At 47.6% G+C, this 71844-nt stretch overlaps 2 protein-coding genes across 3 annotated transcripts in view; both read right to left on the reverse strand.

Moving 5' to 3' along the window:
* Window positions 1–24708: 24708 nt before the first annotated feature.
* Hspb8 (heat shock protein family B (small) member 8) lies at window positions 24709–40318 on the reverse strand. 2 transcript variants are annotated; one of them, XR_015046992.1, is made up of 4 exons: window positions 39472–40318; window positions 32651–32714; window positions 25483–25703; window positions 24709–25013 (listed from the first exon to the last, which is right to left on the reverse strand). XR_015046992.1 is itself a non-coding variant. In XM_021162512.3 (3 exons), exons 1-3 carry the CDS (start codon window positions 39836–39838, stop codon window positions 25544–25546), a joined length of 591 nt encoding a protein of 196 aa, XP_021018171.1. In that variant the 5' UTR covers window positions 39839–40317; the 3' UTR covers window positions 24709–25543. The 2 variants fall into 2 exon arrangements, 1 of the variants encoding a protein (XP_021018171.1); XM_021162512.3 differs by having other exon boundaries at window positions 24709–25703; window positions 39472–40317.
* A 16007-nt stretch (window positions 40319–56325) lies between these two features.
* Window positions 56326–71844, reverse strand: part of Srrm4 (serine/arginine repetitive matrix 4) — a 157214-nt gene continuing 141695 nt past the window's right edge. Inside the window, exons 9-13 of the mRNA XM_021163443.3 lie at window positions 70853–71157; window positions 66441–66644; window positions 64268–64378; window positions 63466–63600; window positions 56326–61864 (exon numbers count right to left, since the gene is read on the reverse strand). Coding sequence (XP_021019102.1) covers window positions 61564–61864; window positions 63466–63600; window positions 64268–64378; window positions 66441–66644; window positions 70853–71157 — 1056 coding nt within the window. The 3' untranslated portion in view covers window positions 56326–61563. The remainder of the gene's footprint in view (window positions 61865–63465; window positions 63601–64267; window positions 64379–66440; window positions 66645–70852; window positions 71158–71844) is intronic.

A 71844-nucleotide genomic window follows, 5' to 3' on the forward strand; every position in this document is an offset into this window, starting at 1 on the left:
CACAAACAGGAAGTTTTCACACCCGTCTCAGCACGTAGAGCGCATAGTTTTCTCTACATGAATTGCCATTTTTAAAAAATGTTCAAACAGTCAAGGATAAAGTTTAGGAAACAAAAGGGAAGACAAATGTTATATTGATTTCCAGACTATGATTATAGTCACGAGCATTCTCCTGCAGATGACAAAACTTCATTCAACCAATGGGCGGATGAACAGCTTATCTTCCAAAGATAAAGTACGAATGCAGTAAACATTTGATAAATCTGTGGCCTCGTTCACTGTCAGAGTCGTGGAGAGCAAAACTGCATGGAGAGTCCATCTTACCACAGTCAGGATGTAAGCCATTAAGAAAATAAGAAGGGCGGGGGGGGGGGGTGGGGTGGCATGGAGAGATGGCTCAGTGGTTAAGAGTACTGACTGCTCTTTCAAAGGTCCTGAGATCAACTCCCAGCAACCACATGGTGGCTCGCAACCTTCCATAATGAGATCCAAATGTCTTCTTCTGGTGTGTCTGAAGAGAGTGACTATTCTCACATACATTAAAAATTATCATCATCATCATTATTGAATTCTGGTGAGGTTAAAATGTGGATGAAAGGGAAGGATAATCAGTCTGGCCCTTATGGGTAATGTAGGGGAGTTTCTCAGAAAAAAAAAAAGAACCCATCTACCATAGGATCCACATATCATTCCTAGGGGTTCACCCAAGACTCCAAGTCAACACAGAACAGAGACATTTACCCAACAATGCTTACTGCAGCATGACGTACAATAACTAAGTTATGGAACCAGCCTAGGTCTCCAGGAATGGAGGAATGGATAAAGGAGATGTGATATATATAATATCTAAGCACTCAGGAGGCAGACACGGGGACAGGTGGATCAAGACCAACCTATATACATAGAGAATCTTAGGTTAGCTAAGACTGTCTCTATAGCGAGACCTTGTCTCAACAACAGCAAAGACAAGCTTAGGCTGGACCCTATAAAATACTCCAATCTAGTCTAATCCAGCAGTTTTCACGTTTACTGATCTCCAGACATCTTTCTGTCTTAAACACTCCTGACTACTGCCAAGAGTGCATCTGTGCTGGTGTATGGACCACACCAGAAATTTGAAGGGTGCATTTTATTTAAAACAGGAGACCCACAAAATGCTAACATTGACATATTTTTTATGAAAAATTTTATTTCCACAAATCAAAAAATAAGTGAAGGAGAGCGCTGTATATACCTTTCCAAGTCATTTAAACACCAATAAAAGGAAGATGCCAGGATTCTCCCAATTGCTCCAACCTGCATTCTCCTGTGGGTCTCACGGGTCACACAATCTCTGGAGAGTTCCTCTGTGAGATAGAGGACAGGAGAGCGAAAACAGCGCCTTAGTCAAGTTGTCGAAATTTGATCGTGTAGCATGCACCCTTTGGGATCTCTGCCACTCTCTTCGAGAGCCATGGAAGGATCTAGAAGAATGTCTACTATGTAGCATTTATAGCCATTAAGCGGAGAGCTGGAGCCATGAAGGTACTTTCCTAAAGGTAGAGGAGAATTTCTCAAATGATAGCTGCGCTAGTGGTGACCCAGACTAACGGATGCAGAGTTCTTCCTGTGTCTCAGTGCTTCATGGAATCTTTGACCCAATTCTTATAATGGGACTCGGTTTTACTCATTTTTTTTTCCTCAGAAGGAGAAACAAGCAAGCAAAAAATGCTCAGAGATGTAGTGCCAGTTGCCCAAGATCACACAGCCATAACTAGGATTCAAACTCGGAGCTGTGTGCTTGAGTTCCGGCTTAGTCTATCACGTGTACATCTGTGGCATAAAATGCCGTTTGTATTGAGCAGCCCGAAGAGGAAGGCTCATCTTAAAATGTGGGCCTTCATCTTCAGGAGCTTGAACAGGTGGGGTGCTCCACAGCGCTGAAGGATCCTGGCTCTCCAGAAGTCTGACATCAGAGATGAACCTGGTTGCAGTTCCTCAAGTCTCCACGGGGGGCACTGTAGTCATCATGAGAGAATTTGCCACGTCCATCAAAAAACCATTCCATCATAGTTCCCTAAGGACTCAAAATGCCACTGATCAATCCATCAAGTTGGCTAAATTTGCCTATTTTTTCAGAACCCGATTTTAAGGACAATTCTTATCAAATTTTAACGACTAAGACATATGCTTTTTTTTTTTTTAATAAAGTCAGTGACAAGGATCCATCAGAACTATTAATGAGCTCAGCGATAATACTCAGTAACTTTATATGTTTTGAATACTTTTATGATGAAATTATTCAAGGTGCTTTAATTACATCCAAGATCCTGTTTAAGATATTCTCCAGGAGCAAGCAGTCCTACAAAGGCTAAAACAGCCCCCCCCCCCCCCGCGATATTTAGCTTCCAACAAATGGGGCTTAAAGTGCTGCCAAGGGGTGTGTGTTCACTGAGTACATTTAAGATGAATTTATTAAGACCATTTTCATATTCATTGAATATTAGAGCATCCATCTCCAAGTCCAGCAAGTTCAGCAAATCTGTGTGTTGCTGATCTGGCTTTTAGCCAGGTATCCATTTGTGGTGAGATACTCTGATTTCTGTGGAAGTCCAGGGAGTGTTAGATCCCACTTCAAAAGTCTTCACTTAGAGTTAATGCCTCAGAGGATAGGAAAATATGGCTATGGTTAGGCTGGCCACCATGTGTGACCCTAGTTCCGGGGCATCTGACACCCTCTTTTAACCTTCCTGGGTACCTGAACATACACAGTACACATACACACACTTAGGCATACACACACACACACACACACACACACACACACACACACACACACCATTTAAAAACAAAACAAAACAAAACAAAACAAAACAAAACAAAAAAAACAGGATCCCTTTAATGAGGATAATGATTAAAAAGACGGCTGAAATGGCTTCCCCAAGGTCAATTCTTCAACCTAAGGAGGGGTGAGATTTGAACTTAGAATAGGAATTTTCCTCAGCTGGGAATTCTCACTCGGGCGGGGAAAGGTGTCATCTAAGGCAGAATGGGGATTTGAACTCCAAGTCCGTCTTGGTTACTGATTTGTTCGTCCTTCCCTCTCCCGACTCCCTGCAAAGATAGTCGTCTCCCTAGACCATCGTTAACCAGCTTAGTTGGTGACATGCTTGCCTGGCAAGCTTTCGAACCTGAGTCCCATTCCCAGCAACCAATGTTTTAAAAAGCTGGGTGTAGCAGCTCAGGCTCGCAACCCCAACTGCTAAGGAGGTGGAAACAGGTGGATCCCAGTGGTTTGCTAGTCAGGCAGCTCAGCCTGCTTGGTGACTTTCAGGTCACCAAGAGACCTCAAAACAAACAAAGGGGGGGGGGTGCGGCGGGAGTAGGTAGCACTTGAAGAATTGCAATTGCAGCTGACCTAGGGCCTCCATAGGCATGTGCACATGTGTGCCCCACCCCCCACCCCACCCAAATGCATTCTCACACATATATAGATGCAAGATTAAAAAAATGAAAGATGAGCTGTGGTCCTGGTGAGCACTGATTGACAGGGACTTTGCATGAAGGCTTCTGGGAACTGAAGGGCAGGATTTGATGTGAGGGATTCTGGGAGCTGGAGGACGGGGTTTCGATGTGAAGGATTCTGGGAGCTGGAGGGCAGCTTCGTGGCTATCCCCGTAATTCGGGAAAGGAAGGGAAATTGTTGGGAATCAGGAGAGCAACCTCCTCTCCTTTCTCCGCGCCATGTTCAAACAAAGGTCACGGATATCTGGCTGACCTCCCCGTCTGTACATTTACCAAGTGGTCACGTGGAGCTCACATAATGCCTTCTAAGGTGTTAAAAAAACAAACAAAACGGAAGGACCATAATTAAACCAGGGTAGATACAGCAGAAATTTCATGAGCCCCAAAGTATTCACTTTCTTCTTCTTTTGAAGAACAGGCTCTGTTTTTCCTCTTGAAAATATGCACCACATCTGCATCGCCGATAAATTAAAAAACATACTTTAAAATGTCCCACGAGTCTACCCTTCCTTACACGGAAGCATCATTGATGATACCTGTGGCTTTCGTTTCTATGGGGGTTTTAAATGGCATCATAGCGTTCATACCCATTTGTAAGCAGATGGGACTCATTCCTTGTGATTGTAAAGACAATTCCCCAACATGATGTGTGTGTGTGTATGTGTGTTTCTGTGTACCTGTGTCTGTGTGTGTCCGTTTCTGTGGGTGCATGCTAGGTAAGGGTATCAGTATGCATGCACCTGTGGGTACCAGTATGCATGCACGTGTGGTGTGCATGCATATGGAGACCACAAATCAACCTTGTGTGTTGTTCCTCGGGAACCACCCATTTTTTTGAATGAGACAAGGTCTTCCACTGGCCCGAGTCTGTCAGTGAGAACGGCGATCCACCTGCCCACTTATTTGGCACTTGATACACAGACACCACCCCACCCAGCTGATACAAAGATGCAACGTATGAAGCATTTACTGAGAGTACTAGTGGGCTATTTTCCATGCTCCTTTCACAATTTGGGTGTTTTGTTGTGTTGTGCTTTTTCTCTGTGTAGTCCCGACTGTCCTGAAACTCCCTCCATGGACCAGGCTGGCCTTGAAACTCACAGAGATCCACCTGCCTCTGCCTCCTAAGTGATGGGATTAAAAGCATGTACCACCACACTTGGCATTTCCACAATTTTTGTGACTGTAAATGTCTTGTGTGTGTTTTTAAAGATGTTATTATATATATATATGTATATATATATATATATATATATATATATATATATATATTAGCTGTCTTCAGACACACCAGAAGAGGGTGCCAGATCCCATTACAGATGGTTGTGAGCCACCACATAGTTGAGGTGATATTCGTGGAGCTCAGACCTTCACCCTAGACCCCTCTGTCAACTGGTTGTTTGGGGGAGTGAAATGCTCATCTCATGTCATTCTGTCCCTCCACATGACACCCCATCCCACAGGTTCTGGAAGGGTTCTGCCATCCCCTCCCCCACCCTACAGACCCCGCATAATGTAAATTTAATTCCATCTAGATGATCTTTAATCTTTGGCACTGCACAGCAGACCTTGGCAGGGCAGCGTGACAAGGCTCCTCTAAATAAAAGGACCTCGGTTCCAAGTTCTCTGTGCCCTTTACCTCCCCAAGGGCTGGGATTTTCCATTCCCTTCTCTTCAGCCTCCCCCCACACTCTGCCTCCAGTCACTCCCCTTCCATTGGCCCTTTTCTAGAACTAGATGCAGAGATGAGAGTCTGGGAGGGAGTGACTGACTGACTGTTCCTGCTTCTAGTGTTGGTGCCAAGTGGGGAGCATCCTCAGGAGATGACCTCTGACCTGAGGCTGGGCTACCTCTCTTCATGTCCATTATTTAACACTAGGGTGAAGCATGGATCACCCCAAACTCAGCATTTTTCCTATGGAAGGGAGACTTTCCCACACTAACTTATGCGTAGCCACTTAGTGAGCTAACACGTATTTAAAACACCCTGCAAAGCCTGGTGCACACAGTATGCACTCAGGATATGCTACTTGATAGAATTACGGTTATTTCAAAAGCCACAGAGATTACCAGGCTCTCGCATCAAAGCAAGCTCTGGAAGTTGAAGACAGATACAGTTCTGGCAGTGAGCCCTGTCTTCTGGTTCTCTCTACTCCCTCCGAGCCAGCCGTGGGCAAAGTGCATGCTGGGGAATCGTTTCCTTACCTTCTCACAGCCTGAAGATTTCCAAGCTTGTCACCGGGCAGATAATTGAGCTCATCTCCTCCCGCTGAAACTGGCACAACTCGCGTGGGGCTTCCATGATGTACTTGCCAGTGACTGAATCGCCTGCTCTTGGGATGGAAGGCCCTGGCACTGTCCATCTCAGGGCTATCCTTACAGGGCACAAAGGATTCCCAAAGCCTGCCCCTACCTGTGCCTGGTTCCCCTGTCTCCTGCTGTTCACGTGCAGAGGGCACGTGTATGCACTGGTGCAATGTTTGCCTTTCCAGCCTCTGTAAGCACCCTCTTTGATCTGCTGTGTGTAGGAAGGTTACTGGGCAAACCCATGTGTGGGTAGGACTAGAGAGGCCACAGTTTTAGGAGGGTGGGTCTTTGTACCGTGGGAGCCAGCCTTAAATACCACCTCTGTCCATGATGAACCGTGCAACCTGGTGTCTTCCACTCCCCATGAGCTATGAGGGGACAATCCTCTTTCCTGCCTTCCTGGGGAGGAAACATCTGGAAAGCACTCGACACACAGTAAGGCAAGCTTGACACACAGAGGAAGCTCTTAATAAAAAGGAAGCTCTTTTTCTTCATCTTTATTATGACTCCCCTGGGCTTAGAGCTGATCTCTGGGGAAGAAGTTTCCTTTTAAGCTTCTGAATTGTCACAGGTGGGAGCAGTTTAACAGAAAATGCCTGGCAGCCGGGCTGAGGCTCTGACTTCCTGCATTTGTATGCTTCGGGGATGTTTGGATAAGCCACTGCCTGCTCTGGAACCTCAGTTTTTCCATCTGTAAAGTGGGGATAACAGAATGAGAATTAATACAGGAAAGAGGCCTTGACATTCCACCTAATATCCCCTTAGTTACAGAGATAGAGAAACGGGAGTGGTGAGGTCAGAAGGTCCAGAGGTTAAGAGAGTATAGATGGTGGATAGCAGATGGCAGATGGCAGAACTCTTTAAGGTTTTTGTAGTGGTCATAGTAAGAACTCCAGCTTTTTCTTTGAATGAACTGAGATGTGCAATATTTGAATAGAGTTATGTCATCATCTGAGTAATGTTTTACCAGGAGCGAGCACTCTATGACGTGTGCATCAGAAGATAAATGTGTGAATGAGGCATGGCACGTTCATGCAGTGTGGAGTATCATGCAGTCATAAAGGGGATGAGGGGCAGACAGGATGCAGTATAAACAACCACTGAAAATGTACTGAATGAGAAAAGCCTGGCATGGTCTCATGTCACACAAACACACACGTACACACATAGACATTCTCTCTCTCTCTCTCTCTCTCTCTCTCTCTCTCTCTCTCTCTCACACACACACACACACACACGCGCGCACACACACAAACACACATATACAGATACACACAAACACAAACACATACACATGCACACAGACACACACATACAAACAAAGAAACATGAACAGATACAGACATACACACAAGGGCACACACACATGTTCACACAGGCATACACACACATACACACAGATGTACATGCACATATATACATGCACAGACACATATACACTCATACACTGACACATGCATACACATGAGACACACACGCATACATACATATAAGCACACACATACACAAATATACATATATACACCCATACACTCACATTCACACACACATACATCCACACACACATACACAAACATATACATATACAAACACACATACATATATGCACACACATACACACATGCACATACATATATGCATACACATACACACATATATACATATACATACACTCACAAACATACACATGTGACACATACTCACACACATGCATACACAGACATATACACATACACATATACACAGATATATACACACATACACTCACACATACATTTACATACATACACGACATGCATATAGTTCTACTTATTTGAACTCCTTTGATTAGGTTGGGTACACTCAGGGAGACAGTGTATCAGTTATCAGAGACAGAGACAGGTTGGATGAGGACAGTCATGGAGCTCTTGCATAAAATACAATTAGAGGAAACAATGTTAGTGATGGCCTGTGAGTTGAATATGATCAATGTCCCTGAGCCATGCACCATCAGAGATGGTAGAAGGGTGAATTTTCTTTTACGACAATACTGTTTTAAAAGCTTGACCGTCATGGGGACAAAATGGCTCAATGAAAAAATGCACCTACAACTTGAGCTTGATCCCCAGGACCCACATGGCGGAAGAAGTAAGATGACTCCCACAAATTTTCCTCTGACCTCCACACATACATTATGGGATATGAAGGCCCCTCCCTCATAAACATAATAAAAATTTTGACCGTTGAGACATGCATAGGAATAGTCTTTGTTATAATACAGACTTAGATCAAAAAGTAGGGAATGGTTGAAGACTTGATATATTTGTGGAGTTTCCTGGTGGGCTCTGGGTGGCATCAGTAATTCTCTCTGCTGTCCTGAATCCTCCCAGCTCCACAGGATCATACACAGTGAATGTTGTATCATGAGGGTGTCACCAGCTCCTGCCACGACAGGGTACCGAACGGGGCTGGTTCCTAAGAGCCTCGTGAGCCAACCTCATAGCAGAGACATTTTAGGCTGCGAGCCCTTGAGGATGTCAGCCATCTGTCCGAGGCTTGCACCACCAGTCCAGTCTGGGCAGCTCAGCTCTGTGCTGGCACCCCTGTCTCTGTTTGTTACATCACTCTGGTTGCCTGGGAGATGAGTTCCGAGGTCAGGGCCTGATTAGGAACAGGGTGGAGCAGATGAGCTCATAGACAACACTTGGATGTTTGCGTGGATACCTTAGTAACCAGCCAGAGAGAGATGGGCTTAAATTCACCCTCCAGCCTCTAGACACTACGGACAGAGTAGATCATAGGCGGAACCAGTATGGCGGCTCAGACGGTCCTGGTTCAAATCCCATTGATGCTTTTTATTTCCTGTGTGACATTGGATAGATACTCTCTCTGCTCTGGTCTCCCACGTTCTCCAACTGAGATAACACCGCCCACCTCCTGGATGCATGGAAAACAATAAATGATGCCTGGATGTTTGGATGTTATAAAATGCCTGTTGTTGGACAGATGAGGGCCTCTATGACAGAGGGTGTCAGGAAGTAAGATGGTGACATGTTCTAAATCTGGCTGGGGAGTCTTGATGTTGATTGTGAAACCAGAAAGCAGGCAGAAGGAGACATTGGCAGGGTGGTGCTGATCTTCCTTACCAACATCTGGAGTTTGAGAAGCCCGGGGGTGGAGATGTCTTCAAGTTATCTGAAGCTCTGGAGTTGCTTGACGCAACTGAGGAGGGAACCTCAATTGAGAAAATGTCTCTGTCACACTAGCATTTGGGCAAGCCCGTGGACCGTTTTCTTGATTCATGCTTGATGTGGGAAGGCCTACAGACCACTGAGGCTGGGGCCACCCCTGGACCTGGTGGCCTTGGGTTCTATAAGAAGCAGGCTATGCAAGCCATGGGGAGCAAGCCAGTAAGCAGCTCTCCTCTATGGCTTAGTTCTTGTCTCTAAGTACCTGTCCGATGGGCTTCTATTGGGATGTACAAGCCAAATAACCCCCCTTTTTTTCTTCCCCAAGTTGCTTTTGACTGTGGTCTTTGTCATAGCAATAGAAAGAAAGCCAGGACCAGTGTGAGTAGGGCTTGAGGGATGTTAGGTGGGAACGGTTACTAGAATTACGGGATATAGGTGATGCATCTTGGGAGAAGCCTAGGAACTTAGGACAGGACTCAAGCCCCATCATTAAGCATGCGTAGAATGGTTTCAGAAAGAGCAGCGCCTTATATTACCTTATAGGTTGCGTGGGAGATGCTATTCATGCCAGCATCTATCTCTCTGTTCATCTCTAGAAGCTAGTTTCTGTTTACTTCTTGTTTCCATGTCTCTAGTGGAAAGGGGCTAGATCTACAGGGGCAGGAAAAGAAGTGGGATCACTCACAGAAGTGAAAGAAAAGCTGAACACTGCATTCCAGGGGAGGACAGGAATGGGTCCACCTCCCATGCTCTGGGAGGGTAAAGGAAGACAGACATTCCAGGATCTGTCTCTGGGATGAGTTGACTTCATCTGTTGTCTGTGGTCAAGTTTGCACAGGGTCCTGATACCAACAAGAAGTCCTTGCTGGGGCTGCAGAGATGGCTCAGTGGTTAAGAGCGCTGACTGCTCTTCCCAAGGTCCTGAGTTCAAATCCCAGCCACCACATGGTGGCCCACAACCATCTTTAAAAAAAAAAAAAAAGAGGTCCTTGCTGGCTTAGTTTAGATCAGGTTTCTGTCTCTGGTGAAGGAATATGGGGCCTTTTGCTGTAAAGTCCCCATGAAATGGCACTGAACATGAAAAGGAAGCCCCACCAGGTTGTGGGTGTGGTATGAGTGTGGGTTTGAGGGTGCACTCACCAATTCATCCAGGTTGACTGACCAGAGCCCAAGGAATCCACTGCCTCCACTTCCCCATCACAGGGACCACAAGGGTATCCCTTGTGGGGATACACAAAGCAAGGTCTTGTCTTTTTTTTTTTTTTAAAGATTTATTTATTTATTATATGTAAGTATACTGTAGCTGTCTTCAGACACTCCAGAAGAGGGCGCCAGATCTTGTTACGGATGGTTTTGAGCCACCATGTGGTTGCTGGGATTTGAACTCTGGACCTTCGAAAGAGCAGTCGGGTGCTCTTACCCACTGAGCCATCTCACCAGCCCAGGTCTTGTCTTTTTATGGCAATGCATATGCATACATTTTTTTAAAAGAGGGATCTGGGGGACAAACTCGGCAAGAACTTTATAAACTGAGTCACCTCCACAGCCCTGCTTCAGATGTTTTTTGAGGAGCTGTGAACATAAAATAAAATAAAAGGCCATAGATAGCAAAAAGCAGAAGGCAAAAGCGTCCTCCCCACAATCTCCCCTCTTCTCCTTGACCTCCCCCCCCCACACACACATAGGAGTGACTCCCTGAAGGTTTGGAAACTGGCCTCAAGGGCCTCCCTTTAGGAGGTAAGACAGGGGTGCAGCTGAGTGTATTTGGCCAACCTAACGATTTTTATCAGGTCTGCCTGGATCCCTGAGGAATGCGGTACAAGGTGGGACAGTGTAGCTTTAATGAGAGAGAAGATACCTCAGGAAAAAACGACCTCAGTCGTTCAGACTAATTAGGAAGGAGCTGGGGTAAAGTCACTAGGCTGCCAGAGGGCTTTCGCATGGGCTAAAAATTGCCCTGAGTATTTTACATACCTGGGCTCATTTATTCCTCCCCGCCGCCGCAGCCTGGCAGGCTACTCCGTCATCGCCCCTGAACTGCTGACAGGGAGAGCCCGAGGCGCAGAGATGTTAAGACATTTGCTCAGTGTCACCCAGCTAATAGATGACAGATCAGAATCCAAACTGGGGCAGCCCTGTTCTCTAGTGTGTCTGTATAAACCTAGACGGCGACCGGGATAGGGGGTGGGGGGTGGGGGGCGAGGCAAGGTGGGGGCGGGGATCTTTATCGGATGATGTCACTGTAAAGGCTTCTTTGTGAGACTCCAGGTAAAAGCTGGGGAACTTTTCCTGTTTGCACGACGGAGTATCCTTGTAGTTCCGGGCACCTGAGAAGCTTGAGAGGGCAGAGCTAGAGTGTCGGGCTAGCCTTGGCTACAACCCGACCTTGTTTTTCATTACGTGGCGATGCGTACACATGGGCATTAAGTAAGTCTCTGAAGAATAACTGTGTACCATAGAAAACTCTTTGCCTTAGTTAGTTGGGGGCATATATAGGAAAATTATCCAAGTCTAGGCAGGCTGTGGGCAGAAGGAACTGCTTTCTACCAGCTCTGAAGACTGCGAGTTAGAGGTGAGGGCACAGAGCGCTATTAGTGCTGTTGAAGTCTCTCTTCAGGGTCACGCGCTGTTAACACCTCATGGCTTGGTGTGGTTGGTAGATAATGATTTGCTTAGGTCTCTTTTTATAAAAGCACTGACCCCATGCCTAAGAGCTCAACCTCACAACCTAAATCCTCTCCCAGAGCCCCAATCTCCTCAAACCATCACCCTTAGGACTAACGATGCCAACGCGTGAGGTTGGGGATACTCACATTTCCAACAGGTACCAGCACCTGCGAATTTGCATCCCCACCTTTTCTCCCCTCAAAACTGATCATCCCAAACAGTAAGTATAAATGAAAACTTATCTTACACTTGGGGCCTCATGCATAATGATTATTTGAAGTCTGGTCTCCCATGACTATGACAGACAATCACCTTCAGAGATGAGCTATTTGAATATTCCAGTGTTGGAGTCTTTTGTCAAGGTGAACCTCCATTGTTGGGCAAATTGATCCTTTCTGCTAAGGGAGCCGGGAATGCTGGGAGTTTGCCCTGCCTCTTCCAGATCCAGGCTGCTGATTCTGCAGGTACACAATGGTGCCTTCTGGGGTGCTTCTGCGACTATATGTTTTAACTGTGACTTCCATGGAGCCCTGAGGTCACTAGAGCCATTTTGTCCACAGGGTCAGAGTGTGATGATGTTTCTGTCTCCATAGAGGATGTTGGCATGCCTTTCTATCCCCGAAAGGAGAGAAGAACCAGAAAATGTCAAACTCAGCTTCCTGGTCCTAGGTGGGAACAAAACCAAACTCCCTACTGTACCCTTTAGTGCTCCAGGGCTGATCACCAAAGGCTAATTGCTGCTTTGGGTTCTCTCTTAGGTCAATTGCTCTGAGGGAATCCAGATGCCCTGTCACGAGGATACTCCAGCACTGAGTGCCCTGAAGAGGTCCACGTGGTAAAAACCTGAGACCTCCTAAATGGCCACAAGAATGAGCTTAGGGGCAGGAGCCTGTGGCTGACCACAGCCTGAGCTGATGTGCTGGCTGTAAACTCTTCTGAGACCCAGAACCAAAAGCCTCCTGAGAAATCTCAACCGATTGCTTGGGCTTTAGACACTACTGTAAAGGCCGGATCATTCTGATCTTCTAAATGTGAGGGCCTTTTATATACATACATACATATATACACACATACGTACATACTACATACACACACATACATACATATACATACATACATACATAGATGACAGCTGTACATTACTCATTACTCTTTTTACCTCATACACAGAAGCTCAAAGAAGACCCCTTGGTCTAACCTTGCACTTTCCTAACTGACGACGGAACACTCCGTACTCCTTGCCTATTTTTGAGATCCACTCTGAGATCTGAATTTGCATGAAATCTTTGACACATTCTGAGTCTCTCTTTTTCTGTCTCTTCTACATTCACATTCCCCACCCCCCCAGCCCCAGCCCCTGATAAACTAGTCTTTGCTGGCTTGGATATGAGGTAAAGTGTGACCTGTATACACACACAAGCATACACACACATTTTCACACACTCTCTCACACTCACACACACTCACACACATTCACTCATTCATACACATACTCACTCACATACATTCTCACACGCACACTCTCACTAACACACTCACATATACTCCCACACTCACTCACACATATTCTCACATTCACACACTCATATACAGCTTGCACACTCACACACTCACTCAAATACACACTTACACATGTACACACATTCTCTGTCTCCCTCTTTCTGTCTCTCTATCACACACATACATACACACACACACACACACACACCTGTCCACAGCAGACCACCATGTCTACTGTGGATTTTATAGCTGTCACTGTTGAATGCGTGACAAGCAAGTGTGCCCTGCAGCTTTGAAGGAGCATGAGTAGGCTCATGGAGGAAGGACCTGCCCCTTGACATTAAGTAACTCCAACGTGTTCAGGACAGCTGACCCTTACTCTGTGTCCCCCTGCTGCCCCATAATCTGAGCTGGACACTGAGTGGCGGCTGGCCTGGTGCCATAATTCCTGGTCCTGTTTACTCGCTCTCCAAACTCTCTTACTGGTCTGATATCCCCAGTAGTTTTTCACATAAAATGATATTGTGATAATAAAATCATAATGAAATTCTCATTGAACAGATAAACTAAGGCTGAGAGTTTAAAGGTTTCTTTTTTTGCCTTTTTAATAGACACCAGATCTATGAATTATTTTCTTCTGTGCCAAAGAGAATTTTTCTCTTCAGAAACTTCTTTTTTGAGTGGCCATTCCTTCTTTTATTCCCTAAAAAAGAGAATAACAAAGTACAAATGAAAGACCAAAAACATTTTATGCCTGTACATGTGTGTGCATATATGTGTGTGTGTGTGTGTGTGTGTGTGTGTGTACATGCACCTACAGAGAGGCCAGAAGAGGGCACAGATGTACTAGAGCTGGGGTTACAGGCAGTGGTGAGGCACCAGTGCTAGGAACTGAGTCCCAGTCCTCTGTAACAATGGCAGGCAAACCCTCTTATTTTCCAGGCTGCCTCTCCAGCCCCTGTATCTCCATATTTTATTAGTGTGCCTCTATTGTATAAAGCTATGGGCTTTGTGGTGACATTTCTATGCCCGTGTGTGTGTCTTTGATGATATTCACTCCCCTTCATTACCTTTTAAACCCCCGTTCCCTTTCCTCTGCTCTCCTATGTTGCTAAGAATCCCCTCTTCACCAGATTCCACACATGAGAGAAAAAAAATGGATGGTGCTGAAGATCTGGAGAAATTAACTCTCATACACTAAGCTGGGCATGTGCATTAGTACAGTCACTGTTCATGATCAGTATGAAGGCTTCTAAAACAAAGCAACCACAAAGAACTCAATAGAGCTACCATAGGATCCAGCTAGACAGACCACTCCTGAGAACATATTGAAGGACTTTAAATCATCTACTGCTAAGATTGCTATACACCTGTGTTTAATCTCCTCACTGCTCACAAGAACTGAGTTATGCAACTTGTGCAATGTCTACCAACAGATAAATGGATAAAGAAAATACACACATTCACACACACACACACACACACACACACACACTCACACACTTTCTCACTCATACACTCTCGTTCACACACACTCACATACACATTCACATACATACTCACACTCACACATTCACTCACTCATACACTCTCACCCATTCTCACATATTTTCACTCACACACACACACTTGCACACACATTCACACACGCTCTCAAGCATACTTTCACTTACACACTCTCACATACATTTTCACTCACACACACTCACACACATTCATATACATACTCTCACGCACACTCTCACACACATTCACTCACTCACACACTCATTCACTCACACACACATTCATGCACACACTCATACACACACTCACACATACTCTCACACACTCTTACATACACATTCACACACACTCACACACACACTCACACACACTCACACACTTTCTCACTCATACACTCTCATTCACACACACTCACATACACATTCACATACATACTCACACTCACACATTCACTCACTCATACACTCTCACCCATTCTCACATAATTTCACTCACACACACACTTGCACACACATTCACACACGCTCTCAAGCATACTTTCACTTACACACTCTCACATACATTTTCACTCACACACACTCACATACATTCATATACATACTCTCACGCACACTCTCACACACATTCACTCACTCACGCACTCATTCACTCACACACACATTCATGCACACACTCATACACACACTCACACATACTCTCACACACACTCTTACATACACATTCACACACACACATTCACACACCCACTCTCACATACTCTCACTCTCACACTCTCACTCATACACTCTCACTCACACACATTCACATACACGCTCTCACACACACTCACATTCATACACACTCTCACACACACACTTGTATTTAGCCCTGTTAAATGAAATAAACCTAACTCAGAAAAATGGGGATCAGATGCCTGAAACATTCAATCCCTCCTCCTACCTGTTCTGGCTTCATCCTAGGAACACTCATCTGGGACCACACTGTGCCAATTTGAAGCTGGCACAGCTACTCTGCCATCTCCAGCCTGTAAAGTCTTGGGTACATTTCTGTGGCACCTTGGTGCCACACTGCTGGGATGACTGGCCACCAAGGGAAAGGATGGATGTCAGGGGCATAGACGGTGCATTACAGCTGCACAGACAGTGCATTGCAGCTAGTGAACATTCAATAATGTCACAAATGCTCACCCTTCAGGTTTCAACTTGTCATTTCAACCTCTTAGAATCCTCTCTTACACAACTTGCCCAGAACCAAGTTGCCTTTGGGTGTAGCTCTCTTTTGTAGCCTTCATAACAACACCCCAAGTCCCTACAGATTCTTTCTATTCTGACTACAGTATAGACTCCCTTGGGAGGCTTGTTTAAAAAAAAAAAAAAGAAGTGTTCCTGTCCAAGCCTCTCTCTGACCTAATTATTTCAAACTCTCTCAAAGTATTTCTAACTGTGAGCTTTCCTGAATGTGGGGATTGGGTCCAGCTTTTTCACTGGGATCTCCTGTCTCATGGCCACCCCAAACCAGTTCAAGTTCTAGAATCTGAACATGTAAAATGCGGCCTAGTATACCACATGGACCAAGCATGTCCATCAAGAGTACCCATTGCACAATGAGGCTAGCAAGACTGCAGCCAAGCAGCATGGCCTGGCGATTCACCTTGGGGTTTTAACCCTGGCGGGCGGAGCTGCTTCATGTGCTGCCAGCTCCTGCCCTGGCCATGTCTTAACTGTGATCTGTTGTTACAGGAACCTTTGCCACCTTCTGAGTCTGTGCTCCCTACCTTCAAACTCATAGATTAGCGTTTGATCCCTACAGTGATAGCAGTAGAGGCAGAATCGATTGGAGGTCATTAAGACGATGAAAGTGGAGCTCTCCGGGAGGTGGGGTGGGGGGGATAAAACCCTAGAGAGTAAGTACCTCTTCCCTTACATCCAAGTGAGGAGCCCCCATCTACAAAGCAGGAAGTGAGCCCTTGCCAGATCAATAATCTGTCTCCCCTTTGACCTTGGACTTTGAGTTACAGGAACTATGGGAAATACATTCCTATGATTTATAAGTTCTGGTGTGTGTGTGTGTGTGTGTGTTGCTCTGTTGCAGGGTTCTGGATAGATTAAGCCAACCCCCCCACCCCCATTGCTCTGCGAGAGAGTGAATCTGGTAGTGTCTTACACTGCGTTTCTTGCTAAGTTCTGTTTATCAATGACACCATGTTTCTCTTTCTAGAAATACACACAGTTCAGATCTCCAAGCGGTATCTTCAGATTTACCCTAGTCTGCCAACACAGGTCCATTCCTAGGCAGGGGTTAGGGATAGTGGCAGTGATATCAAGGTCAATGCTAAGCCTTTAACAATGAAGACTAGGAAGACTGCTCAGAAGTTTTTTTTTTTTTTTTTTAATCTTTTCATCTTTCAAACAGAGACAAAGACTGTTGGGATCACAGAGTGTCAACTCTGACTTCAGCTCTGGAGACTACTTGACCTAGCAAGACATCACTGATCCCTGGAAGATCCTGGGATTTCCCTTTCTGGAAGGAGACAGTCTGGTTCTAGCGTACTCAAGCCAAAGAGATGTCTTCCACCAATGTGGAATGCCTTTATTATTGGCTTTCTCTGCTCTGGCCCCTGTGCACTGAGCACTCTGTGTGAGTGTGTGTGGTGTGTGTGTGTGTGGTGTGTATGTGTGTGTGGTGTATGTGTGTGTGTCATAACCCTCATGTTAGCCCTACAGATGGTCAGCTTTAATTGTCAACTCAATAGAGTCTAGTATCACCTAGAAAGCGAATGTCAATGTGTAATTGAATTATCTACATTGAGCCTGCTTTGGGTATATCTGTAGAGGGTTGTCTGAAGTTAATTGGTGTGGGAAGACCCCACCCACTACGAACAGCACCATTCCCTACGCAGAGGGTCCCCAACTCTATAAGACGGAGAAACTGACCTTCGTGTAAATAATCAAGCATAATGCTATGCATGCATTAATTTCTCCCTGCTCTTGACTGTGGATATGATATGGCCACTACCTTAAGTTCCCACTACTGTGGCTTCCTCACAGTGATGGCCTATAACCTGGGACTGTGAGCTAGGATAAACCCCGAGGTTGTGTTTTTATTGTTGTTGTTGTTGGGACATTTGATCACAGCAAGAGAATTCAAGCTATGACAGATGAGGAGACAAACAACTGCAGAGACAGTGTCAGGGTCAGAGTCATACCGGCAGCAAGCAGCAGAATCAGGATCAGAACCCAAGACGCTTTGCAGCCTCACACCAGTCCTTCCTCAAATCCTGCTATGAGTCTTTACTCATTTCGTGACACTCCATAATACTCCAGATAGGAAAAGGACAAAGCAGAGACCTCTCTTCCTCTTGTCTGGATTTCAGTGCTGTGCCTGACATCTGCTGGTTCCGATGAAGATTTGGATAGGGGAGTAGGAGCTGCTTATGTATGGACATTTTATTAATTAGATATTGAGACAATCGGCCTTGAAAGGATAGCTCGTTATGTCCACAGATTCCATGAAGGAAGACATACTGATCCACTGGGACCACACAAGATGGGACAAGGGTGGCATCTAACACTAACTAAGGTGGATCAGGAGACAGAAGAAGTTGGGAGTGGGGGTGGGGTAGGAATATTAAGTGCGGTTTCACAGGATGGAACAGGTGAGAGAAGGAATAGACTCAGGGTTGACGGGTGTAACAATCTTGGCAGGTGTGGAAGATCAGGGATGGTCCCTTGGTGTCTGGTACCTCTGAGTCCATGAGGATTGGCAGATAGTGGACCCAGAGCACAGAAAAGGAGGCCACAGAGGCTGGGCTCTGGACTGTCCAGTGTGCATATAAAAGGTCCACTCACCATCCATGGCTGTTTGTAGAGATTGGTAGCCCTGGATGGACCATCTCAAGGGTTAGCCCTGGATGGACCATCTCAAGGTTAGCCAGGCTCCAAACAGATTGTACTAGTTGGTTTTGTGTGTCAACCTGATGCTAGTTAGAGTCATCAGAGAGGAAGGAGAAAGAGCCATCCTAAAGAAAGTTGAGGAAATGCCTCCATGAGATCCAGCTGTGGGGCATTTTCTCAATTAGTGATTGATGGGGGAGGGCCACGCCCATTGTGGGTGGAGCCATGTCTGGGCTGGTGGTCCTGGGTTCTATAAGAAAGCAGGCTGAGCAAGCCATGGGGAGCAAGTCAGTAAGCAGCACTCCTCCATGGCCTCTGCATCAGCTGCTGCCTAAGGTTCTTGCCTTGCTTCGGTAATGAACAGTGATGTGGAAGCATAAGCCAAATAGCCCTTTCCTCCCCGAGTTGCTTTTTGGTCATGGTGTTTCCTCACAGCAATAGAAACTCCAATTAAGACACAGACAATGCACCAGAATAGAAAGACGTACCAAGCCGGGCGCTCAGGAGGCAGAGGCAGGCAGATTTCTGAGTTCAAGGACAGCCTGGTCTACAGAGTGAGTTCCAGGACAGCCAGGGCTATACAGAGAAACCCCGTCTCGAAAAACAAACAAACAAAAAACAAAAACAAAAGACAAAAAAAAAAAGAAAGAAAGAAAGAAAGATGTACCAAACTCAGACATAAACCTTAGATGGCTAAGCAGCGAACTGAACAGAAAGGACTGTAATGCCAAATATTCTACGTATTGGGATATGTATCATTGTATCCAGGTAACCCAACTGAGTTCAGGGCTGAGCACAGAACTTAGTACATACACATTAACTGTTGGATAGAAACTTGGTTTCCCTGTGTGTGTGCAGATCTCTTTAGAGATGCTGCCCGCCCAGCTGCCCTCCTTTCTCCCTTCTTACATCACCCAGTAACCACACTTTGCACTTGGGAAGCTATTGAATTGGGGTAGGTGTGGAGAGCAGGCGGGTTGCCTCCCTGTAGATGAGGAGACTTGGTCAACCCTCAGCAGCCAGAGAGCAAAGCCAACACCAGGCCTTGAAGTTCTCCTAGCTTCTAACAACCCCAGGCCCAGGACACTGGGAGGGAGGAAGGGACCTCCAAGCAGCTCCAGGTGTTGGCTCATTTAAGAGACAGTATTGATTTTCAAATTATGATGCATAGCTCACAAGGCACCAGAGGGAGGGGGTGGAGGAGAAGCCAGCCACTGATTCTGGGAATTTATTTTGAGACACATTAATTTGTTTCTCCCCTTCAAGGTCAAATCAAGTCATCTCCATATATCAGCATCCGCAATCGACTGGCTCGAAGGCAGCTGGGAGGGTGGAGGTGCTCCTTGGACCAGACATCCTGGAAGCTGGGTCAGCGTGATGCTCACACGGATTGTCAACTTGACCAGTCACCTAGTAGGGCAAACCCCTAAGCATGCCCGTAAAGGATTATCTAACTAGCTTAGTTGAGGGAAGAGCCACCTTAAAAGTGGGTAGGACCATTCCGTAGCCTAGAGCCCTGTATGGAGTAATAAGAAGAAAGCAAGCTGAGCTCTGCTTTCTGACTGTGGGTGGAACGTGTGTGACCTCCCTGCCTCATGCTCCTGTCCCAAAGCCTCCTCTGTCATGATGAACTAGACGGTCAAACTGTGAGCCGGCATCAAGAAAAGCAACTAGCATATCCAGGAGCTATATTCTCCTGTCACTGGGCGTGACCCCGGTGTGTGGGACTCTCGGTGAAATGGGGCAGTCTCTGAAGCTTGCAACTGTGACCTTTGCTCTGTTTGTGAGGATGATCCCTCCTGCTGCTCTCCTCCCTTCTGCCTCCTTCCTCCCCTGCATCCCTCTCTGCCTTCATCTCTCTTACTCCCATCCTCCCATTTCTCCCTCTATCATCTCCCCTTTTATCTATTCCTTCTCCAGCCATTCATTCCTTTTCCTACCATCCATCCATGCATGCATCCATCTACCTTTCCATCTATGTGTCATTTTACTACCCACCAATCCTTCAACCTCTTTCTTCATCCATCCATCCATCCATATATAAATCTATCTATCTATCTATCTATCTATCTATCTATCTATCTATCTATCATCTATCTATCTATCTATCATCTATCTACCCATCCTTTTATCCATTCCACTCTTTTATATTCATTTCTCCATCTATCTCTCTTTTAACACCCACCAATTTTCCCCTTTATCCCACCCACCCATCCATCATCCATCCATCCACCCACCCATCCATCTATCATCCATCCATCTATCATCCATTCATCCATCATTCATCCATCCATCCATCATCCATCCATCCATCCATCCATCCATCCATCCATCCATCTGTCCATCCATTCATCCTCTTAATCTATCCCACCTTCCACCCATCTACCCCTTCCTCCATTCCCCATCCTTCCCATCCATCTGTCCAGTAAGTATTTATTGTTTCCAACATACCAAACGTTGTACCTAACATTTTGGACAACACAGAAAAACAAAAATGTATCATTTGGGACTGGATTTTATTTTATATCTAAAGATGCCGAGGGCATGGATGATTTAATACACATGTGTTTTTGCCACCAATGCAGCACGATTATGGGGCTTGCTTTGTAGGGAGTAGCATAGTGATGGGCTTACTTGGCTAGGCCTGTTGTGAGGCCCCAAGTCTCTGCAGGACTTGAGCAAGCAGTGCAGATCCACCGCTAGATACTGGGGGAGGTCTGAGGCAGTTGCAGGGAAGAGACAGAGAGGCAAAGAGCTGGAGGCAGAGTTTTCCCAGCCAATGGAATAGCAAGTACCAAGGTCCTGGGGTGAGAATGAGCTCATTGTGTGTGTGAGGGGAGAGAGGAAGTGACATCAGAGGGCACAGACATGGGAGAGGAAGTGACATCAGAGGGGACTTGGGAGAGGAAGTGACATCAGAGGGGACTTGGGAGAGGAAGGAGGCAATGACAAGCAAGGGTCAGGGCACACAGGATTTTGAAGGCAGTAGATTGGATTTTGGATTTTGTTTGTTCAGTCTGTTGGTCTGCGTATTTAGCAAGCATGGACCACTTGTACACGGCAGGCAGTGGGTTAAAAGTTAGATTCAGTTTCAGTATCAAGGCATCAAGACATGGGTCTGTCTGTCTGTCCATCATGAGACCTCAGACTAGTGTGTGGGACAGCAGAAATCTGGGAAATCCAAACTCTCCCAAGATATTTGAACATGAGTGATGTAGACTTCCTGTCAAGTACCCTCCATAGAATCGTCTTCTGACTCAGGAAGTCCTTTCTCATGGCCCTTCACACTCACAGTCCCTTCTCGAAAGGAATTCTCCTATTTCCTTTGTTCTGGGTTACCCTCAAACCCTATCCCAACCCTGCCCAAAGCTTAGTCATGTGAAGCACCTGTGTATTCAAAAATCCTCCCCACAGGTGGGACTGACATGAGTTTTATATCACAATGCAAAGAATTTTACATGCAATATTGAGTACTATATTTTTAGTTTCCAGGTGTGGCCTGTGCCCAGATGTGCCTGTGCCCAGGTGTGCCATATGCCCAGGTGTGCCTGTGTCCAGCTGTGCCCTGTGTTCGGGTGTGCCTGTGTCCAGGAGTGCCCTATGGCCAGGTGTGTCTGTGCCCAGGTGTGTCTGTGCCCAGGTGTGCCCTGTGCCAGGTGTTCCCTGTACCTAGCATTCCTCACTGGTCACCTTACATTAATGTCCAGCTATTCATCATCTTCACTTACTATAGTGCTCCCTCCAGTCCTCCTGGAAGATCACTGTGGCCTTTTGTGCACTGGGCCTCATGGGGATCAACTTTCAATTCCAGCAGGTTGACAGCTCATCATTTTGCAGGTAAAACCGGAACTGAGTTGTTGGACCTGGAAATATCACCTTTGCTTTGCTTTTCCCTTGTCTTAAGACAGTTTAAACACTTAATTATTAAGTAGTATTAATACCTAGTTGTGTTTGGGGGTACATTAGATGTTTAGAGAATATTTGCTGAGCAAATATCAAAAGAGTAGAAACTCCCCTCTAATTGGGACTATTTCCTACTCTCTTCCTTGAAAGTGGGCTGGCTAGGATCATTTGGGTTTTGCTTGATGTCATCATTATTTGTTTTGCCTGTGAGCACCCACCCTGGCAGAATGCGTTGTACTATGTTGGGATAGGAGGAAGTGACTAAGGCTCTGGATGGCATATGAGAGGCTCAGCTGAGATCCTAGAGAATTAATTGGAGAACAGGGTAGGAAAGTCATTCTTGGATGACACAGAGCTGTAACCAACGTCCTGATGGCTTTAAGGGCCAGTCTGTGAAGAATGGAGAGGAGGTCGGTGAAGCAGGAGAATGGAGATTTGGGACGTGGGGGAGAAAGGTGTGTGTGTGTGTGTGTGTGTGTGAGAGAGAGAGAGAGAGAGAGAAGAAAGACAGAGATGGATAGATAGATGATAGATTAGATAATAGATAGATACATAGATACATATATAGATAGATGATAGATAGACAATAGGTAGATGATAGATACATAGATAATACATGGATGGATAAATAGATGATAGATGATTGATAGATAATAGATGATAGATAGATAGATACATAGATAGACAGACAATAGGTAAATGATAGATGATAGATACATAGATGATAGATAGATAATAGATAATAGGTAGACACATACATATATAGATAGATGATAGTTAGATGATAGATACATAGATAGATGAGAGAGAGAGAGAGGAGAGAGAGAGAGGAGAGAGAGAGAGAGAGGAGAGAGAGAGAGAGGGAGGGAGGGAGGAAAGGAGGGAAGGAGGGGGAGAGACAGGCATCTGGCAGGCTTGTGAGTCTTGTGAAGAATTCTGGAGTTGGTCCTATAAACAATGGACTTTCAGAACAGGAACAGCACGTCTTTCTCCTTGGCTGGTGTGTTTTCTTGTGCTTCAGGCACCTCACACACCCCACATAGCCCCACCTCCACCCCCCACTGTTTGCTCAGCTCTTAGAATTGTGCCTGATTCCTCAACCCTGACTTGCCTGACTCTTGTCTAGTCAAAGCCTGATTTGAAATCTCTCCTCTCCTTTCCCAGCATGGGACTGACTTTGACAAGGACAACTCAGCTTTCTCTTTCCTGGAAGAATGGAGAAGGGCTGAGTGAACACCCCAGGTTGCCTGGGGGTATGGCTTACCTACCAGGTGTGTGATTTGGATGGTGCATTTCATCTTTCTAGGCCTCAGTTTCCCCATCTGTAGAGGGGGAGCTAAGACTTGGCCCTAGCTCCTAGAGCCTCGCGTGATTGGATAAAATCAGTTAGCGGGAGCATCTTAACACCTAGTAAGGAATCAGGGTCACTGTCCCAGCTTGACTTCTGCTGCTGCAATACAACACTAGCCAAAGCCTAATTAGGGGAGGAGGAGATACCTTGCTGGAACCCTTCCGGCTGTGAGCCAGAGAAAATCTTTCCTTCCTTTTTTTTTTTTTTTTTTTTTTTTTTTTTTAAAGATTTATTTATTATATGTAAGTACACTGTAGCTGTCTTCAGACACTCCAGAAGAGGGCGCCAGATCTCGTTGCGGATGGTTGTTAGCCACCATGTGGTTGCTGGGATTTGAACTCCGGACCTTTGGAAGAGCAGTCGGGTGCTCTTACCCACTGAGCCATCTCACCAGCCCAAATCTTTCCTTCCTTAAGTTGCTTTTGTCAAGATAATTTTTCATGGCAACCAGAAAAGTAGCTATGACATCAGTCTGTTCTCTCAGGCTGCCAGGAATTGGACTCTGAACAGACATGTGACCTGTTTTAGTCCAAGGACATCAAAGAAGATGTTTACTGGACTTCTGGAAAATGAGAAATCACACAAAGAAATCTTTCACCTTCTACCCCCGGACTTCTCCTCCCTACATTGTCATGGGAGGATGAGATTCTTGCATCAGTATTTCAACCATGAGGACAGACTATGACTGTGTAGAGTCACCACAAAAGGCATAGACCAAATACTGGAGTCAGAGCTGCAAAAAACAGCTCTGCAGGCACATTTAAATGTCCGGTGGAGTTGGCTGGAAGCATTTATACCGCCTAGCCCACTACTCATGCAGGTTTCATTACTTGAAGTTGTAGCATCTTGATGGTGTATACCTTAGTGGTAGAACATTCAGTTTCTCGCTAAATGAAGCACAACGTGCTAAGAACATCAGCTCCTTTATTATATCATTATTATTTACCATTATTTTCCCCCTAAACAACAGCACAATTCACACAACAAAGACACACACATCCTCCCCCCCCCAACACACACACACAATGCCACTAGCCTGCGTGCAGGCTGTCTGGCCTTTGCTTGGTTCCTGGTGGAGCTGCTCGAAGACAGCTCTCTGTAAAAATGTGACTTGGACACAGGGGACACAATAAAGGGGGACCTTAGCCAGAGAATTAACTGAGGGGCTCCCAGAGTTCTTGGTGGTGATGGTTTGAGAGCCATGGGGTCATGCTGCAAAAAAAAAAAAAAAAAGGCACTGTGTTGTGTGGTGATGGATAAATCCCATATGGGGATATAAGACCTGCCTATAACCTCTTCTAGACAAAGAGTTGAGAAACACACTGAGGTGAGCCAATGAGTCCCATCAACCAAGCCACGCAGAAGGAGGGTCCAGAGCAGGGGTCTGGGTGATGGGAAGGTCCCCAGAGAAAAGCAACTCTTGCAAGGTAAAAATTTAACATGAATTCTTCAGTCCCCATTTGCTTGTTTTGCAACTATAGACTGCGAGACGTCTTCACCCAGATAAGATGAAGAAAAACCTCCCAATCTTTTGACCTAACGCAACCAAGCAAGGCTGACCCATTGTGTCACCCTGTGGAGAAATCTATCACTACATTATCCAGGGACGGTCTTTCGGTTCTCCCTCCCATCCCCCAACATCTGAGTTGCCTTAAATCTGAGTGCTGCTAAAGTAGTGTACCCTCAAATCAGAGAGTCCCTGGGGCTGGGGACGGGAGCGAAGAAGGACCAAGGCTGACGTCTTAGGAACAGGTGACTTCCTGGTTGTCTTGAGGAAGCTCGTTGTTGAAGCTGCTCTCTCCAAAGGGTGCGTACGGAGGGACCTGGGGAGCCTCGATGATGAGCAGGCCCTCTGGAGAAAGTGAGGCAAATACAGTCGCTGGATCCACTTCTGCAGGGAGCCTGGGAGAGCAAAACAGAAGGTCTTACCACTGATTGTTTTTCATATAGCTGAAGCTACCGTGTTCATTGAAAAGAAAATGTTCCTTTGCATGCAAGCATGTGTATGGTACAAGTGTATATGTGGATATGTGTGTGTATGTGTGTGTGTCTGTATGTGTGTGCATGTGTATGCTTGTATGTGTGTGCATGTGTGTGTACATGTGTGTGTCTATATGTGTATTTGTGTGTGTGTTTGTGTGTCTATATGTGTGTATGTTTGTATGTGTGTGCATGTGTGTATATATGTGTTTGTTTGTATGTGTGTGTATGTGTGTATGCTTGTATGTGTATGTGTGTGCATGTGTGTGCATGTGTATATGCTTGTATGTGTGTGCATGTGTGTATTTGTGTGTGTGTTTGTGTGTATATGTGTGTGTATGTTTGTATGTGTGTGTATGTGTGTATGCTTGTATGTGTATGTGTGTGCATGTGTGTGTGCATGTGTGTATGTTTGTGTGTGTATGTGTGTGTATGTGTGTATATGTATGTGTGTGCATGTGTGTATGCTTGTATATGTGTGTGTGCATATGTGTGTATATGTGTGTGTGTATGTGTGTATATGTGTGTGCCTATGTTTGTGTTCAGTGAGTCACATGACTCCAAGCTTCTGTTTCACAGATCATGAGACCCAGGGGTGGGGGATGCTAGACAAGCTCCAGACAGAGAGCATCAAAGATGGGACCTGTGTTCTCAAACCTGAGTCTACATCTCAGAAGGATTTGAGAGGTGGGAAGAGACAGAGTCTAGTGGAGCCCAGGCTGACCTTATGACCTTAACTCCTGGACCCCCTGAGGGCTGTAAGTGTAGGCATGCGTCACCCCATCCAGCCCTAAGGAATAAAAGATCTTTTCTTCGTTATTTGGAGGAAACAAAGCTATCCAGTATGTGATTTCTTCTTCAACAAACTCGAAACCGTGAGGGCGCGTTAATGGTCTCCTTGGAACGCCCATGCTAACCCTTTCAACATTTTGGGTGTTACCTCAGATTCCGTTGCTAAGAATCCCGCCAAGGAGGTTCTAGTACTGACTGTCCCCACTTTACAAAGATACTGAGTCTACGGGTGGTTACCCTTGGCATTAGCAGACGGACTCAGAACTGAAATCCTGGGCTCCAAAGAGCACGTTCTCCGGCCTCTTCTGGTACCAGTCACGTGAAGGAAGGACAGAGTAGCCAGGATCACCACAGACCTTCCCACAGGCCAGGCTAGCTCTGCCTATGGTAGATGCAGGGAGCGGTCTGCCCTCCCCTGGTTGTGTGCAGGACTCTCCCTGGGGGTGGGTGGGGGTGGGGGGTGGGAGTCATATCCTATTATCAGAAGTCCAAAGCCCTCCGAGCCACAACCACCCAAAGCCACCTGGCCAGACCGGAACTATGAAGATCAACAAAGGTGCTTCTGTAGGACTCGGATAACTGCCAAGCCAAGCTAAGCTAAGCTTTGAAAGCAAGAAGACAATGCCTGGCTGGGGGCCTCCCTCTTACCGCCCCTCCCACTGTGAGCTACGGGGCGGGAGGGGGGGTTGGGAGGGGCGGGGGGGAGGGGGGGAAGGGGAGGGGCGGGGGGAGGGGGGGAAGGGGAGGGGCGGGGGGAGGGGGGAAGGGCGCGGGGGGGGGGTATTTTAACCGGTCAAGGCTGGCACGCTATAAGTATAGTTTTCCTCCCCACGCCCCCCCCACCCCCCCACCCCTGGTCAGCAGAGCTGAATTTACATTCTGACGGTTCTCCAGCCAGCAGAAGGGAACTGACCTCTTCCCAAACCTACTTCCTTGTAGGGAAAAGAATGTCAGATCCTGGAGTCACACTGAGTGGTGCGAGGATGCCTTGCCCTGTCACTGGCCCTGCAAGCTGTCATCCTGACAGTTGTAGATATTTGATATGTATCAGAGCCCAAAAGACCTTCCTGGTGACCCAGAAGGATGATCTTGTACATGGAGAAACGGAAGTCTGGAGACAGGGCTAGACTCGTTTTGTGGGTCTTCCACCAGTAAGCTGGATTCCCGAGGTAGGAGTAGTAAAGTTCTCCTTTAGGCTCTCATTTGCATCTGAATGTCGGCCCCCCACCAAGTGCTAAATACCCAAGACGCCTCTAGGGCCCTTCACTAACTGCTTTCTCTTTCCTGGTAAAAGCTGGCTTAAAACTTGGGTCCCAGAGCAACTGGCTTTATCTCATTAGAACTGGCCCAGGGTAGAGTCTTTGAGTTTATTTCCCTCATAGGTGGGGGGTTCTTGAGGGATCACGTCGTTGGTGAGAATTTAATGTTATTAAAAGCCAGCTGACCGTGGAGGGGGGTAAAGCCCTAAGCCGGTGATGGGAGGAATGGAAGTTTACTAAGTCTAAGAACATGGGGACAGTGAAAGCTGTCATCTGAGGTTCCTTGATCCAGCAGGAAGGTAGAGAGAGGGACCTGTGGTCAAATTCCACAGTACCTCATTTCTTTTAGAGACAATTTTTATCAAATTGTGTGTGTGTGTGTGTTCACGTGTGTGTTCGTTCACGTGGGTATGACCTCATACACAAGCATGTGGAAGTCAGGAATCAACTTTGGGTGTTGTTCCCCAGGAATTTTCCAGTCTGATGATGATGATTCCAACGATTTTATCATCATCATTATTGGTGGGATCTCTTTTGGGGATCTGGGATGCCCTGACTAGGTTAGCTAGGCTGTCCAGCCAGCGAATCCCAGGGAACCTCTTGCCTCTGCCTCCCCAGCCTTGGGATTTATGAGCACATGTCACCATGCTGGAATTCCTTCATGGGTTCTGGGGCTGGGGAGCGGGTCCTCCTGTGTGTCTAGCACCACGCTGACTGAGCTGTTAACTCCCCAGTTCCCTTTCCTTTCCAACCCCTGGTGTCCCACACTCTCCCTCGAAGAGCCTGGTTATCTGAGCATCCACACAAAGCCTGCAGAGGTGTTCTCCCTGTGTCTTGTCTCCTCAGCCTTCCGTTCCCCAGCTCCACCGACATGCTCAGATCGCTCCTTCCTTTCTCCTCCAGGGTTTTCTAAAGCTCTGCGTCTATTCGTTACCAGCACTGCGACTCTGTCACCCGCACCTCCCAACTCCAGTTTCCTCACGGACAAGGTGGGTTTAATAACCTCGCCCAATGGGATTCTTTTAGGACTAAGCCTGTAGACCTTATAACATGGCCACAGCAAGCCACAGATGTCAAACAGGGGCTGACCAGATACCTGAGGAGCTGTGAGGCAAAGAGAACAAAGCGTGCTGTGCTGGGCATCTTCCCCATGACTTCCTGAATCCTGTTTCCTGTTTTGTCCTCCAAGCTGGGGGTAGAAAAGGGCCTGCCTCCGACCTGCTAGGCATCTCCAAACTGTCTCTCCTACCCAACACAGACAGGCCTCTGGGACAGGGTGTACTTCCAAGCCCAAGGCCTGTACTTAGGTGAGATCCCACTCTGCATAACTGGGATCCTCGAAGGACCCTGGGCTTGGCTAATGAAATATTTCTGTTCTCTAAAGACAACCAAGTTCCATGTGTACAAGCATGTGGAGGTTGGGGGTCAACTTTGGGTATTTTTCCAGCATTATTGTCATGATGATGATGTCACAATAATTTCATCATCATCATCATCATCACCATCACCATCACCACCATCATCATTGGTGGGATCTATTATAGGGATCTGAGCCAGGGTTATCCCAGTCTCCAGTTGGACGCCTTGATGTCTCCCATCTGTCAAAGCCACTCTTGTGTAACTCCACCTTGAGGGGGAGTCAGTTAATAATATTAATCCCCCCTCCCACCAACCCTTTACTGTGTAGTCCTCCAACTCTCTAACACGGCCACATGTGGGAGAGGATGCAAGCTCAGGGCAGCTACCCGAGTTGCTCTAAGTCACCTATTAATTGTATCTTTTTTTGTTTGTTCGTTTCTCTGTTTGTGTTTTTGTTTGTTTGTTTTGTTTTTTGAGACAGGGTTTCTCTGTGTAGCCCAGGCTGTCCTGGAACTCACTCTGTAGACCAGGCTGGCCTCGAACTCAGAAATCCACCTGCCTCTGCCACCCAAGTGCTGGGATTAAAGGCGTGCGCCACCACTGCCTGGCTCCATTAATTATATTTTAATATGGAAGCTCTCTACACCCGGGGTGGGAATCAGAATACTAACAGAGTTAGGGGGTACGCTGGGCATGGGCCATTCACAATGGATGGAGCGTGCCATGCTGATAGAGGAAGACCCTGGGGACCTCCAGTTGTTGTTGAAGGAGGTTTGGGTGGTCCTAGCAACACAGTGAAGCTCAGCCTTGATCATTGGCATGTTCGGTCCTCAGAGAAGGAGGTTGCGGAGTGAAATAATTGAACTGGGGGGGGGGAGGCAGGGCGAGGGAGAACCTGATGTAGGCAGCACCATCCCATGGACTGGAGGCGGAGGGCACAGACCCTCGAGCCAGGCGATGTGGGAACAGCTCAGCCACCAGCAGCTGAGTAGCTACACCACCTTCAGCAACCTCGGGCATATCTATCTACTCACCGAATTCCCAGAGAGCCACTTCCTGTGAGGTCTTAGAGGAAGGGACAGCCTCAGGAAATGGGTGTGTCTCGTTTTGCTTGAGACAGGGTCTCGCTATGTGGCCTATATACCTGAGGGTAACCTCAAACTTGTGACAAGATTCCTGTCTCAGCCTTCAGAGTTCTGGGATTAGAAGTATGAGCCAACATGTCCAGCTTTGGATCTCTCTCTCTCTCTCTCTCTCTCTCTCTCTCTCTCTCTCTCTCTCTCTGTGTGTGTGTGTGTGTGTGTGTGTGTGTGTGTGTGTGTGCGTGTGCATGTTTGGCAATGTGGAGGCCAGAGCAGAACATTTAGTGTCTTCCTCATGCAATGGTCATAACCCTCTATGCCTTGTTTCCGGGAAGCAGGATCTCTCACACGTGAAACTCTCCATTCCAGCGAGGCTGACTGCCCAGTGACTGCTCAGGATCTGCCCTTCTCTGCTCCACAACAGTAGGGTTACAGATACATCTGTACAGACACGGCTGGTTTTGCACATGGGTGCTGGAGATTCATTCCTGGGTCCTCGTGCTTACAGAGCAAAGCTCTTACCCTCTGCACCTATCCTCACACCCTGGACATTTCTGAAGGTGATTGATTCACCACGAACGTGCTGGATCTTTTTCTCAACTCTGCCCTGTTTGTGATTCTGCCCTGAACCTGGGTCTGACCTCTGGAAAATGACATGTGTGTTCTCCCTCCCTCCCTCCCTCCCTCCCTCCCTCCCACCCTCTCTCCCTTTGCAGTTCTGTTTGATCTGGAGGCTGAGCTGGGGAGAGGTGAGGGTCACAGATTCAGGCAAGCCAGTGACTACAAGAAGAAACTTGCTGGTATTTGCCTTATCAGGAAGTTCTCAAGGGCTTCCAAGAACTATTGGGGGTGTGGGGGTAGGGTCAGGAAAGGGCACAAAATGCAGGCTCACAATGCTGAAAGAAATTTCGGAATTGAGCTGGTGCAGTTTCTCTGACCCAGGACTTCTTTGCTGGGTTGAGTATGGAGCTCAGACACAATCAGGAGAATCTTGACTCCCCCCTTGGAACATCTACTGTTTTCTGCAAGGATGCTGGAGCAGTATCCCTTTAACAGGTGGATCAGAGACCTGTTTGGGGCAGTGCTAAATCCTCACTATAGACCTCAGCCTTTCCCTTTCACCTACTGGAGACCGACTTTCTCCAGAATACTCGGAAGAAGGTTTGCGATACATCTTCTTCCTGTCCTATATCTTCACTGCAGAGATTGGGACGGTGATGGCTGAGCAAGACCTCAGGGTCTGACACACACCGAGTGAGTGATGCTGACCGGAAAGACAGCATGACAGACACTTGAGCCTCTAGTGCAGCCAGCATCCTCCACTGAGCCTTCTCCCCCTACAGGGACTGCCAGTTAGGGGATGTGGTCATGCTTCATCCGTTCAGCTTGTTTGCCTGCTTAGTGCTCTCGCAAGACCAAAGCTAACAAGAATCCCTCCCTTAAGTCAAACTGGTCCTTCCTCTAGAGCCTCCAAACCTCCACAGCTGGCAAGAGTGATCTCAGGAAACCAGACAACAGTAAATCAACATTTGGAGGCACGTAGGTATTATCTTAGCTGTAGGGGAAGGTAGCCTATTGGAGAGGCTGTGGAGGTGCCTCAGTGCAACCATGAGGTTCTGAGTTCAAATTCCCAGAACTAATAGGGGGAACAATGGACGTGGCAATGTATGCTTGTGGCCCCAGTGCTGTGGGAGGGGAGGCAGGAGGACTGGTGTGGGCTTTCTGGCCACTAGCCCAGCTCTAGGGTCAGTGAGAGTCTCTGTCTCAGGGGAGTAAGGTGGGAAGTGATGGGGCAGAGCAAACAATGTCTGTGGCTGGCCTCGGTTTAAGCACAAGGGTCCATACACTCCAGAAACATGCACACATGCATGCACACACACATATGCATGCACAAATACACACGCACACACGTGTATTCACATACATGCACATGGACACACTCATACATGCACACACATGCATGCACACACATGTATTCATGCATACACACACACACACACACAGAGGATCCTATCACAGCAACTAGGAGGCTAGAGATGCATATGCATAGGGCTTACTTTGATGGCGATACCCTCTCCTGTCTATCCTCCTGGGACGATGAGCACCACATCCACTTACTTCTCAGTGTAAGATGCATGAGTCATTTTTGCCTCTCTATTCCCTGATGGGGTCGATGCCCTCCTCACAGGGCACTGAGCTGATGAGGTGACAATCTAACCCCCTACTTGGGGTCCCCCATTGAAAGTTTACTATGACAGCTTCTTCCCTTTGGGTATGGGAGTTCAATTCCTTGCCCAGGCGTGTCTCCCAAGAAAGTTGGGTTCTACTCACAATCACAATGCCTGCCCACAGTCTGCCCACCCACAAGGCTACTTACTGTATTTTCTTGGTGAAGTTCTTGGAGACAATCCCACCTTCCTGCTGCTTCTCTTCATGTTTGCCTGCAAGACAAGAACATCACCGTGTGTTAGAATCTGCATCCCCTGGGCACCATTCAGGATATGGGCTTGGATTCAAATCCTGCTCTGCTCCTGTCTTATGTACCTAGGGGGTGATTCGGAGTTCAGGTTTTGAGTCTTAGGACTTTGGAGTAGAGACTCAAACCCACCTCCCAGGCTAGCTGAAGATGAGCTAATCTGATGGGCAGGAAAGAGGACTTTGGCCACAGTTTGATGACAACTCAATATTAAACTGGGACACCTGCTCCCTAACTTCCAGCCTTCCACTTAACCCCTACCCACTAGCCGGCAGCCACAGCAGGTTCCAAGAGCTTAGCATCACAGATGGGTCAATGAGGTGGAAGGAAGGAAGAGCCGAAGCCACATCTGGGATTTCTTGGCCATCCGGCATCCTTCTGTTGTTATTGAAATATGGACTGAGATCCCAGAGTGGGTTGGAGGTCATCCAGAAAGGAGCATGACCATGCTGGGCTTTGATCGGTTCTCACTGGATCAAGGCCAAGTGCTGTGGCCTCCTACTCCTTTTGCTCTTAGACTTGCAGCGAGTAAGCCTTCTGTACCACCTGATCCTGGACAGTCTTGCTTCAATGCTTCAAGATGCTGGACACACCCGGACTCAGCTCTCAGAGGAGCCACAGAATAAGAGAGGCAGAGATTCTACAGCCCCACCTCCCAGGGGCTCCTTTGCCCAGTTATGGAGGAGAAGATGAAATTACAAGAAGGTTGAGACCAAGCTGGCTTTTACACTGCAATTCACAGACAAATTATGATCCTCTCAGCTCTCCTCATTCCTCCTCCCCCTCCTCCCCCTCCTCCTCTTCCTCCTCCCCCCCCTCCTCCTCCTCCTCCTCCCCCTCCTCTTCCTCCTCCTCTTCTCAAGTAAAATGTCTTCAATTTCTCTTTGAACAAACAGGATTAGTGCCTGGCTCAGCCACCCTTCTGCCCTTCCCACTCCCTTTTGAAGCTGCATTCCAGAGCCTAGGCGCCACCTTCACACACAGGAGCTTCATAAAACAGACTATAAATACCCAGGGGGATTACAGCATCGTGTGGAGGTCCAAAGTGTCTTCAACTCGTCATTTACAGGTGATTGCATTAGCGATACTTTGTACCAGTTAATCATCCCTTTAATAACATTTTTCTGATTACAAGATAATGCATATGTATGTTAGAAAGTGTAGGAAATAAATTTCCAAAACGCACAACCACCCATCGTCCCACCGCCCCACCCCCCAACAAGGCTGTCATAAATACTGTGTTTACATCTCCAGACAGAGAATGCTTCCTGGAAACATATGGATTTTCTAGAATATGGCCATACATCATACCTTGTACCAAAGGGATCATTCTATGCACTGGCTGGCAGTCTGTTCTCATCTCACTAAGACATTCTGATTACTTTTCTATTTTCCCCAAAATACTCCTTAAGAGCATGGTGTGTGTGTGTGTGTGTGTATGTGTGTGTGTGTTTATTATTTTATTGTGTTTAAAGTTTATTAAATTATTTAAAATGTGTGCTTGGTATGGGTCATATGCCACAGAGATCAGAGGACAGCTTGCCGAAGTCAGTTCATTCCTACCTAGTGAATCCCCAGGGTTGAATGTGGATAACCAGGCTGCCTTTTAAACGGAGACATCTCACCAGGGTTGGGAGGGGGTGGGGCTCAACCTTAGATTTTGAGGGAGGGTCTTTTCACTGAACCTGGAGTTTCACGGATTAGTCTATTCTTCTGACCAGGAAGTACCCAGAATCTTCCTGCCTTTGTCTCCCCAGAGCTCAGGCTGTTATGTCAGCTTTTATGTAGGTTCTGAGGACAGGAACTCAGGGCCTTGTCCTTTTGAATGGCTGTATCATATTCCACTTCAGGACCCGGTAATGTATGACTCAGCCTGCCTCTTACCTTTTGGAAACCTCCACTCCGCACTAAAAATGTCTTACAGACAGATCTTCACACCAAGCCCAGTGATATCTGGGATTTGAGGCAAGCTTTCGGGCCTTTTAAGGCCTAGGCTACATTGCTGCATGGTCCTTAGGAAAGCCATACTGTTTATTCTTCCACTACAGGGAGTAAAGATATACTGACTGGAATCCACTTTTTAAACTTCTGTGTCTGGAGGCCAGAAGGCTCTGTCCTGTGGGTGTGCTATCAACGGAGAGGTCATTCTGTTCTCTGTGACAGTTACCTGCCCTGCCTCAGTGTGGGCCTGTGGTCTGTTCTCTGTTCCCCTCCCTGAGGCCTGGGCCTCTGAGGAGCCTGCTTCCACTGGGGACAGGCCAGGGCCTCTGACTCAGCTCTTCTCCACCCTGTCTTCCGTCTGCCGGAGGCGATGATGAAGAAGATGAAGAACTAACAGCCAGCTCAACAGACATCATCAACATACAGTCTTTGCATAGACTCTTTTCCACTCTGTCTACCATGCTGCTGTTGTGTGTGTCGGTTCAATAAATGACACGAGGTAGTCAATGCTTTGTAACAAAGTCAGCGGGGTGTGAGGTAATTTTGCCTAACAGTAGGCGGGTTTTAGACAGGCAAGGCTCTGTCATGGCATTTAATAGGTCAGGTTTATCGACTGCATTTTCAACTTGAGATACTTTGCATTTAAGATGGGGTCTCAGGGGTCCTGGTACCATAGTAAGCAAAGGGACACCCGCGAAGGCTGGGCCCAGTGTCAGTCTCTGTTCTCAGCAACTCCTGTAAGCAGGAACTTTATTGCCAGCACTGAGTGGATAGAGAAATAGAAACTCAGAGGGGCTCGGTAAATCTGTGGCCACATCACTCTGAACATGCCTGCATGATCCAGTGCCTGAGATCACAGAGCAAAGATTTGGAAGCAGAGGGTAGCAGCGTCCAGAGAGCCAGATGCTAACCCCTGCTTAGACACTTCCTGACAGGGTCCTACCCTTCTCTGGGTCTCCGTGTATTCTCTAAAATGTTGTGAAAATGGCCTTACTAGAGCTCTGGCAGACGCAATGGAGTAAGTGAGGCCCATGGCCCTCGGAAGCTGCGCAGGTGAACCTAAAACATCAATGTTTAGGAAAATGAGGAATCCTCAGAAGTGTATGGATTCAGCTTATGCTCTGAAAATGGGGTGCAGGTTGAAGGGAGGGAGGGCCTCTGAGCAGGAAAGACTCCAAGATTACTTGGAAGGAAATGTGTGAGGGGAGGGCAGTGGAGTTAAAAGAGGTGGGTCAGCCTTGTGGCTAATCTGCATTATATTTGCATGCGGGACTTGCTTGTTGTTCTTCTGATGTTATACCAGCAAGTATAACTTATTATGCTTTATTATATAATTTATTTACATTAGTGTTAATTAATACAATATTAATATAAATATATTTAATGTAATCATTTATATACTATTATTTATTGATATAAAAATAAATATTATATTAATAACATTAAATTATGTATACATAATATATATAATTATTTACTGTATAATAAAGTGTAACTTTATTAGTTTGCTTTCTGGTTTACATTTTTTTTTTTGTTTTGTTTTGTTTTGTTTTTCGAGGCAGGGTTTCTCTGTGTAGCCTTGGCTGTCCTGGAACTCACTCTGTAGTCCAGGCTGGCCTCGAACTCAGAAATCCGCCTGCCTCTGCCTCCCGAGTGCTGGGATTAAAGGCGTGCGCCACCACACCCGGCTCTCTGGTTTACATTTTACCATCGATATTTTATCTTTGTGGGCAGAAGGAAGGGAAGATGGCTGCCTGTACAGAAAGATCAACTCTGCCATCCCAGGACAGCAAGACTGTGATGTTTCTCGTGTGACCTAGAGAACTGTGGCCCTGGGAGAAAGACACTGAAAGGTGCTGAACAGAGGCCCTAGGGACAAGACAAAAGCCTTTCCAGGCTTCCCCCAGCCAGAGGCTGGCCCAGCAGCCCTCGAAGGGATCATTCTTGGCTGGTGGCTGTAGGAGAAGGCTCAGTGTGTGATGGAAATCGGGAGCCCACATTTTCCAAAAAGCTTTCCTGGAGTGAGGTATTCATATGGGATCAGATAGGTAAGAAAGGGCCATGCCTCAGATCTGTGAACTGCACGGAAAGCTCCAAGCTCCCACACCAGGAGGAGGCTTACTCATGATTTTGGCCCATCCGGCATCATCCAAAACTCCAAATAGCCTTTCCTCCACTCCCCAGGCAGCCGGAAGCAGATGACGAGGCAAATCTGGCCTAACTCCTTTGGGAGACCAGTATTGAAGCAGAGGCCAGAGGGTTGGGGGTGGGGTGTCTAAGCAGGTTCACAGTTCCAGCAAGAGTCAACCAATGAACCTCCAGGCAGGTCTGGCTTTAAGTATTAGGTACTGGCAAAGAAGATGCAGGTGGTTGGTTGTGCTGGGTGAGTTAGCCTTCCCTAGGACTCAGTTTCACTATCTGTAAAATGGGCAGGGGTGGTGTTACAATCCTACCCACACTCCTTAAAAAGCCATTGTGAGTAACCAGTAAGCCAGCCTAGTTGCACATTGCGCAAAGGTCTGGCCTGAACTGCTTGCGGAACGACAGGTTCTTAATCATGGTGTAGCTGTTGCTGGCTCTGTTCCCTGGCTTCCCCTTGCTTTTGCAGGGAGTCCCGGACTTTAGTTCTCAAATTCCTTTCATGAGAGAAAGTTTTGGCACCCAGTCTCAGGGGGCTCAGAGTCTGCAGAGTTGGGGCCACAGTTAGGGGTGAGTGTGCAGGGTTTATCTTTTGTGTCAGTTTCCAGGGTTTCCCATCTCACAGACAGAGACATCAGGCTCGGAGCATGTCCCGAACCTCGGGATCACTAAGGCCCATCCGTGGCTGAGAATTCAGCCTGTGGCTGCCAGACTCCACCTGTTAAGGAGCAGCTTCAAATGCGGACGGAGAAGAGACTACAGGATGTGGGTGATTTGGAAGCCTCTGGATTATAATTAATTTAATCATAATTAAATCAGAACAAGGCGGAGTGATGATGAGCTCAGTCAGCAGGATGCACCATTAACTCCATTTTATAGGCACTCTGGATATATGGTCTGCATTTACTACATCTTCCCAGTAGCTTTGCTTGACAGGAATGGTCGCAATCCCCATTGCACAGATGGGAACACTGAGGCTCAAGAGTGATGAAAAGACTTCTGAGTCTGCAACCATACTGCTATCTCACAGAAGAGCTGGGATTTGAACCCAGGTCTCTTTCAAAGAGTGACTATCATTTATTATTACTAGAACATTCCCTTGTGCCCATACCATTGACCACCAAGAACAAACTAACTGTTAGAACCCCGGGCACCATCTGTGCATTTACCATGTAGATAAAGATACCTTGGGGGCTACCACCATCCTTCCTGAGGACCCATGGAGACCCCAGGAGGCCCAGAAAAGGAGTAAGGTCGCTGAAGAAATAATTAGCCGTCCTGTTGGTTAGCGAGTGGCGGAACCAGTGTTGGCTCATCAGTCAGCCAGCCAGCCAGTGCCGGGAGCCCACACCCAAGTCAGCACGCGCCCCTCAGCTAAGCGCCTGCTTGCCCCACCACACCCACACCCAGAGCGTTTGATGTTTACAATTCTACTCCAAGCGGCTTTAGAACACAGCCTCGCTCACTGCCGGGGCTTGTCCCTGACCAGCCAGTGCTTACAGCAGGGCTGTTATTGATTTTTCTGGCTGACAAGCCTCTGCCAAGAACAAGCTCTTTTTAATGGCCTGTTAATTGGGAGGGAGACAGAGGAAAGCTTTGCCTAGGCCCAGCTTACCAGGGGCCAAGCTTCCTGTCCCCTTGGTCTTTTTTCCCCTGCGTATGTGTTCTTTCTCCCAGAGTGCAATGGGGTAAGGAAAGCCCTGGGCCTAGTGCGGTTGGGACCAGGCCTAGGCTCTGCTCTGGCCTTTCTGCTGACTCACTGTATGTCCTGGAACTAGGCCTTCTCAGCTGCAAGAAGGGGAGTAGACAGTCATGGAGTGAAGGGCCAGAGGAAATATACATACATATATATATATATTACATATATATTACACACATATATATTACACACACACATATATACATACATATATATATGTATGTATATATATATATATATATATATATATATATATATATATATATATATATATATATCCTTCCTGGGTTTGAACCCTATGCTACCTTAAACAAATACAAATTATGCTAATCCTCTATGTGCCTCCATTTCCTAAAGTACAAAAGGGAGATGTGGACACACGAGCCCTGTCCTCTGGTTGTATGGTTGTACTAACACAAGTGCTGTGTGATGCTGAAGTCGTGGTTCAGCATGCCGCCTGGCAGACAGCTCTTCACCAAGGATAGGAGCCGTACTGCAGACATTACCATCCAGCTTTAGTCTCCTTGTCTAGTGATCGCAGGGCGAGCCAGTGTGCTAACCCCTCTCCCCATGTCTCCAGAAGTCCTAGGTGCATCCACTTATTCTTTATATTAAATTATCTGTTTCAAAATGTCTAGCCTGGCTTCTGCCAGCTCTCGGGTGGGGCACAGGGTCCTGAGGACCCCAGCTACTACGTCATATACAGACTCATTCTGTTGCCCACTGTGAAACACTTGTCTCTGAAGATAATATTGTGGGTTGCGTTCTTGAGCTCTGAGGTCACCTGTGCCATGTGGTCTGTCACAGGTCCCTTCTACTGAAGTTTTCTGGGCTGAACCTGTGATCGTGCACATGCGAGCACGCAACACACACACACACACACACACACACACACACACACACACACACACACAGAGGCAGGATCCTGCCCGCCCCGACTCACCTGACACTTCCACGTATCCATCCTTGGTCTTTACCATCAGCTCTTCCGGCTTGAAGCTGTGCACGTTGACACACACTTTCCAAGGCTCCCCAGGGAAGGGTGGGGGGCTCCTGCCCTCAGCAGGCACCCCAAACCTGGCTGTGGCTGGAGGCCCTCGGGGTACCATGCCAGACCTTAGGGTTCCAGGCCAGGCAGAGGAGAGCCGAGGCAAAGCCCACTCTGGCCAAGGGGCTGTCAAGTCGTCTGGAAAAGGGTCCATGCCAAAGCCATCGTCCAGAAGGCGGGAGGAGAGCGGTGAGTCCCGAAAAGGGTCTCGGCGCAGGCGGCTTGGGTAGGAGCACGGGAAAGGCAATTGCCCGTCAGCCATGATGTTGGTCGAGCTTAGAGGGGGAAACAGAGGCTCAGAGAGACAGAGCCACCTACCCAAAGGTCACACAGAGATGTGGCTTGAGATGGCTTTCAGAGTTTAGTTCTCCACTTCAGAAAATGCTGATCTTCCTTCAGCCACGAGCCCAACCATCCGCTGGCTGCCCAGAATTGAGCTGGGGTCCTGGCTTACAAAGGTGACCCCCCTAAGCGGGCCCAGCAGAATCCCAGAGGGCCTCTTTCTCTCGCCAGGCTATCAGCAAGCCACCGGCTGCCTTCCTCCCAGGCTGCCCCGGCTCCCAGCCAAAGCCTGCTGAGGTCTTGAGCGCAGCCAGAAGTTTAATAAAGCTCGGGGACTCGCGAGCCTAGAAACTTCTCCTGGCTTCTGGGCTGGGAGCCTTCTATTTATTTGCTGCTGGGGGCAGGGGGCGGGTTTTGCAAGCGCCTCCTGTCACAGGAGTATTCAAAGGTGATGAACCAGTCCTTGAGAATCCGCTGAGAGAACAACTGGGCTCTGGGAGCGGGTGGGGAGCTGGGAGGGGCCGTGGCGTCCGGGTCCAGCCAGCCTCTCAGGCACTCTCTCCTCCTCCTCCTGCTCCGCTCCGCCCCGCCCTCCCTCTGCCTCCAGCAGCGTCCACTCCATCCACCCGTGCCCCGCAGGGCACTAAAGCCTGACTATTAATAACCCTCCGCCTGGCTGAGGGCTCAGGTCACACTCTGGAAATACCATCCTCAGTGCATGTTCTGTCTTGCCTCCTACTCTAGGGACTCGCAGAAGAAGAGAGACAACCCCTCATTGGATCAAGACGTACAAGGAATCCCCACTTACAGTTTGGCCCAAGTCTTACAGCCTCAGACTTCTGAGAACGAATTTTTTTTTAAAACGGCAGTTTAAGTTATGAAAAGAGGGACGTTGTCAGACAGAGTCTATTGGGATAGGTAGGTCTTGGGGTGAGAAAACAGATCGGGTTCAACTCCCAGCACAGCCTGAGCCACTGAGGATTTACAGCCTGGAGGCAGAATGGGGGTCAATGGATGGGAAATGACCAGGGGGAATCCAGGGACCAGAGGGAATTCTGGATAAACTGATCTAACTGGAGTCCTCTATATCTACAGACTGGGGTGGCCAGCCCTCGCTTTGTAAACCACTGATCAAGCATGGGAAGAGGTGATCAGGGGGTGATGGAATTATAGGGATTATGTCTAAGCTGACTTGTTCTTGTTAAAACTGGGTGAAGAGAACGCACCCCTGGGCCTCCAAGGAGGAGTCTGCCTGAAGTTTGGTCAAGGGAAGAGTTTCTATCAGAGGCAATATAACTCCAAGGCATGCCTGAGCTGCCTGTTTTCCACCTGTGGAATGGGGCAGGAGAGGAGCCTGCTCTGGGACGTGTCATCAGGAATGCGTGACGTCATAGACTTCAGAGAGGAGTCTGTGCTTTTAAGCTTTCAACTTTCAACTTATCGGTTGCATAATGTTTGCTCATAAGTGCTTCATAAACAGCTGAGGGAACCCTCCTCTTCTGCGCACTAAGAGCTACAAGCTCTACGACTGTACGACTGTCCCATGCGGCAGGAGAGTTAACAGTCATAAGTCATCAGAAAAAAAATTTTTTTTTTCATTGACTGCCTTATACATTCTGGAAAGAATTTCAGCACAGAGCTAGCTGCACCTCTAATCCTCCTCCTTCTGTAAAACCATTTATCGCGATGGGTTCATAAATAAAAACATGACACAGTGGGGGTGAAGCTCGAACATCTGCCCAGTCCCAAATGCTATCCATCTCAGTGAACCCCTGTACACAGAACAGCCATGCCCTGAAGCTTCCCTTTGTGAACCCCGTACACAGAACAGCTGTGCCATGGAACTTCCTTTGTGAACCCTGTACATACACAGAATCACTCCACACACACACCAAATCTGTGATGGGGTGCAAACTAGGAAAAAATATGTTTCTAATCTCTTTCATGACTTATGTGTCCTTTGCCTACGTTCTATCCTTCCTCATTACCGAATATGTCCTTCTCGTTATTCTTTTAAATGTTACTATGTTGTCCTACTATGCTATTCCTCACAGGAAATCCTAATCTGTAGTATGCACACACACGTGTGTGTGTGTGTGTGTGTGTAAGTGGGTTTATGTAAGCAGATAAAGAGACTCTTTTATTTCCTTATTCTTTACTCTCAAATAACATCTCAGTAGTCTACCTAGACTGGCCTTGACCTCACTCTCAGCTTAGGCTGGCCTTGAACTTGTGAGTTTCCTGCTTCAGCCTCCTGTGCAGGCTGGACTACAGACCAGCACCAGGCTGGGGTTATATCTTTATTTCAAATAATAACAAGTGTCTAGATGCACTGGTCTCCAGATGGGATATTTTGAAAGCCCAGATCCAGGGAGAACCATTTTTAGAAACCTCTGCTCCTCCATCCTGCTAGGAAAATGAATTTAGGAATCTTTTAACCTACAGGTGTCTTGGGTTTGAGGTTCCAATCTTCAACAGCTGGGGAGCTTGGGACTTGTCATTTTCTCTTTGAGAATCTTGGGGTCCCAGCTCTGTTTTCTTTATGGGGTAAGCATGTTGGGGAATTTGAATCCCAGGTTGAGAAGCTGTTTTGTTAGACAGCTGTCCTCTTACGAGGTGCTTTACTCAAAATAAGGATACTGAGAAGAATCACTCACCGTGGTGAGCCGCTGCAGTAATGGTGGGAAATGTTCACAACCATCTTTGATACCATCAACCCATTTTTCAGATGAGGAAATAGAGGAGAGCCAGCCTATGCACACAGATGTCCTGTGCCAGAAACTGTGTGGGAGAGCTGACTGGTTTGAATCTTAGATCTGTACTGGGTGCGTTGGCTGAGACCCCTGGCTTTTGCTCCAGTGGAGAGAGGGTCCCCCTGTCCTGACTTGATGTGTCCCCCCAAGTACCTGGGTGGCCTCAGTGTGAGGCAGGATGAGCTCATTGCGCCAGAAGACTTAAGCTGATGTCATGGCTGGGCACAGACCGCAGTTGGGAGGGGCCGAGTGAGCCTGCAGCTAATTATGAGGAGAGTCACCCTGTATGATGAACAGGGAGAAATCTGGCCCTGCCTGGGACCAGGCGGGGGCTGGGGTGAGGCTCTTTAGTGGCTGGGCTGGGCTGGGCTGGGGGCTGTGAGGTCCCAGCTGAGTGCGTGTGGATTTGGGTGGGCATTGCGGTGTGTGTTTATGTGCCGCTGAGCTGTATTGATTTATGAGTGAGTCTGTTTGGAGGACGTGTTCTAAAAGGCTTTCTTCTTCCTTCCCAGGCCTCTTTGCACATCTTCATTGAGAATTTCTAGAAGGCCCTTCTGCCTGGAACCAAGAAGGGAGAAAGCTTGACAGCAATGGACTGAGCATCTTTTGTGGCCTGTGCTTCTCCCCACCCAGCACCCCCTCCCCCTTGCCCTTTCTGTCTCATGTAGCACAGGCAAACCTTGAGCTCCTTATACAACAGACGGTGACCTTGAACTCCCGACTCTTCTTACCTCAGCCTCTTTTTTTTTGGGGGGGGGTTAGGTTTTTTTCAAAACAGGGTTTCTCTGTGTAGCCCTGACTGTCCTGGAACTCACTTTGTAGACCAGGCTGGTCTGGAATTCAGAAATCCACCTGCCTCTGCCTCCCCAGTGCTGGGATACCGCCTGGCTATCTCTGCTTCTTAACTGCTGGGATTGCGGGAATGGAAATGGAGCCCAAGATTTGGTGTGTGCTAGGTCAGCATTCTACCACTTGGATCGCACCCTAGGCCCTGTATTCTCTTTTTGAGGCTGAGGGCCACGTGGCTAGAAGACCCAGGCGCTACCTCCTAGCCTTGGCACTTTGAACTTCCTGCCCACTCATCGAATCCTCCCCAAAAGCCTGTGAGGAAGGGGCTTTTGGTGTCTTCATGTTATAGCCAAAGAACTGAGGCACATGCCTAACTCGTGTAACCTTCAGTGACAGAGCTGGGATTCTAGCTTAGGTCTTGGGCTTTGACCAGGCTGTCATACTCATTGAAATCAGAGTCTCTGATTGTATTTACGCAGCACTGACCATATACACGGCTCTAGTTCAGCAGGTTTTGTGTTAGTTTGGATGGGTCTTTCTATGTGGCTCAGATTGGGTAGTAATTTGATATCTTCTTGCATTGGCCTTCTTAGTGCCGGTCACCACATCCACCTTCAGATTTATTCATCATAGTCCAGAGAGGTGAAGCCACCTCCTCTAGGTCACACAGCCAGTGGGATGCAGGTTGCTCACAATAACCATGAAGGGAAAACATCACCCAGGTCTTGTGGTCTTCTGCACCAGCTGGCATGCTTCTCTGGGATCTTACTGCATCCTGGGTCAGGCCAGCTTTCTGCCTGGGGAAACGGAGAAGTGAGGCAGCTGCTAAGCCTGCTGACTGAACCACCTGTTGAGATGTAAGATGACTTGTGGGGAAAGTGCTGAGTAACATTCTGGGCCATCACTGACCAGCCTAAATATATGGGGTCAGACTCAGAGAGGCTTCGGAGAGGGAGGATGCCTGGGTTGGTTCTTCCAGAAAAGGGGAAACTCTGGGAGTGTGTGTGTGTGTGTATGAATGTGAGTGTATATATATGTGTGTGTGAGTGTATAAATGTGTGTGTGAGTGTGTATGAGTATGTGAATGTGCGAGTGTGTGAGTGTGCGTGAGTCTGCAAATGTGTGAGTGTGCACACGAATGCATGTGTGTGTGAATGTGTAAGTGTACATATGAGAGTGTATATATGTGTGTGAGTGTGTATATGAGTGTGTTTATATGTGTGAGTGTGTGAATGTGTGAGTGTATGAGTGTGTGAATGTGTGAGTGTATGAGTTTATGTATGAGTGCATGTGTGTGAATGTGTGTGTGTATGAATGTGAGTGTATATATGTATGTGAATGTGTATATGAGCGTGTATGTGTGTATAAATGTGTATATGAGTGTGTATGAGTGTGTGAATATGTGAGTGTGTGAGTGTATAAATGTGGGTATGAGTATGTGTGTTTATGAGTGTGTATTTTTGTGTGACTGTATATATACGTGTATGTGTGTAAGTGTATATGTGAGTGTTTTATGTGTGTACACGTGTGTGTACATAACTGTGTGTTTGACTGTGTATATGTGTGTGTATGAATGTATGAGTGTATACATATGTGCTGAATGTATAAATGTATGTATACACATGTGAGTGTGTGTGTGTGTAAGTATGTTAGATCCCAGGACCCAGAACAAACATTGTCTCACCTGCCTGCCATCTACTTAAAACTTTCACACGGGAAATACCGCAGTTAATCTTCCAAAGAGACAGTTGAGGGAGGTGACATCATCCTACATTCCACAATTGGGGCCTCAGGAGGCAGAAGCAGGGGCTGGAGTCACACGGGGATTGGCAGGACAGTGACCTGACATCTTCCCATTTCTTAACCCCAGCACCATCATCAAAGGCCGAGGGAGGGTCTCTCAAAGGCAAGGTTTCTAATGGGAGTCTTCCCTCCTGCTCCAGCCCAGGGCTCAGATCTCTCTCTCTCTCTCTCTCTCTCCCCTGGGGGGCTCCTGGGGCTCTCCTCCTTCACCGAGACTCTAGGTCCAGGGCGGCCCATGTCTCTATCTTCTCTCCCTTCACTTTCTCAGAACACTTAAAAGATGTCACTAGTGGAATCTCCAGCAAGCCACACCTTACACAAGCATCACGCTTGTGTGTCCTGTTTCAGTCCGGGTTCCTGAGGATAACATGCCTGGGCACAGTAGAGCCTGTGTACGCAGTGGATGCTCTCTGAGTTTGGTTTGCCTTGCCCTGCGTGGCATGTACAAGTCATAGCACTTGGAAATGGACTGAGATATCCATAATAGGCAGACTGGAAACGGAGGGTTCCAAACCCTATGCCTGTGGAGATCCCAGCCTTCCAATCCCAGCCACGCCTAACAACCACAGCTGACCTTTAGCTTGTCACCTTCATCCTTCTCACAGGACCGGGTTTTCTGGAACCTTCTTCCAGTGGAACAATGACAGTACACACTGAGACTGAGGAATGAGCAGTAGCCTGGGATGAGACAGAAATATGCCCGCTACAGGCAAGTAAGTATCCTTAGCGGGAGGTATCAGCTCCCAGCTGCACGGGTAGAGCCTGTGCCCACTCATAGAGAAGCGTAGATTCTGAATGATCAGGTACTCTGATCTTGTCCGTGTACCTCTCTTCCATGGTGCTTATAGTTACCCTCTGTCCTTCTTCTTGCTGTGATAAAACATTGACCAACACACCCTTGGAGGGAGGAGTTTATTCAGCTCACAGGTCACAGTCTGTCACTAGAGGAAGCCAAGGCAGGGACAACCTGGAGGCAGGAGCTGATGCAGAGGCCCTGGAGGGGTGCTGCTTACTGGCTTGCTCCCCATAGCTTGCTCAGCCCGCTTTCTTATAGAACCCAGGACCACCTACCTGCCTAGGGATGGCCCCGTCCACAGTGGGCTAGGTCCTCCTCACACAAATCATTCATCAGAGTATGTCCTACAGACACGCTTATAAGGGGCCAGCCTGGGGGAGGCAACTCCCTAATTGAGTTTCTGTCTTGCCAGATGACCCTAAGTTGTATCAAGTGGACAAAGATGAATCGAATGTGGATAGTCACTGGGAGGATCCCAGGGGCAAGAAGGAGCCCGTTAAACACTGGACTTGGATTTTAGACCTTGACACTGGCAGGGTGGTGCGCCACTCAAACCGAACTGGAAAAGAGGACCCCCCCCAGAGGGAGGAGGGGGTGTGGCCTGCTCTAGTTAGGAAGGGGTGTAGCCTGCTCTGGTGATGAGGGGGTGTGGCCTGCTCTATTTCTCATTTATTCCTTTCTCCACTGCGTGCTTACGTGCATTAACGAGTAGCCTAAAGAGTAGTGATGGAGGAGGAGGAGAAGCCCTGGCTCTCAGAAACAACCAAAAAGCTCATTAAAATGGCAGCCAGTACCGTAAAGCTTCGTGAAGGCGACAAGCAAGCTTTCGGTTAACGACCTCATGGGAGTCTCTGCTGCTGAGTTTCCCACAATCTCAGCTCTTTAGCCACAGAGACCTCTGGCCTCTCAGACAAAATAATCTAAGATGTTCTCGCCTTTGCTGCGTCTGTTCCCACTGCCTGAAACAGGTCTCCCGACTCATTCAGATCTTTACTTAAACATTTCATCTGCTCAGAGGAACCCTCCCTAACCGTTGGCAGCAACAATCTCTCACGTCTGCTGGCTTCATTTTCTTTCCTGAACTTGCTACTAACTGAGATCTTTATTTTCACCTCGAAATCTATTTGTGTATCCCCCTCCTTCGGCATGGATACATGGTAGAAGGGAAAAGAGAAGGGACTTTAATCCAGTCGTTCTCAGCTGTGTTACCAGGACCTGGTACACAGTGCTTAAGAAAATGTGTTGTGGTTGTCACTTGGGTGTGTTTGTCAGGCATTTCCAGTTTCTCCTTTTGTAGTAGCTGGTTTCTCATCGCTGCGGCCCATTACCTAGCAGAGGCTGAGCAAGGGAGCAGAGTTAGGTTTTGGTTCATGGTCCAGGGATGCCTTCCATTACGGTGGCTGGAGTGGCTATGACTAGGACTCTGGAAACACGTGGCAGCTGCATGCTATATGGCTCACACCAACAAGCTCAGAGAGCTCTGCAGGAAGTGGGTCCACTCATACCGCTCAAGTCCCGTCCCCTTGGGAACCCGCTTCCTCCAGCAAAGCCCCGAAAGGCTCCATAACCTCCCCAAACATCCTACCAGCTGTCTGTTCCAAGGCATGAGCCTGTGGGAACGCTTCATAGCCAACTGCCCCACAACTCACTGAAACGTCAATGCCTTTCAAAACATTCGATAGTCCAGGGGAGCCTTGGCTCTGCGGGCAGAGGATCCTGGGCTGTTTGCTGTGATTATCAATGTGAAAGTCATGGCCCTCAAAAACGGATATGAATGAGACACAAACCTTTGTTCTTTGGGGCCTGTTCATGACGACAGCCTAATCTAGCTGCTTGCGACAGGCAGCCCTTTCAACTGTGGGTATAGCTCTATTCACGAGGCAATCATTCTCAATACGAATGGCCCTCAGACGGGCGAGACTTTCAATGTCCTCATTTGAGAAGGTTTGCTCTGGTATTCTGGTGCCCATGTCTCTCAGTCGGGGACATTTAAGATGTATGCTTGCTTTGTCCATTCCGCAGAAAGTGAACTCTTTAGGAAACGGGAGACCTGAGAGGTCTATAGCCCTGTCTCCCAGAAGCCACTGTGGTAGGACAGAAGCTGGATTGACGAGTTGGTGACCATGACACCCAGGCAACAGCTTTGAAAATTTCTTTTTTGGGACTGGGAGTGACAGCTCTTGGGCGTGTGCAGTCTGAGGAAGTTCTGAGACTGTGCTTGGGATAATTCGGAGGGAGGAGAGGGATACCAAGAAGATGGCTCCGCTGTGGTGGCAGCCCCGGTCTCTCCCTGGATGAATAAGAATGAGCTTTATCTATGGACAACAACCATGCAAAGAGTCACCCATGGAAACTGGAAAAAAGCTGATTTCTTGCCACTGCCGAAAGTCCAGGGATGTCTATCCAGTGCTGCTCCGATGCCCACAAAGTTCCAAGAGAGCGAGACCTTAATGGCACCTGTCACATGTGTGCTGGCTCCAGCCTCATCCCTCATCATCACCTCATGGATCAGGGAGCCACTTGAGTCCCAGCGGTCACATCCTCATCTCAGCTTGAAGAACTGAGGAACGGGGCAATGAAAGACAAGCACAGGATGAAGCTCTCTCTAGAAACCCCGGGGAAAAGATTCTGCCCTTTTCTGATTGGCTAAAAGTAATCACCTGGGCAGAGCTAATTTAGGAGGAGTCATTGTCTCTGATTGGCTATAAACCTAGTTATGAATGAAGAGCCTAGCCTGGCGTGGTAGCGCACGCCTTTAATCCCAGTGCTCGGGAGGCAGAGGCAGGCAGATTCCTGAGTTCGAGACCAGCCTGGTCTACAAGGTGAGTTCCAGGACAGCCAGGGCTATACAGAGAAACCCTGTCTCGAAAAACAAAACAAAACAAAACAACAACAAAAGGGCCTGCATTATCCTGGATGAAGGAGCAAGGGATACTGGGAGGAGAGGGACATTGGAGAAATCTTCACTATCCTAAGAGAGGGGAAATGTCCAACTACCCTAAAATCTCCTGTAAGTTAAGCTCGTTCAGAAAATGGGTGAGAAATGCATAGCCCCTGTGCTGGCTGATACCTTCATACAGCAACTCTAGAGAGCGTCAAATGTTAGAGAGACAGTTAAGTACTGAGTGTCATGGATTCTCTTTAGTTAAGATACCCTAATATAGAAATAAGAATCGAGGGGAGAGAGGTCGAGGAGAAACAAACTCTCTCTCTCTTTCTTTGCTCCTTCCTCCTCTGTGTGTGTACACCATTTCTATCTCATTGTCCTCTTCATGTCTGTTTATTGAAGGCGCGCGCGCGTGTGTGTGTGTGTGTGTGTGTGTGTGTGTGTGCATGCATGTACATATGCGTGTCTGTGAGTGTGCATGAGTATGCGTGAGTGTACATAAGAGTGTGCATGAGTGTTCATGTGCGTATGTGTGAGTGTGTGTGAGAGTGTGCATGAGTGTGAGTGTGTGAGTGTATATATGTATGAGAAAGTGTGTATACACATATGTACAGGTATGTGTGTGTGCGCGCACACACACAGCCCAGAGGACACCCTTGGGTGTGGTTCTTCAGTCTCTCACCACCTTATCTTTTGAGACAGTATCTTTCAGAGGGATCTGGGTCTCAGCAGCTAAGATAGGTTGGTTGGTTAGAAAGTCACTCGGCATCCTCCTGACTCCGTCTCCCCAGTATTGGGGTTACAAACACACAGCATTACGCCTGGCTTTTTGCACAGATTCTGTGGGTTGAACCCAGGCTCTCAGGCCTTCACGGCAAACACTCACTGACTGAGCTGCCTCCCCAGTACCCCTTTAAACTCCCTCCTGTTATGTAATGTGACTCTATTTAATATGGTTGGTATTACTCATTTCAGGTTTAGATGTGAAAGACTATTGCCAAAGAGGCCTAGTGTCCATTGCAGTTCGAGAGAGCATCGGACACGTTTCTTTTTTTTTTTTTTTTTTTTTTTTTTGGTTTTTCGAGACAGGGTTTCTCTGTATAGCCCTGGCTGTCCTGGAACTCACTTTGTCGACCAGGCTGGCCTCGAACTCAGAAATCCGCCTGCCTCTGCCTCCCAAGTGCTGGGATTAAAGGCGTGCGCCACCACCGCCCGGCCAGGACACGTTTCTATGGCAAAGCAAAGAAAAACAAAGAAGAAGCCAGTGTGAGTCAACCAAGGGCTGCTTGGCCCCGGGCTATCCCATGACGTGGAGTTGGAGTCCCAGGGTGTGATAAAGTAGAGCTGTCAATCCACATTGATTGACAAGCATGGACAGCCCACAGTCTCTCCACAATCGAGCTGAATGGCCCGGGTGGGAAGCTTTGATTGAGTGCGGAGGAGGATGGGGTGGGGTGGGGCTGGGGCATGGCAGAGGTGCCAGCTCTCTAGAGACTCTGGATTCTTCTGGGTGGAGGAGACACTATGGAAGGTAACAGGTAGGAGTGCTTGCTCTCTTGGCCTCGGTGGCATGGAATCTTCCAGAAACTTCTTGTGAACTTATCTCAGCCTTTGGTTCTCCTGCTCCCCTTTCCTAAGGGTGGGGGTGGGGTGAGATTCTAAGTCAATCCTTCTCTCTGCTGGGTGCCTGGTACATCCCACCTCCTCTAAGCTCCACAGTCTTTTTGTGAGGTTGCTGTTTTGTTTTTCTCAGCAGACAGTAAGAAGCTCGAAACTCAGAGAGACCACGAAAACCACTTATGAACTCACAGGTACAGTGAACTGTATAGTCTTTGCTTCCCAGCGCTCCTTTTAAGATCTGTGTCATTCTGTAGACCGGGGTAGGTGTCTCTGTGCCTTGAGTAAGGCCAGGTGGATGGTAGGTGCTCATGTCTGCTCTACCATCTGTGATCCCTTCTCTCTTCCCAGGGTAGATCAGCAACATAGCTCCAGGGATGTGTCACTACCTTGGGGACATGTCACTACCTTGCTTCAGCCTTCCAACACACACACACACACACACACACACACACACACACACATGCTTCAAAATGAACAGGCTTTGGGAGGGAACAGAGCTGGAAGCCTTTGGCAGATCCAATCACTTGATAGTCAGCTGCCTACCAGGCAGAGTGTCCCTACAGGAATGAACGAGGCAGAGATGGCTCCTGCCCTCAGAGATGGGCACAAAACAAGAGAAGTAATTACAGGTTAGCAGTAAGTACTGAGGTAAAAACAAAAACAAAACCAACCGCACCAAGGGAGGTAGGGGTGGGGACAGGAGGTGGGTGTGGGGAGCTAACTTCAGGCAGACATAATCACTGCCCTACCCCCACGCGCACACGACTTCCCTATGGTTCCTCCCCCAAACTTCATTTCTGTTCTTGGTCTTATCCAGCACCTGCCCTCTTCCTCAGCTCTGTGACATCTTGCTTGACCCTCCAAGGTATAGTTACTCTGCCTTATTCCTCTCCCCAACACAGCCCCACCCCCACCCCTCTGCAGTGTCACTTACTACCAGTGAGACCTACAGCAACCATTTGTGTCCGGTTTCTACAACTCTGAAATTGATGCTATGGCGTCTATGTCCTGCGGACGTTGTGGAGATGAATATGTAGATAATTTATGTTGACATAGGTGGAGCTCCCAGACACCTGCCTGGCCCTTGATTGGCACTGCGGAGATGCTGTCTGATCTTAGTGTTGGCTTTATGTTCACCTTAGAACATCGATCAGCTCTGGGTAGTGTTGTGGGTACCATCTTCTTCAGTGGTTTTCCACCCTGACTTCATACTGAAATAGCCTGGGGAGATTTTTAGAAGCACCAGTGCCTGACATTCTCCCTCGAACACACTTTTTTTTTTTTCTTTTTTGGTTTTTTGAGATAGGGTTTCTCTGTGTAGCCCTGGCTGTCCTGGAACTCACTCTGTAGACCAGGCTGGCCTCGAACTCAGAAATCCACCTGCCTCTGCCTCCCAAGTGCTGGGATTAAAGGTGTGTGCCACCACTGCCCGGCTTTGAACACACATATTGTAGGGGCGGGCTAACAGTTCAAAGCAATTTCCTACCCCTCTTAATAGGTAAAACAGCTAACTGGATCCTAAGGATGTGACTTGCTTAAATGCTCAAACTATAAGCGCTACAGGCCGGAGTCTGGGTTCCATCTCCTGGGAAGTTCTGTTTCCCAACATCCCTCCCACGTCCTGAATTGTTTCATTGATTGGACCCAGCAGAGAGGCTGCACGTATCTCCAGATCACCAGAAGCGGGAGTGTTGGAGGTGAGCTGCCTCAGCTCCACACTTGGGCAGCTGCCAATCTGGTAAGGAAGGAAGGCATCTGAGAAGCAGCCAGGACAGCTGGGACTAGGGGGGATGGAGGGATAAGGGGTGCGGGGGTGGGGCACCTGCCCAGACCAATCGCTAGATAAAGAAACACGCGGATTCCCAGTAACCGGGAGTCTGAGCGGAAGAAACAAAGGTGAAGGCCTGTCCATGAGTCACAGAGAGTGGTGACATTAGTCACAGGGACAGCCTCCTAAAAGACACAATTTCTGACATATCATCTAATTGGAGCCATGGGGGGGGGTAGGCTAGCTCTGCATGGATGGATTTCACGAACTCGGGGATTAAAAAAAAGGGGGTGTTTAAGAAATGCTCCTAGAACTCTCAGATCTGGACCCAGATGCCCACTAGCTAGGTGAGCTTGCCCCTGGAGCCTCAACCGTATCTTCTGTCAAATGGTGCACTCTAAAAGTGATGTGTCAGTGTGGGCAAAGGGCATGTGACTGTTAAGTCATCGATGGGTCTTAGTCACTATAAAATGCCAGAAGAGGACATTGGGTACAGCTTCACAACCAACCTATTTAGGAAGAATGAAATCAGTTTGCATGGGGGTGGGGGTTGGGGGTGGTGATGACCGGGGGCAGGCAGCCACAGACTTACCCAAGGCAGGTTACCCCACCCTCAGGATTCCCAAGGTGGGTTTTTATTGGACAAGAGATAGGATGAGTGATGAGAATAACTGGTTTTCTGTGTGTGTGACTCTGTGTGTGTGTGTGTGTGTGTGTGTGTGAGAGAGAGAGAGAGAGAGAGAGAGAGAGAGACTGTGTGTGATTGTGTATGTTTGTGTGTGACTGTGTATGTATACATATGTGTGACTTTGTGTATGAGTGTGTGTGACTATGTATGTGAGTGTGACTTTGTGTGTTACTCTGTGTGTGAGAGAGACTGTGTTTATACATGTGACTGTGTGTGAGAGAGACTGTGCTTATGTGTGTGACTGTGTATGTGAGACTGTGTTTATGTGTGTGACTGTGTGTGATTGTGTATATGTGTGTGTGACTGTATAAGTGTGTGACTTGGTGTATAAGTGTGTATGACTGTGTATGTGAGTGTGTGACTCTGTGTGTGTGTGCCTGTGTGTCTGTGTGTGTGTGAGATTCTGTATGTGTGTGACTGTGTGTGAGAGATACTGTGTTTATGTGTGTGACTATGTGTGGCTGGGTGTGTGTGACTGTGTGTGTGAGTGTGTGTGTAGTAGTAGTAATAGTGACTCACATAATACTTAAAAAACATGATGCTATGAACATTTTAAATATAAGACTTTCAGCCTGAAAAGCAGGTCCTCTTGAGAACTGAAGGCTGTGACAGTGTTGGCCTGAGATTCTTGCCTGGAAATGTGTTTATTGTGCTCTCCCTATCCCCAGAGCTAACCCCACCGACGCCTGCCTATTCCGTGAGGGCTTTAAACCTGTCCCGGAGGGGAAGAGATGTTAAATTTTGCCCTGGGAACATTCCCAGAAAACCCCTGAGTTCCAAGATGGCTCCATTAGGCTGACCCCTGACTCCCGCTATCACACTTCAGACTCAGTACTGGAAATGACAATTTTGCTCATTATCGTTAACTGAATGCTATCCCTACTTTGGTGTATTGAAGGAACTGACTATCTCATTTTGTTCCCATAGAAGCCCAAGGAGGTCGCTGCTGCTAACCTACTCTACAGGTCAGCAAACTAGTCACCTACAGGTGCCACCCTTGTCCAGTGCCACACAGAGAAGAGTAGAATTGTCCTAGAGGTTTAGGATCTAAAGTCTTTGTCAGACCATGAAGGAAGAGGTTAGATATGTACAAACTCCGGAGCTATAGAGAGCAGCTGACAACCTGAAGTTCTGAGTCAGTTTGCTTGAATTCTGTCCTTGACTCTGGAGACTCTGGCTCTTGGGCGAGTGGCTTTGTTTTCCTAAGCTTCAGTTTCTGTTAGGAAGCAAATCTAATGTTGGGACTGCGGTGAAGGCTATGATAAGGCTGCACAGTGAGATAGATGGTTTTGACTGGGATTTCTGAGGAAATGCATAGAAGCTACTACCATCTGGGCACATGGGCATCCAAAACCCAGGTGGGGTAGATGACGCAATTGATAAATTTCTTCATAAATGTGTTCTCCATGTAAAAAGGCTGGGCATGGTGTCCCCCACATGTAACCTTAGCATTGCGGGAGGCAGAGACAGGCTAATTCTGGAGGCACACTGGCCATCGGGCTGGTGAGATACTCTGTCTCAAAAAAAAAGCAGTTGGACAGCACCTGAAGGAATGACACCTGAAGTTATCCTTTGGCCTCTGCATGTGTGTGAACACACACACACACACACACACACTTACACAAAAGTAAAAAATTACCCAAATGGTTACAGATCTGTTTGGGAAATTCAACAAATGCGCTGACCCATATGGATCTATGTGTGACACACAGCAGGTAGGTCATAAGAGCTCTCAAATACCCTGTCTTCCTCCTCTGAACATCCCATACACAGAAGACACTGGGCCATGTATGAGAACACCTTAGCATGGACTTTAACGAGAACAGAGGTGTGGATCCTACAGGCTGAAAACCTGGAAACCCTTGGGAAGGTGATGGTGAGCTGTGGTCACTGTAATGCTGAGACAGGCTCCCAGGATGCTGGAGGGCACAGTATGTGTCACTAGAGAGGGAAGTCATTCTGGGCAGCTGCTGCATGGTCAGGCTGAGCAAGGGGGAGTTGAAAGTGTTCTGCTTTGGGATTTTCCAGGTGGGAATCCCAGCCCCTCATGTAAAGAAATGGTTTTGAGGTGTGTGTGTTGGGGGGCAGAATCAGCTAGGTCCTTGGCCAATGGCCACTGGAGGAAATAGCTTAGCCTTGGAGAAAAGAGACACAGTGTGGAGTGCTCACTGCTTAGGTCCCCCTAGAAAGGTTCCACCAAGGGACAAGGGACACGGAGTCAGGCAGATGCCAGTTCTAAGAGCTAGGAATGACAGTCCCTTTCCATGGGCCTCAGCTCCTCCCAACTGAAAAGTAGCCATTAGGACCTTTGTCACCAGCTCATCAGAATAGTTGTAGAAGAAGCAGTCTAACAATGGACCATGATTAGAGTCAGGACAGGGCAGAGCCACTTTGTGTTCCCCCAGCAGGACTTGAGGGAGACTGAACTTGGAGAGTTTAAATTGGATGAAAAAGCGTTGGAGTTAGTCTCTGTGATTTTCATAACCTTGGTGCATCCCACGTCCCAGCTAATTCCTACTTTGCCCTGCAGGAAATTCCAAGCCCCCATCCTTTTGCTTGCTTCCTTGGTTGATGGCCATCAGCCTTGCTGTCTATTTTAATGTTAAGCGTGGGACCACAAGACTGAGCGTCTGCACTTAGACCTGTGACCCTGCCCACCCCCACCCCGAGTTATTTCTGGTTGGCAAATAAAGATGCCAACAGCCAATAGCTGGGCAGAACAGACATAGGTGGGGTTGAGGTTTCTCTTGGGCTTGGGATGGGGGAGAACCACAGTGGAGAAGAAGAAGGTGCAGGAGGAGGGAGGAGAAGCTGCCGTGGTTGAGGAGTCGAGAAAACATGGCCCTGAGGGCTGGCTGATTGGAGTTAAGAGCAGCCCAGATAAAACATAGTAAGTGATAACTCGGGGTTATCGATAAGAGGTTATCAATTCTAACAGCATAGAGAGTACATATCTGCCCATCTCTTGAGCTGCTTATGGCTTATTGTAAATATAAAGATGATGTGTGTCTTTTATCCGGGAACTAAATGGTGTAAGGTGGGGTGGAAACCTCAGGTTGGGATTAAACATTACTACAACATGGTATATCCATGATATCCACCAGGATGGAGTTCACTGCTCCAGAGCAGAGCTCTCTCCCATGCCCTCCCCAGAACACACCAGCCAAGTCCATTGGGTTTCTAAGACAAGACTGAGACCCAAGACCCACTCCTTTTATCCCCAAAGAGAACCACAAAAGAATCCCATCGCTGCTTTCTCTTTGTTTCAGCTTGTTAATACACAGACATAATTTCATGTAGCCAGGGAAAAAGGATTCTCTCTCTGTGTTTCAGTTGTGATTTTTTAATAGAAGTTGGTTCGAGTACAGGCATTTGAGTTCCTCAATTAAGTTCCATCTAAATGAGGTTTTTTTTTTTTTCCCTAGTGCTTTAGATCCATTTGGACTTAATTTGTATGACAGAAGCCTCTGTTTCTGCGATTCCAATTTGGCTGGTAAGTCTAGCACTCATTACCTGGGTGATAATTCCCCCACCACAGACAGCAGCACCCAGAGCTGAGAGATGGGTGGGTTTTCAATAACAACCCAGCAGGAGGGCTGGTCCCCCTCACTTTTCAATACCACTCAATAAATAGGAAATAATAAGTTATTAAGTAAGCCATGTTCTGAGGTCAGACTCACATCATAGTATTTACAGTGCAAAACTGACAACCGCCAAAAAAAGAAAAGAACAAAACCACAAAATCAAAACAGATGAATAATGAAACAAAACAAAAAGCTAAAACAACAACAACAACAAAAACCCAAATACACAAACAGAAATAAAAAATAAGGACAGAGGGATGGTGACCATGATGTCACTGTCATTGGCTCATCGGTACAGAACGAACAGAGAAGGCATAGCATTCTTTAAAGTGTTGTCCGATGGTGTTGTGTTTGGCCAGAGTGTCTCTGGTGGGCTGGCCAGCGGAAGGGGGCATATGTCATACACATATCACCAAATAAAATTTTCTACTCAGCAGAGGGAAAACCAGGGTGGGACACAGACACCTGTGAGAAGACTGTTCAGAATGTACGCAGAAGAGGATGAAAGGAGGGGGACTCTAGCCCAGGTCTGAGGGCGTGATGCTTTCGCTAGAATCTCTGCCTAATGTGCATGAGGTCTTGGGTTCCACCCTCAGCACCTCAGGAAAAGAAAAATGCAGCACAAAACAAAACAACAAACAAAAAACAACCAAACAAACTAAAACAAACAACAAAACCCCAATGTTGGAAGTCAGCCTCGAGAAAGACAAAACTCACTGCTTTCTTCTTCAACCTTTGGTAGCATCCCAAATCTGTATTTCTTTAAACCCTTTTGGGAAAGAGACTGGATGGGAGGAACGCAGGGATGGAGGTTCTCTGGGACTGAGGCCCAAATTCCTTTTCAACATCTCCCTTTTGTTCTGCTCCTGAACAGCTGAGTCACACTCCAAGGAGGTCTCAAGGAGAACCTGGACTGGGTTCCACCATGGGTGGACTGGGTGGACGTGAATGGGCTTTGCTGGCAACTAGGGGTTACTTTGTGTTCTCGTAGGAGTTCAGATGCTATTTTTAGTTTTGTCTCAAGAATAGGAACCTTCTTGCAGCATTTCAAGATAATTCTCCTCCCCGAGTCTCTGGGACACCTATTGTGTTTGTTGACTCTCTCAGGCATCAGGCCAATGCCTGGAATTATCTGTCAACTACTCCACCTCACTAGGTGGGAACACTGGCCTACAGCAAAGTAACAATTAGCCCCATTTCACTCCTGTAGAGCATGCCTGCAGCAGGAGGTCAAGGGGCTTTGGCAATGTGTAGCTAAACCTCCGGCTAGACACTCTACCCATTTTGGATGTTGGTGGCTGAACTAAGCCATCACCCTGAAGAGCCTATGCGACACAGAGTGCTAGCCACTGTCCAAACACAGCTGCAACCCACTTTCAGGGGGTTTTATTCCCTAAAAGCAGAAAGGAATGAGGGTACAGTGAGTAGATACACCTGAGTGTAATGGTTCTACTTAACCAAGGTTATTATTGTCCCAGAAAGAGTTCTATGTTTGCTTGGAAAGAGAAGCAGTATAGAGGAGAAAGGGAATGGGGGGTGAGAGATGAAGGAGGAGGGAGGAGAGGAGGGGGAGAGAAGGAGGAAGAGGAGGGAGAATAGGCAGGAGGAGGGGAGAAAGATTGAGGAGGAGGGGGAGAGAAATGGAGGAGGAGGGGAAGAGGAAGAGGAGGAAGGGGAGGGAGAAGCAGAAGAGCAGTGTATCCTAGCCTTAGAGGTATCTAAACAGCCTTCTGAAAACTGTTCCCCAGGGAAGAATATCCCCTAGCTTGGATTAAAGCATGACAAACCACATTGGTGGGAAGAGCCAGGGATGTGCTGGTGAATCCACAACTGGACCAGGCAACCTGGCACCCGCAAGGAAGCAGAGAATGACTTCTGAAAGGGCAAGAGTTCTCTGTAGCCAGTGGGCCGAAAGTCCCTGCCAGTTGGTTAGGAAGGCAAGACCGAGAAAGGTCTCGGGGTCTTAGATCCCAGCATGAGCTTAGAAGTGACCTTTTTTTTTGGGGGGGGCATCTGGCTGTCCCTCCATCTGCCTTTTATTTTTTAGTTTCAGAAGTAGCTTTGTGCCATCCCTAATGCAACAGCTGCTGATCACAGCAAAAGGATGTTCGATTTGGGTTGTGGGTTTGCCCCAGGATGGCCCGTGCCCTCTTCTCAGAACAGTGTTTGTCTGTCTCGGGCAAAGCAGGGACACGTTCTGATCTCAAAAGCTAGGAGTGAAGGAGAAGCGGGTAGGGGTGACATACATGAAACAGACTAGGTTTGCTCATAGGAAGGAGTGGATCCCTTTTGCTGACATCGAGATGAGCACAATGTCTTCCCTGGGTTAGCCCATTCCTATCTTTTCTCTCCCGATGTGCCAGCATCAAACATCATCAGAATGATACTTTGTTTCATCAGAATGATACCTTGTCTCCAAGAGCTGTGCTAGTATTAAACTATCCCTACCCATGTGGTCCCGCAACCACAAGGGAACAGCTCTATCTTGGAGGCCACTGGAGGCGGGCTGTTTGGCCAAGACATGGCACTTCTGACTTTGGGCAGCCATTCAAGGAGTCCTTCATAGCTCTTTTAAATTTGTGTAGCTTTACATGTTAATGTTGGGCTCCAGCCCTGAATTGAGGATCACGAGATCTTTGTGGCTGACTTCATCTTTCTGATATCTCTGTGAAAACGGTGCAGTACATGCACATGGGGTTGAGGCACAGGCCCAAACCTCACTGGCATCAAGCTGAATAACAAGCATTGGGACTAGTACACTTCTCGGACAGTCCCAGGATATTCGGGGCTTAGAGCATTCATGAAAAAGACCAAGATGCCTCTGGCCTTCGGCTTCCACTGCAGCTATAGCAACAGGATTAAAAAAAAAAGATACACAAATAATTTAGAAGGTCCCACCAAATACACAAATGACCACATATCAAGGTACACAATCTCTCTGAATAAATACATAAATAAATAATTAAATACCCCTAACGGTGAGGAGAGAGAGCTCATCACATAAATAATAAATAAATAAAAATAAATAAATCTAATAAATAAAAAAGTTGGCTAGGAGCCCCAGGCAAAATGGTCCCCTAGAGTGGTTTGAATGAAGATAGTCTGTGTTTTCCGGACAGGCTCTCCTGCCTTCATAAGCTGTCCTGCAGAGGAGGGTTTGGTGGCTCCTGGAAGCCTTTGTCTCCATGAAAAAGATGAGGCTCGGTTGGCTTGGTTGGCATCCTGGGTGGGGACGAGGGTTATTTACAGCTGCTGCACATGCCCTCCCAGGGCGCCTACTCCTGTGCCAGACACCTGCTCTCCGGCCTCCCGTGGTGGCATCAGCATAGGTATCCATGAGTTTTGGTGGGTGGAGTTTCCATCTGGGCCAGAAGCCATGATGTGGCCATTGATACTCCCCCTCTCCTGATGGATGAAGGACTTCCCTGGTGCTCACTGAACCCCCGGGCACCACGATAGATTGGGAAAGCTTGGCATGGGGGAAGATCACTGCTTGAATAATGGGAATCCCGCCCCCACTTCACCTCCAGATGTTTTCCTTGAGGCAAAAAGGCTAAGTAACGCTGTCTGTCCTTGCAACTATTCAAAGCCCGGAGAGAAGCTCTTTCTCCATGTGCTCTGGCTCTGCTCAACTGTTGTCATCACAAACTTGATACCCACAAGGCTCAGGAAAGCCAGGCAGCTGGTGAGGGGGATGCCCATGAGTTTATTTTAAGGAGCATCTCTTTTGCCTGCCTGTTCCCAATATCTTCTGCAGACAAAGCAGCTAGTGGCATTTATATATATCAGAGGGCAGCTTACCCTTGCTGGTCAGCCCTGGGCAGGAGGGTACTTCTATACTCTTCTGAAGTGTGGTACTTCCCTAATTTGATTGGGCTTCTCTAAACTGACAGCAAACTCAGAAGCTAGCAGGAGCCCGAGACAGGGACCATTTGAGTCCCTTTGTCACAGGCTCTCTGTATCTGAGTCTTTCCCCCAACAACACTGATTTACAATGCCGTGCTCTGTCTTTGCAAAATTCCTGAGAGGCAAGGAGAGTGGTCTTCATGTAGGGCAGCAGGTGCCAGGCTGCCCCTGGGTAGAATCCAGAGTGTGGCAGACTGGGCACTGTGGAGGGGGCTGGCAGGCGCCAACTGGAGGGCAAGGGCAGACTGGATGGCGCTGGGGACTGGCTGCTGGCCACAGCATTGAGAATGCTCAGCAGATGGTCCCGTGGAATCAAATTTGTGCCAGCTCCCAGGGATGAGGCAAATTTGGGAAGTAGGGCTGCTGTCCAAGGTATGCTGACTGTTCCACTGTCACCTTATTGTCCCTGGGGTGTCACAGGGCCCCGTGTAAGGGCCACCACAGAGTTGGAACCTGCTGGATTCCCTTCCCTGACCATGCTGACATACTAGGAGGGCAGATGACCTGACTCTTTGCAGCTATAGCGAGCTCATTTCCAATTTTCCCTGAACCCTACCGTCAATGACACTAACATCCACCTGCCCCTGCTCCTGTCTGGACCCAGGAGATGGAGATAAAAGCTCAGAGCTCTTATCTTGAATTTCAACCACTCTTGCTCTCTTCTTTTTCCCAACACTGGTTCCAAACTGTGCAGCCATAAGACAGAATTAGTGGGCAAGGGCGGGGTGTGAGGTGGGCAGGGGGAACGGATTAACCCTGGCCTTTAGGAGATATACTGTGAGCAGTGGGTGAGTGGAACAGAGCCGTCTCCACATGTCTTGGCCAGGCCCAAACTTTTGAGTCATGGATTATAGCTTTCCACAGGTGGCTTTCTCCATCTAACCCCGGTGAGCCCCAGGATGGCGCTGGTAGAGAGGCTCCTAGCAGCTTGGCAAAGGAATAGAAGTCCCTATATCCCATGCCACCTTCCCAGGAAAGCATAAAGGACAGGAACCAGGAGCATTCCGTATCTGTCACCCGGAAGATGGTCTGAAGGGCAGGTAGTAAAAGGAGACTGCAGAGTACAGAGGGGTCCTCCCGGTGGGCAGCTGCCTCGACGGAGGGCCTTCGCTTAGCGCCTCGTGCTGGCATAGCTTTCTGCCGAGCTGTAGCTCAGGCTCCGGTTCCGACTGCGGCTCCGGGAGCCCAGGCTGAGGCTGCGAGAACTGGAGCTGCGGCTGGTCCGCGTCCTGCTCCGGGTCTGGCTCCGGCTGCTGTGGCTCCGACTGGGACTCCGGCTCCGGGAGTAACTGCGGCTGGCAGAGCGGCTGCTACTGCTGCTGCTGCTACTGCTGTACCAGGAGGAGGCGCTGCTGAGGCTGCTGGACGAGGAGGGGCTGGGTCGGTAGTAGGGGATGGGGCGTTTGCGGGCACTGTAGAGACCAGAGATAGGAAGCGTGAGGTTTAATCTGCTCTCCGGGAGCCCCAGTGCTGTTTCAGGGAAAACAATATCCTTCTATCCCCCAGTCTCTTAGTGAGAAAATGCAAACCAGACAAAACAAAAACAAAAACAAACAAAAACAACCCACCAACAAAACAACATACTCCACCTCTTCCCCCATCCCCCACCCCCCTGGTAGTTCTGAGACCAAAGAAAAGGCTATTCTAGTGCTAGTCTATCCTGAAAAAGTGATAATGTCATTAAAAAAAAATCAACAAATCAGGCTTGGGGCTCAGAGTTCCCAGTTAGCAACAGTGTCTGCGTTGAGACTTTGATTGAAGTTTTGTTTCACTATTTTCACTTTTACTAGAACTGTCTATTCCAGTAGGTTCTTGTTTCTAGGCAGAAGAGACTGCTTTTCCATATACTGTAGTATATAGTTTCTTTTTAAAAATAAGTTCATTTTGTGTGTGTGTGTGTGTTTGTAGGGTGCTGTGAAAAAGAACGCACTGATTTTAAGAAAATGAACTACATCCATGATCAGTTAGCCAAGCAGCATGGGTAACTAGCGGCCAAGAGACTCATGGATGCCTAGATGCAGGGAAGAGAGCCCTGTTGGTTGTTTGACCAGGCCCATCCATCACTCTGGGCCCACTGTCCTTATTCTGCCTCCTGGTCCTCTTCAGGAAGGATACAATGTTGCTTCCAGGATTCCTGCTGGTCTCTGGGATGAGTGGAGATGGCTAGAAAGATAACCTATTTGGGGGGGGCGGGCAATATCCAGCCTTTCTAATCATTCTCCCAGGTTTCAAAGCCCGAGAAATTCAATTTCTTTCACAGCCTTTGCCCTCTCTCTGCCAACAGCGCTTCCCCTCAGAGACCTTAGCTGTCACAGGTCACACTTCCACCTCTTCTGACCACTGAGTCAATAATGATAGGACACAGTGTGTCCCGAGTTTAAATTTACAAAGCGAGGTCACCTCTTCTCGTTCCCTTTCATCTCCTCCACGTGACACTCTTGGGGAGTGAGGCCTTGTTTTGTGGGTGAGAAACAGCCTTAGGAGTAGAAAAGGCTCTAGGTGCCCCCAGGAATTCACCACAGCTCCATTTAAGCCTTTGGATATCCTGGTAACATTACTTGCATTCTCTGAACTTGATTAAGGGTGTGATCACGAATAGTTTAATTTTAAGTTGGCATCTGAGCATTGTAGGGTATAGGACTATCTCCACCCAGGTCAGGCTGTACTACTGGGCCAGTGCCCTGCCCTGTGGGAACAAACACCCCCTAGGCTACACACTGGTCCTCCTATTGGCCTATTGTCTTCTCTGCAGTCTCCAGGACAAGCTCACTCCGTCCACATGCTATCCAGGTCCCTGCCCCACTGCAGGCCTAGCAGATTGGAAGCTTGGTAAGATTCCACACTAGGGAAGGCTTTGAAACAAATGCCATCATTTTAGGGGCTGCTGGAAGGGCTATTCTGGAGCCCCCCCCATCCCCCAGTTTCAGGGAAGCAAAAGAAGATTTAGTCAGCGCCATTGTCCATATGGGGAGAAGGTTGGAAGCAGGCAATGTCCTGCTCTTGGTTCTCTCACCTGGTTATCCTCCGAGCCTCCAGGTGGCTTGGGGAGTCTCTCCGGCGCTTCCTCATGGGCGAGTAGGACCGTCGCCTCCTGCGCGCACGTTCTCGGGGCTGTGGTTCTTTCTCACCATACTTTAGGTCCCGTTCCCTGAAGGGGTGTAGCAGCGGGCACGAGGGGCCGTGGGTGTTACTAGGTAACTAGGGCTGGGCTGGCTTTTCTACGGGTGCGTGCTGTGTGAGACTCTTAGCTGTGTTCACTGAGGCTAGGCTTTGTCAGGGGCGGGAAGATGACACACTCTGGGAAGAATCTGCTTCCGTGAGCACCATGGGATGAGCTGGGCATGAGGCAGAGTGGCGGCCTCTGTGCGTGGGTGGGTGCGTGCGCGCATGCCTGTGCGCACCCCTTGACAGAGGCACAAATACTAGTGGGTAAGGAGGAACATATCAGAAGGCACTGGGGTGGGCAAGAATCAGGGCTGTGAATACAGGGGCAAGAGGATGCAGCAAGTCAAGGAAGGAAACCGAGCACCCAGATGTGTAAGGACAGTAGAATAAAGGGCGTATTGAGGCCTTGTTGCCACTTACGTTTGAAAAAAAAAAAAGGATTGCAAGAATTCCTGTCCCTACCTTTGCTGGGTTAAGGCTTGGGATACTGGGTACTTCTAGGTAAGGTCTAAGGGATGTGGCTCAGGGGCTGGAGTAGGAATGCGCCGGGCGGGTGGGGGTGGGGGTGAGAGTTGGGCGGGGGTGGGGGGTGGGGGTGGGGGTGGGGGGTGGGGGTGGGGGTGGATTCGCCCTAGGGGATGGGGTGATACCTGCTGGGGCTGTAGCGAGAGTAGCTGGGACTTCGACGAGACCTGGAGCTTCTGCTAGGTGGGCTCCTCTTGCCAGACTTGGACGAATAGCTGGGAGATCGAGAGTAGGACCTGGGGAAGACCGAAGAGCTGCCTAAGGAGCCTGCAGCCTGCAGACCTGTGTGTGAGGGTTGTGCCATCGGCTAAGGCTCTGTGCACCTAGAGCGCACTAGGTGGCACTCTTTAAAGGAACCTGTCCCTTAATCAGAGAATGAAATCTCCTCCTTTTTAGAGTAATTGATAATAATAATATGGACAACACCCTGTTATTTAGTGAATGCTATTGTCCTGGCCAGTTTTTTTTTTTTTTGGTTGTTATTGTTGTTTTTATCTGTGTGATATCCCAAACCATTCATGAAGCCACAGAAATATATATATATATATATATATATATATATATATATATATATATATATATGGAAAATTCTAGAAACAAGTAATTCCCAAGTTTTACATTTCAGATCATTTGGAGGAGCATGGTTAGCTTAGCATAGTGTTCCATTTCACCCTGTCTAGGAAATAGATTGTTTCTTTGTGCAGAGTATCCATGCTGTATGGACTACTTGCCCGTTACTAAGTAGCCTTCTTGTGATCAGATCTACCATCATTGAACTGTTTGTGTGCCAGCCATCACTCCTAATGGTTCACAAGAATAGGCAGTGGTGCTAGTCACTCTCACATGTCAGAGAGCTGCAGGGACAATGCTTGCCCTAAGAAGAGAGGATAAACATTTGCCCCTCCCTCCCCCATTCAATAAGAAAGAAAATGATTGGAAGCAGGGTGTGCTGAAACTGTGGTAAGAACAGAGGTCTCTGGGTAACTGAAGGAGAGCAGAACTCGCTCTACCTATGCTCTACCTCTCTCACAGCTGATGGTCCCACTCTCAGGGAACACTGTGGAGGAAGGGATGACTCTTCCTACTGAGTACAGTTGTGACACCCCCCCCCCCCCATGGAAAGTGTCCCGCCAGATTGCTCTTTGCACGCACATTGAGAAATCTTAGAGAAAAAAAAAATGCAAGTGCCGGTTTGGAAATAACCAAAGAAGAAAACTGCATTTTGATTATATAGCTGTCGAAGAGGAGGGACAGCCAGTTTGCTGTTTGGGAGTTTCTGTTTGAAGAGGGAAGCTGGGATCAAGGGTATGGGGGGGGGGGTTGTATTTAATGGGATGTTCCAGTTACTGAGATCTTGTGTCTGTATGTTCCATGACATAGTTATTCCAGATAAGGTAACCAAGCAATACCAATGACTTGAAATTGGGGGTGAGAATACAAAAACAGCTGCAGCCCCCCCCACCTCTCTCTCTCTTTCTCTCTCCCCCCCCCCCCCCCGCCCTTCCCCTGAAATGTAACTCTGCAACTCCTCCCACGAAAGGAGAATCTTCTGGGTGGGTCTTGTGATTTATTCTGCTTAATAGAATAGCAAGACAGAATGGAATGTTACTTCAAGCTGAGAAGTTCTCTCCCTCCCTCCCTCCCTCCCTCCTTCCCTCCCTCCCTCCCTCCCTCCCTCCCTCCCCTCTCCCTTGTCACTACCACGTGTATAAGCAGATAGTCCTGCCGGTTGATGAGAGACAACAGAGTGCAGAGACAACTAATCACTGGCTGACTTTCAATTCGCAGCCCCTAGCCAACCCACCATCTGGTCAAAAACACACGAGGGGGCTGACAACGTAGCCAGCCCGCTGAGCCCAGCACAAATCGCTAATCCACAGAGTTACAGCAACTAAGTAAACACATTTTTATTTGAAGGATGGTGTTGGTTACTTTTTTTTACGCAGCATGGAGTTAATTGGTGCTTAGCTCCTCCTCATGCCAACGGAAACAATAACAATGAAAGTTCCTTGTGTTCTAAGTGCTTCCACCCCTGAGAGGCGCCACAGGGCCCCTGAGCCAAGCATTCTGATTTTTATTTGCCACACAAGGAAGCAGGATCTCAGAGATGTTGGCTGTCTTAACCAAGGCTGTCAAAAGTAATGGCTGGAGCAGGTATTCAAAGTCAAGTCCTCCTCTTCCCTGTGGGGAGGGGTGTGTGTGTGTGTGTGTGTGTGTGTGTGGGGTGTTGGGCATCGAAAGTTACCAAAACTCCCTGTCAAAGAAGGACAAACTGGATCAAATGTCAACGACACTCACCTTTTTTCAGAGGAGGTGGACCGGCTCCGGGTGTACCTGGGGGAAGCTCTGGGGTTTGGGGACCTGGATGAGGGACTGGAGGATCGAGTGCTGGTGTAGGAGGAGCTACGGGAGCACTCTTTGATGGGGGAGCTCCGGGCTGTGGATGGGACCAAACTAGACTTCTTCACCTCTGCACACTGGAGACATGGGGACTGAAACCCTCTGCAGGAGGAAAAACATCTGTCATCACCCTGCCACCCTTACTCTGGGAGGCACCTTGACCTGATGCTCCCTCCTCCACATCTGCCCAGGCCAGTGACCTCCAGTCCTCATTCCACCCTCCCTCTTTTCAGGGACGACCTGCCAGGTGTCAGAATTTAGAAGAGCAGAGATAGAGAAGACCTCACAAGTAGATGGATATTTAGTCCAATTCAGTCTCCTCAGGTAAAAGACCCATACCACGCCACAGGGGCCACTTCAGAGTACCCCAGGAAGCCCTCATGGGCACAGTGTTAATTAAATAACATCAAATCTTGTGGTGAGAGATTCCCGACACCCCCCCCCCTTGTCCTTGTCCTTGTCCAGTCCTTCTGCTTACATGAATGAGGAAGCCCTGGCTGGGTGCTCCTGGGTTTTCAGCACCTCTCTAACACTTTGTAATCTCTCCAAGATAAAGGGACAAGCTCTGGGGTCAGGGCCTTGAGCAGAGTTGACCAGAGTTGAAGATGGAGTTAAAGACTTAATCGTATTATCAGAGGTGCGTTCTATTTGGGAGCTTTTGTGTTTCAGAAACTGATGCACATTTCAATACAGAAAAGGCATGCTATGATTATAATAAATGAGCCAGTGTGGATATAGTTTTAAAAGAAATCAAGAAAGTGACCCGTGATTAGGTTAAGTTTGGGCAACTTGGATGTAGCCCATTTTGCAGATGGAGAGATTGAGAGACACTCCCCCAAAACAGATAGATGGAGGCTTGTTCATAATCAGACAAGGGGTGGGGGTGCTTTGCCTTACAGTCTCTCTTGTCTAACCGAACTCCTTCTGAGGTTCTCATGCACGCATGTTCATTTCAAGATGACCAAGAGTCAAGTTCAAGAGTCAACTTCAGATCACATTGATAAAACTTTCTAGATTCGTGATGACCTCTGTTCACCTCTTGTCTTGGCTCTTGACCCTAACTGGCTGTTCCCTCTTAAACAAAATGTCTTCTTCTGTCCTTTCTCTCCAGCCCTTAGGAGGTGTTGGCACTGTCCTTATCACCTAGCCATTCCTCTACATGTGGTTCTGGTTTGACCTGACCCCATCTTCTCTGGAAAGCCTTTTAGGACATTCTCTCTAAAGCTGGTGGGGGTTGAGGGTCTCCTGTGTGTTGCCATGGTTTCCCCTGCATAACCCTGCTCCCCTTCCTACATGACTCTCCAGTCAGATAACGCCATGTGTCTTTGCTGCAGATATTGAGCTCCTTGGAGAAGGGGCATGTGCCCCTCTGTAACACCCTCCACACACAGCTTGTTGAGTGTCACCTTAAAGTCACCCTCTATGTCTCAGGCTCTTCACAAGCATCATTTTGTTTAATCCTCTCGATAGCTGCCTATCTGGCCCTCCTTGTATGGCCGATTTACTGAGGTGACTCAGAAGGACTAGTGACTCGCTCAAGGTCACTCAGAGTTCCAAACTCGGATCTGTCTGGCGGCTCCCCCACATGTCCGTCATCACTCCAGTCCCTTCCCCTCCATGTCTGTGGTGTCCTTGGCTTCCAGCTCATATCTCTTCCACTTAGACCATATTTATTGAGCCCTTTGTCCAGAGCTGGCAGGGCATAAATACTCATGATTTCACCATCATTTACATTCCTCAGTGAAAGGCTGCTTCTAAATTATTTAATTGGGCTGTCTATGTATATCAAATTAAGCAGGTAACGGCTATATATCTCTTGGACTTGGAATCTAGTTGGGTCTGCATTTGAATGCCGCTACTGTTGCTTATTAGCTGAATTTAAGTCTGCGGGTCTGTGCCTCAATTTCACTGCACTTGACAAAAAGGTTAAAATAGTGATATAGATATAAAGTGGAGACACTAATAGGAGCCGAGGAAAGCTGTTCACTGGAAACATTTTTAACAGTGTCTAGTATGTTATCTGGCTTAATAGATGTTAACAACTTTTAAATTAATTAATACTAATATCATTGTTATCATCATCATCATCACTTGAGTAGGGTGTGGCCATCATTTGGAAGTTCTGACCACTTAGTACAAAGGTGGACTTGAAGCCACAGCAGGAGAAGAGCCCCAGTGCTTCTCTGGGTACAGTGTGCTAGCCAACTTTCCCCACTTGGGTATCTGCCCAGTGAATTATAAACTCCAGGCAGGGGCCTGCCATTTTCACCAAGCCAAGTGTTGCCCTAAGGTAACAAGTCGAATGGATGGTGCAGACTAAATGGCCAGCAAATTTAAACAATTACTCCCATGAGAGCACATTTAGTGCTTAGTGTTATGCTATGATTCACTTATTTTTTCTTCTACATTCTCTTCGTGTGTCTGTGCATGTGTGTAGTATGTGCACACATGTGCACAGATATGGGGGGGCATATGTGTTAGCTGATGCCAGAGATCATTCTCCATCACTCCCCCTCTTTCTTCTTTGAGGCAGGGTCTCCCAGTCAAACCTAGAGCTTACTGATAAACCTACTCTCACTAAGCTGCTTGCCCTGGGGAACATTTGGCTCTGCATCCTGAGGATCCGGGCCTTTGAGCCCACCTGACATTTCTACTGCTTGCTTGGTGAGCGTTTTAACCATGGAACTATGTCCATATACTTCAATTGCTTGATCATCAGAGCCGTGGGTGAAGAAATGATGGCCCTGTCATTGGCTGGTTTTGTGTGTCAACTTGACACAGGCTGGAGTTATCACAGAGAAAGGAGCTTCAGTTGGGGAAGTGCCTCCATGAGATCCAGCTATGGGGCATTTTCTCAATTAGTGATCAAGGGTAGAAGGGCCCATTCTGGGTGGTGTCACCCCTGGGCTGGTAGTCTCAGGTTCTGTAAGAGAGCAGGCTGAGCAAGCCAGGGGAAACAAGCCAATAAGCATCATCCCTCCATGGCCTCTGCATCAGCTTCCTGACCTACTTGAGTTCTAGTCCTGACATCCTTTGGTGATGAACGCAGTGTGGAAAGTGTAAGCTGAATAAACCCTTTTCTCCCCAACTTACTTCTTGGTCATGATGTTTGTGCAGGAATCGAAACCCTGACTAAGAAAGCTTCTGAGCACACATGAATCTGTCTTCTCTGAAGGGAAAATACAAGCAGCAAGCACAACACCCAGCAAAGAAGGCCTCCACGGAAACTTCACAGTGGCAGCTAGGTGTGTCATCACGAATAGACTTTAATTTGGAGTGCTTTAAATTTCAGCCTGGCCTCCAGGGCCTCATCCCCCCCCCCCTTCTCCTGTACGCAACATCTCTCACCAAAGGGGTCCATGGGTTAGGACTGAGGGACCAGCATCTTACATCAGCATCCAAAGTCCACACTGACCCTTGGTGTTATACATCCTATGACTTTGGGTGAATCCCTGGACGTTAATTCATCATGATGGATGGTATCCTATGTTAAAGTTTCATGGCCCTAAAAATGTCATGTTCTAAAGGTCATCTCCCCTCACCCCAGCCCATGCAAAACAATATTTCATATGAAAAAAGTTCCTTTTTTTCCACAATTTCGCATAACTGGAGTCATGTGTGTGTTGATGATTAAATGTTTCTTTTGTATACTCTCTCTCTCTCTCTCTCTCTCTCTCTCTCTATATATATATATATATATATATACATATGTGTATATATATGTATATATATATATATACATATGTGTATATATATGTATATATATATACATATATATAAAGAGCCAAATAATATTCTTCAATCTGCAGGGCTAGAGGGATGGTTTGGTGGTTGAGAGCACTGGCTGCTCTTCTGGAGGGCCTGGGTTAAATTCCCAGCACCCACAGGACAGTTCACAACTGTCTGTGACTCCAGTTCCAGGGGATCCAATACCCTCTCTCAGATACATGTAGGCAAAACACCGATGCATATAAAATAAAAATAAATAAATTCTTAAAAAAAAATAAAACTATTATAATCATATATATGCAGGTTTCTTTTTTTAGTGTGAGTGTTTTTAATTTATTCTGGTCAGTATTACGATACGTTTTTAACTGACAGTGACTCAAAAGAAGTTAATGTATATATGTGTGTGTGTGTGTGTGTGTGTGCGCATTTGCATATATTACATATACATATGTATCATATATATGCTAATTTGAATGCAATCTCTTGCAAATATAGACTCCTGGAAGGAAGACTGGCACCATGATGAGACAGTGAAATGTTGCTGCTAAGAGGGGGACCCGTCCACCCCCCAATACACTGACCTTGACTCTCTGCTTCTGCAGGCGGGAGAGACATTCTCCAAGACAGCCCCCTTGTTCTGGGGGGAGGAGGTGGTGAAGGAGTTCCCTGAATCGGAGGTGTTGCCACAGTTGAGGTCCCGACTCTTGCTCAGATCCCCACCGGGACTCCCCTTCTCCTGGCCCCGAGACCTGGCCGAGCTGGTTTGCGTGGAGGGCGGCGAGGACGTGTCATTGCCCGAGTCGTACTCCTGCGAGCGCCCTCGGGTGGCGGCGAGCGGGCTGGCCGATTTGCTAAAGAGGTCAGCCGCGGACCCCGACCCAGTGATCTGAAAGCAAAAAGACCCGTCGGACACTGCTGAGCTCCTGGGCCGTGTGTCAGTAACCTAGAATGTTAACCGTCATGAGTCACTGTAACGAAAGCAAAGAGAGAGGGGAGAGAAGAGACGCCAAAAAAACAAAAGCACAAATTCCTGAAAGAATTCCACAGAAATAGGAGATCTCTAGATCTTTTTTTTTTTTGTTTGTTTTGTTTTGTTTTGTTTTTTTAAACCCCCTGCTAGAAGAACTGGAAGATTCAGGAGACATGCAGGAAAAAAGGCATGCGATTCAGAGTAAACGAAAGTCAAAGGAAATCATACAAAAAATATAGTCTTCAATAAACTCAAACAGAAAGAGACAAATTAATAGAAAAGGGAGGGCTGTAGACACCCTTAACCTCAAAGAATAATCAAAAGAAAGGAAGGGGGAACGGGGAAGGAAAAAAAAAGAAAAGGGACTATGGGCCTCAAAAATTATATCTTGGAAATTAAAAACGCAAAAGGCCAAGGTTTAAATTTCAACCAAAATCCTCAGCTAACTCTCTCTCTCTCTCTCTCTCTCTCTCTCTCAGAAAAAGTTGCTTGAATAAAATACTGAAGAAGTATCACATGGGCCAAAGAAATAAAGATGAGGTTTGGTGTCTCTTTTTCTTTCTTTCTTTCTTTCTTTCTTTCTTTCTTTCTTTCTTTCTTTCT

Source organism: Mus caroli, unplaced genomic scaffold, assembly GCF_978045245.1.
Source record: "Mus caroli unplaced genomic scaffold, Mus_caroli_1 scaffold_4, whole genome shotgun sequence".
NCBI lineage: Eukaryota > Metazoa > Chordata > Mammalia > Rodentia > Muridae > Mus > Mus caroli.

Coding starts and splice junctions, on each gene's coding strand:
- Hspb8 (XM_021162512.3), bottom strand. CDS start 39,838: ATGGCTGACGGGCAATTGCCTTTCCCGTGCTCCTACCCAAGCCGCCTG. Junction 32,715..39,471: donor TGGATACGTGGAAGTGTCAG/GTGAGTCGGGGC, acceptor CTTGTCTTGCAG/GCAAACATGAAGAGAAGCAG. Junction 25,704..32,650: donor AACTTCACCAAGAAAATACA/GTAAGTAGCCTT, acceptor TTGCTCTCCCAG/GCTCCCTGCAGAAGTGGATC.